At 40.8% G+C, this 72089-nt stretch overlaps 1 long non-coding RNA gene across 1 annotated transcript; it reads right to left on the bottom strand.

Moving 5' to 3' along the window:
• Positions 1–27297: 27297 nt before the first annotated feature.
• On the bottom strand, positions 27298–64142 carry LOC124860708. The gene is made up of 4 exons (XR_007036421.1): positions 64000–64142; positions 49065–49168; positions 34253–34430; positions 27298–28952 (listed from the first exon to the last, which is right to left on the bottom strand). It is a non-coding gene; the product is annotated as an uncharacterized LOC124860708 (long non-coding RNA).
• Positions 64143–72089: the final 7947 nt, after the last annotated feature.

Raw genomic sequence — 72089 nt, 5'->3', positions numbered from 1 at the left:
GTGATAAAGTGGGCTGATATGCAAAAAGTTCATATGATGGTGGCATTTCAACTGTACTGCTATCTTTAATCTGTCTGCTTTTCCTGTCAGTCATCGCATGATCAGTACTCTGCCACAGCAAACCCATTTGTGACCAAAATGTTTCATCTCTTTCTGCTTTGTGTGCACGTTGCTTCCATTTTCCTCTGCCCAACCATCTGCTGTCTCTACACTGTTTGTCAGCCAAGTCTTTCTCCTGTTTTGACTTTTTCACCTTCAACCAAAACCACTTGCCAAGATTCTCTCTATCTGTCTTGCTCTTTCCATCATTTGACAATTCTTCATTTATTTTAGAATCCCTCCGTTTAACCAACTTCTGTCCTTCTCTGCATTCAAGTGATTTCTTAATAGCAACATTTATTACTAGGAGCTGATTCTCTATGCTCTTCCATGGATCATTCTGTTTCTCTCCAATATTATCAAATTCACCTTCCATTCTTATGACAACTACTATCCTTTTTTCTAAAATATATATTTTTAATGCTTTATCTCAGTCACTGACTCATTCAGTTCCGGCCGACCTTCAAGACACCAGAACACATTCAACCCCCAGGAGCCTGTTTTCAGTGGCTAGTGTATGTGTGTGTCTCACAGCTCATGAACTTAAACTATAAATCTTGTCTAATTTTTGCCGGAGTGTGTGTGTGTCCAGCTTATTCACTTTTTAACCCTAACAAGTCTGTTGCTGGTCATTCATCTCCAACTTACAGCTCATTCATTTTTAACCCTAACAAGTCTGTTGTCGGTTATTTATCCAACTTACAGCTCATTCATTTAACTTTTATTTCTGTCTGATGTTGTTGGTTTTACCCAACTCACAGCTCATGGCCGGTCTTACAGTTGTAATAACTTCTGTTCACGGCTCTTAAGAAAAACGTCTCGAACTCACAGAACTTTCTATATCTTACAGCGTTATCTCCACCGCTTATATTGTTCCTTCTGTGTTTGTTACTCATCAAACGCATCAAACGCAGCAATCAGCAGTCTTTCTTTGTTATCACCGTTAGGTTACTGTACAGAAAACTGCATTCAGTCACCTGCTATGAGAGCCACTCTGCACAGCGCTGCTCTTCAGTCACACAAATTTTCACTCACTCCGCCTAATAATGTCTGTAACACAGATTATTTCCTCTACGCACAGCTCATGAGTTTTTTTTTACCAAAAAGCCTGGTCTTGCTGAATTCCTGTATTCAGCTCACAGTTTATTCATTTTATCACAAACCTGGTCTTGTTGGATTATTTCTCCAACTCACAGTTTATCACTTCACAGGACTTATTCTCAGACTGTGTGCTTGTGCTTTTATTACGTCTGTAATCCGGTTTTACTGAGGCAGAACTCACGTAAAACACGGCATTCACACCCAAGTGTTCATGCCTGGTCTCAGTGTATTAACTTTTATGTAGAATTTGGGGTTTCTCAATTCCTCTGGGCCTCTAACCCAGCTAACAGTAGTCCCCCATCGAGGACTACTCTGAACTGCCACGTTCAAGAAATAACTATATCTTTCCACACAACACCACCACTAAGTCTTGTACTTCTCTTAAAACAACATCCTATTCACCAGTTTAAATCCTAGTCAACATTTATGACACTCTTTTTCTTAGGTTTTGGTGGACTCAGACTTACTTAGACATCGGACACAATGTTAATTTAGCCTATCGAAAATTCAAAAGCAGAGTTTGATAAAACAGGATCTGCTTACCTTTTCTGTAGTTTTTGGCTAGCCAGTGTCCGATGTCTGTTGGTCCTTGTCAGTGATCCCAATTTTTTTTTCACCTGTTTTTCCAAATCCCGGACGAGCCCCCAATTTGTCGAAGCCGTCTTTGCTTCCCCGGGTCCGTTGATTTGGGCACAGGTTTCAAAAGAGTGAAATAAACACAACGTACAATCAGCTTATGTTCGCCTCTGCGCAGAGTGAGAGAAAGATGCCCCAGCCAAAAACCTGCGAGCAACAACTCTGCCCTCTCTCTGCTTCCAGCTCATTTTATTCAGTCTTCAAGGGTGTGTTCAACATATACATATATCATGTCACTCATGTATAACATAACAGTTCCTTAGGTCCGAATAAGGAGTGCTTCTGGTTATTTTCTCCTATCAAGCTTGTCCTCCTGTTTCATCTTCACCCTCATCCGGTAATCCCTTGTCATTCACCAATTTATGACCTTGGACTCTCTATGCTTCACTCCCTATATTTTCACTCCCCTCTCCTCTATCTGCACACAGGTTACACACATAGATAGTTTATATTCTACAAACTCTAACTTCAGCCTGGGTCAAGCCGCTCTGCTTCCACCTGTTCCTGGGCGCACACACCCACCAGGCTCCCAGTCTCTGGTTGGTTCTGGTTGGCTGCTCTGAAATGAACCGTCTCCCCTATTGTAGCCCTGTTTGATGCCCTCGGTGTAACGTTTCAGGTAATTGAGACAGGCCAACGCTCCTGGACTGAACAGCCGTTCTGGACTTCTCCAGAATGGACAAATTGCAAATTGAACCAAAAGTACAGCAAACAGTGAATGCTTGGTGATACCAAATTTTTTGGGGGAAACATTACCAGATGATGATGCTATTTTGCTGGCAAATAAAAATAAAAGAAAATCAAGTTATTCATGCAGGATATATTTGTAAATATTATATTATTTGGGGTGTCATAACCCCCCTGCAAATTACACCCTTGCCCTTTAAAAAAGGCTGTTCATTCTTGAAAACCCTCCAATGTGGCTGAATTACCACAATTCTGCAAAGATGAGTGGGCCAAAATTCCTCCACATCACTGCAAAAGACTCATTGCAATTTATCGCAAACACATGATTGCATTTGTTGCTGTTAAGGGTGGCCTAACCAGTTATTAGGTTTAGGGGGTAATCACTTTTTCACACAGGGCCATGTAGGCTTGGATTTGTTTCTCCCTTAATAATAAAAACCTTTATCTTCGAAAAAATGTGAATAAAACAACAAACAGGAGCTTACCGTGCACTCCTTAATGAGGTTGTTAGGCTTCTCATTAACGTACACAGTGAGATTTCAGAAGGCATTTTCTGAAAGAAAATAAAAAATTACAGTCTTTACAAATGCACTCAAAAATTTTAATAAATGTTCCTTCAAACTTTAGTCAAATATAAACATTATTGATAGCATAAAGATTAGATGAATAAAAATAAAACATAACTATTTAACTATATTACTGTAATCAATTCAAAAATACATAGATATATGAAATTACATAATTGACACAAATAGAAAAAATACCTTTGGCTAGAAAGAAATAACTTATCTGCTTCTGTTTAGAACCTGGAAACTCTAAAATAACTTTACCCACATTGACAGTTATCTTTATTATACATTTGTACTTTATGAAAAAATTGGTTACACGGTAGAGTCGTGTGAATTACGCTAGCTTATAGTTTTAGCTAACTTACAATAGTAAATGTTTTAGAGCGCATCCAAAAAGCATACAAATAAATAAGAATGTATCACATTTTGAGAATAGAATACCGCTTTTAAATATACTGATAATTTCAGTTTTGTTCTCACCATGATGTTGGTAAATGAAAGCCACGTTGTTACTTCCAAGCTGTGGTGAGTTATGCGCAGTGGCACGAGCCGGCATGCGCGACTGATGTGATGGTGGAATACAGAAAGCAATATTAGTTTGCATACAAACCTAGTCTGTTCAGCATAAAAGTGTATTTTTTAGTATTAATCTGTTCATAAAACAGTTACATAAAACAAGCAATGCCACAATTTCATTTATGGCCCAGCAATAACTTCATCCATTTTGGATCCTCTTCTCAAACTTTCTGCTTGGTCCTGATGACTGGATTCTTCTGTCACAATGTGTTGTAGTTGTGATGGACCAAACTGCAGAGCAGTGTGAGGAAGTGGCGTGGTGAGTCAAAACGTTTATTTTTAACTAAACTTTCACTTACAAGAACCTTTGTGAGGATTAAAGCACGAAACAAAGCCTGGGTAGGATCACACTAGGGAACAGATGGGTAACAAAAAGTAGAATCCAGTGGTGAGAATAAAAATCCAGAGAGCATAAATGCTGTGGGATGTGGAGAATGAACCAGTGAACTGAGGGAGTTAATCAAGGGGAGGATCGGGTGCAGTTGGTGTCAGAGAGACTGAAGGTAACTGAGGGAGAGTGACTAATTAATACTGATGAACATGGAGGTAACAGAAAACATCTAACTGAACTGATGTAAATAATGAGACTGCCAAAGAACATAATCAGGGAGGAACCAGATCTTTAAGGAAATACAAACTAAAACATCTAGGAATCCAGAAAAGTAACAAAAACCTGAACATCAAAATGAATATAATAAACCTGAATGAACAGGCAAATTATGACAATTGGTCTCTCTCAATTGCCCTTAGGTGTGAATGGGTGTGTATCCTGGGTGTCTCTGTGTTGCCCTGCGATGGACTGGCGACCGGTCCAGGGTATACCCCATTTCTCGCCTGTTGGAGATGGGCACCAGCTCCCCCGCTACCCTGAATGGAAGAGGTGGGTTTAGAAAATGGATGGATGGATAAATTGAATCTAATTGTCTGCAAACAAGACAGATGTTTGGGTACATGAAAAAAAAAAAAAAAGCGTCCTGCGATGAATGTCATGGATAATAGTTTCCTATATTGCCCTGCATGTTGGAAAACTGCATGATATATTGGTCCAAGTGTGAGGAAATGTAATTTAAATGGAAATAATAATTTAAAAAAAAACACTGAGTAACCAGGAGCATGGCATAGGGATACTGTAAAATGTTACATTGAAGAACTTTCACAATTAAGGTATTGCAATGTGCATTTGTTAACTAATGGCCAACATCAGATTTCATTATTCGTAACAATTATATTATGGGAAGGTGATGATGAAGCACTGATTAACTGTTTACCAAATGTTGTCTATTGGTAAACTGCTTTAGGGGACACAAACAAATTATCTAATGGTTAGTTAATAATGATGTAAGCATTAGCTAATAGTTAACACATTTTGAAGTGTGTCTCAACTCAAGGAGGAAATAAAGATTATCTAATGGTTAGGTAACTGCAAAATACTGCTTAACAAATGGCTAACAATAGATTTTGAAGATCTTTAGGGTACACAGATAAATCCAATTATTATTTCCTCTCTCTTGTTCTATCCAGATAAGAATGTCTGCTGTTGTTTTTTTGTGTGTATTTATATCACTGCTACAAACTCCAGAATATACTTTCAACTGTTGTGTTTGTTCTACAATCTATTAATTGTTAACCAATAATTTCCTAATAGTTGGGTGATGTGGTTGAGGTGATGATGGGTTCATCATTAGGTAATTCACAACAAATATTTTCTCCAGGCACTTTACAAAAAAATAAGAAAATCCCCAAAATATTGAAACTGAATGTCAATTTTTGGTCTTAATACCATTGGCATTGGTTTGAAGGGTTTTTGATATTATTGTGGTGCCCTCACCATCTTCTTAATCTATTTCTATCAGCACCTACTTTAACAGCCATTAACATAGCCATCTGTTGTGAAATTCATTTTGCTGTGTGGTTAAGACTGAGGCAGACACTAACCGGCTTGAAAATGTTTTTTAATTAAATGCTTATTGTATTCCTATGGATGATAATATAATTTATTAATTGTCAGTTCTTATTTTTTATTCAAATGTTCTGTCCTTGTGTCTGTACTAATTCTGTCAAAATTAGGCTTTAATATGCCCCATCTTCATCTCTTTTTTGAAAAACAGTGAAAAACTGCATGTGCCTGAGGAAACAGGCCCCAGGTAAGGTAATCCTAAAGTAGAATTATGTGTTTTAGTAGTCTGTACTGAAAGAACTAGTGAAGAACATATGCAGCACTTCATCTGACCATCTGTCAGACATCACCAATGCTGCACACCCCTGAACAACAGGGAAAGGACATGTTCACAGGCCATCAGAGATTCAACAGATTGTGTTCACGTCTAAGAGTTCATGTGGGGTCACACTTCTTGCTAACTGTATCTTTTAGTCTGTAAGGAAAATAGAAAATACTGAAACTCAACACACTTAACCCTGAGGGTCTAACAAATGACAGCCATGGTGTTTCTTTCTTTATTACATAAAGCTTTTTTAAACACTCCCTTTAATTTATCACAACTCACAATTTAAGTCAGCATTTCAAAACAATTCTCTACATTCTTTTTCCTCTAGAATGAGTGATGGTTTTGAATTAAATTGAAAGTCATCTAACAAGGTTTGCCTGGATTGATCATAAGAGTAATTATATTAAGGTATCTATTGAACCCCCCAAAATATATAATAATGGGATGGAGCTGAAATCATTATGGGAGGTTCAACTTCATTGTACCAGTCTAATTCAAGCTGTGAGAAAGTAGTCATCTTAAACATTGGAACATGGTATCATTTACACATTAAAACAGCAATGTTTTTAGTTTTTCTCTTGGGTTCTAATAACTGCTCTGGCCTGTAATACCACAGTTGTCAGAGTCAAGGGTCACTGCTTATTTATTAATTGAATCATTTACTTCTGTGAAAGGAGTCAGGCTAATTTGGCATTCCTGTATTAGAAATACAATAAAATGCTTTTACCGCGTCCTCCTTAACTTTCCTGTTTGTTCGTATTTACTCCGCACCTTTTCTGTTCCATGTCAGTTCAACCATTAATAAAAGGCTTTCTTTTAAATGCTACTTTTTCTCAGAGCAACTTCACATTTATGAGTTCTGCATCGTTGTGTTTTGGGGGTTCTGAAAGACCTTAATTGTAGGCCTATTTCAATTAATTTCAATTAGGAAAATATATTCCACAAATGAATAACTCCAGTTCAGAGCTCCATCATGGAACAAATGAAATTATAAAATAGAGGTTTCACCAGGGTTGTTTTAGGGTCTTGAAATATTGAGGGCTTTAGCACAGGCCCTAAATAGTTAAGGTTTCATATGACAATGGCCCAGTTTATGTCATTTAGAATGAAATGATAGGGCATGTTGTACTAGCTCCCTGCCTTGGCTGGGTTTTCACTGAATGTAAATTATTGTGAGTCAAACAGAAAAGTTTACAATATTTTTTCTTTATTTTAATTCTTTTGCTAGTAGTTGAGGTGAAGGATGAAGAAAAATGGAATTCAGGATTGATGACAAGAATTTTGCTGAAGCAGATAATGACACATTTTATGATATTTAGATAAACCTTAATCTGTAATTCTGCTCAGTCCGTCTGACAAAGATTGTTCCTAAACTCTGTTGTAATTATGAATATGAAAATATTATTTAATATTTAATATTAATACTTTACTATTAATATTTTTATGAAATAAGGTTTCGGTCTGTTAAGGGTTGTTCTGTGAATACCAGCCCAATAAGGCAGTGGCATTAGAACAACATTGAAAGGGATGAGCCAAGCTCTAACATTATTGAACAGCAAAACTCATGGAATGAATTCACACAATTTCTTAAAATACAAGAATTTATTAACAAAAACTTGTCAACTCAAATTCAAACATACTTCAATCAACAAACTCTTTACTATGCTAAAACAATCCAACTAAACTACCAAGCACAATGAAATAATAAGGAAGGCTAATGGGCTGTGTACAATATAAACAAGTTGATTAAAGATGGTTGAAAACCATGACCGAAAGAGTGATGCAACATTACCATGCAATGTTATTTGTGTTTGAGAATCAAGGATTATCTTGACGAATCTGGAATTGAAGTTAAGTTAGTTTTGGAACTAATAATTGACATATCTTGACATACCTTTAGACAACCATTCACAATGCCAGATCAGATAAAATATTATTTTAATAAAATTATATTTTAAAGAATGATTTGCTGAATAAAACCATCCTTCTGGATGACCAATTCTCAACAGTGTTTAATTAGCTGCCTTTATTTAGTCAGTCAGTCATTTTCTACCACTTATTCTATAGTGGGTCGCGGGGAAGCTGGTGCCTATCTCCAGCAGTCTATGGGCGAGAGGTGGGGTACGCCCTGGACAGGTCGCCAATCCATCGCAGGGCAACACACAAACAACCATGCAAACACTCCTAAGGGCAATTTAGAGAGACCAATTAACCATGTTTTTGGACTGTGGGGGGAAGCTGGAGTACCCGGTGAGAACCCATGCATGCATGGGGAGAACATGCAAACTCCATGCAGAAAGACCCCAGGCTGGGAATTGAACCCAGGACCTTCTTGCTGCAAGGCAACAGTGCTACCAATTGCACCACCATGCAGCCCTGCCTTTGAGAAATGGGCTTAATTGTGTTACTAAGTTATCACGCTTAGCACAATAATATTTAGAGAAATCTTATTTTACTAGATTGAAAACTAACAACCTTTTTGGGTAAATGATCTTTAGTAGGCAAACACGTGTTTTTAGCTGTTAGCGGTTAAAGCTAACAAAAGAAGCTTATAGCTTATCATCAGAATCAAACATATACCTTTAAAATACTATTAATAAAATGGTTAAAATGCATAAGAATGAACGGCGCGTTATGACCGATCTTCTATGTTTAAAATCACCCTTTCAATAAAGTTTGTCTTAACTTAAAAAAACACAAACACAGAACACACAAACTGAGCACATGTGCTGAGCAGATAATCTGCTAGCACTAAGATGGCTTAATTTCAACACAAACAAAACCACACATCATAAAAGGAAAACTTTTTTAGATTATTTCACTCTAAACTACTTCTCTCTGCCCAAAACACAACCTCTTACATGAACCGTGCTGAGGAGAAGTTGTCCTGGCGATGAAGTTGAAGAAAGCATCCACAGTGAACAAAGGGTTAACTGCAGCTAACCTCCGTAGCTGTGGGGTGGGGCGGCTTGTTCTGTCAGTCGGCCAAACTGCATGTTACTGCTATAACCAAGGTGATGCGGTCCCGTTGTCCTTCCTTCAGACTGGGAAAACTGCTCCACTCAGCGTCGTAGAGACAGGGTCTCTGCTGGGAACTATCTGGAACACAGTTTCTTCTGTAGACCTCAGAGAGAAAAGCTTGTACCTTAATTACCCTGTTCATGAATGAATACTGGATACGCAAACAGCAATTCATTCCTACTTAATTTAGTGCATATCGCGTGATCGTATGACACTCTTGGATCCAGTTTGAAGAGATATGTCTATTTGCCAGCAAAGAGACATTAGCGTGCTGTGTCCCTCCGTCCAGTTCCTCTGGGGACCTTCGTGGAAGAGCTCAGTTTGTTGCAAAAGCGGGGTTTTTATCCGGACAGTGATGTCACGGGAAGTTCGCTGTTACCCCGTTTCTGGCTGTGCTGGAAATAGGTTAATGCAATTTATTTTGAAAATTCCAGAAATGTTCTTATGTTGTCTCCATGGCTGTGGTCCCAACAACTCAGAGAAACTATGTTTACTGTGAGTCAAATAAATGGGCTTCTGTTCTCATCTACATAAATCACCTTTGTAGATGTTTTTCTCATCAAATTGTTCCATCCCTGAGGCTCTGGGGTAGAGGCAGACATTTTTTCGGGAATCCCACGGGTCACGGGATTCCCATGGGAATCCCGCAGGATGGGAGACAGGATCGGTAAAGATCACGTGATTGGGATGGTACAGGATAAAAAATGAACGGGAGCAGACGGGAGCGGGAGCTAACCAATAGGAGGGAAAATAAAATAGGATCAATTGTCTTTGGAAATGTAAAACTTAGACTTGTTATAAACTTTAAGGAAAAAAAAAGTTGGCTCGACGCCGCCATTGTGTAGTTTGTTTCCAAAAAGCCTATATTATAATGCGAGTCAAACGAACTACACGACCCACAAGCCAACAGTGCTTCTGATTGACGTTTTCCACCTGCGTTCAGAATGGAGGGAGCAAACGCAGGTGGAGAACTGGACGTGGTAAAATTGGATTTGCATCGTAAAGTCAGAAGTAAGGACTTATCTATTAAACTCATAGAGCTGACAGGAAAGTCGCAAATATTACCGAACTTCAGGAGAGTTGAATGTAGCGGTGTTAACATGCAATCTGCTGCTTGTAAAACGTGTTTAGTCGTAATCATGTTCACCAGTGATTAAGGGACACTTGTAAGGCAAATTCTAGATTGAATCAGCCCTGCATCTCTTCATTCGTCAAACCAAAAGTACCATCACGTGTCAAGTCTCATCTGACCAACAAAATTGCTCGCATGTGCAGCCAAGATTTAAGAGCCTTTGTCACAGTAGAGGGGAAAGGTACGGAGCCCGCAAGGGGACATGGGGGAATTGTTTTTTTTGCATCTCCATGCAATACTTTTGCGTTCGCTTGCAAATGTTGTTAATCGCCTTGAGAAAATTGTGCATTTTGGAACAGCAGCACATTTGACAAACTGCTCACAAAACAAACAGCACTGATATGGCATTGATTTGGTTTATTTGTCATATGTAGGTTAACATGCAGTCAACAATGCGATTAAATGCTTAGGATATGAAGAACCATTCAAATCACGATAAAAACAAAAACACTAATGGCGTGCAAAAAAAAGTACACATCATGCAGCAGCAATAAGCAAATAAAGTGTCACAGATGTGGTTTCATGCAGTATTATTGTCCAGAGTTTAGTAGTTTGACAGCGTGTGGATAATAACTGTCTTTAAGTCTGATTGAAGATCATTTCATTTAAGGCCGATTTCAAAATAAAACTCAATAAATCTCAAAAATGGGTCTCCCACAAAGTATTGCGAGATAACGCAAAGACTATTGCGTGAGAACGCAATAAGTATTGCGTGGGAATGCAAAAGTTCTGCGAGCGAACGCAAAAGAGAAAAAATTCCCCCATGTCCCCTCGCGGGCTCCATATAGAAAGGCTTCATCAAGGGAAGATATTAAATAAATATATTGTGAAATAGGAAAAAATTAAAAGTACCATTAAATGTACAATTTATTTTAATACATCATTAAATATTAAGTGTACCACTAATTACGTCATGTCATCTTTAAAATTATACTTAATTATTCAGTGGCACATTTAATTGCATAATAGTCCATTTCATAATATAATGGTAATTTATTGTTTCTAATAATGTATTAAATAAATAAATGGTACCTTTAATTTAATGGCACATTTAATGTTACATTTCTTTCATGTTACATTTACTTCACTTATGGGACATTCACAACATTTATTTATTTAATGATGATTTTATTGTATTAATTTTGTCCAGTTTGACCCTCCATTTTTGAGGCCTGTATAGGAGGTCATGTCAGAATTTGAATCAGGTGAGCTAGAGCAGACACACATCTAAAACCTGCAGGGAAGGGGTCCCTGAGGACCAGTGCTGTGAACCATTGAGATCAGAGACGTGCACAGATAGACACGAAGTGGTGCTAGAGCATCTGCCCTTTTATCCTATGGACAAAAAAGTGCCGTCCTGAATTTATTATTTTTTTTAACAGTGTACAGTGTGGGGCCCGAGGTAACATTCTGAATTTAAAGGCCTACACCAGTGCCACGCGTTTTGAAATTTTGAGCGACGACTACCACCCCGCCTCACCAACACACATACTTGTCCCGCCTCGTGTGTCTCTGCATGCAGAGCGGAGAGGTGGACCTGCGCTGGTCCTGCTTACCTCTCCTCTCCTCCCCTCCGCCGTCAGATAGAACCCTGTCCCACCGACAGACCGGCGAACCATCCCGGAAAGACACAAAACGAATATACTTGCTTCCTAAACTTCAGATGAAAAAGTTAAAACTTCACCTGCCACCATTTTATCGAAACAGAACAGGCCAATCAGTGGCATACCTTTACCCGCTATATCTTCTATGGCCACCACCAGGCGCCAGTAGAATGTCTACGACTTAACTCTTAAATTAGAAGAAATAAATAAATTCAAATCTATCTCATAGATGTACGTATTACATTTGCTATAATGGTCCATGCTGACTTCTGTTTGACTCATGTTTTTTTAATTGCAAATACGGCCAAATGAGCTGGTTACCATTACTATTCATACACTACTAATATACCTTTGATAAAGTTCCGTAAATGTGGGGCATGTAGGCTAAATTATTTTCTACTTCTGTGTGTAAAAACTACGATGTAATCAGAGTTGTTTAATTTCTAAATAGCAGACATCAGTTCTCAGGACTTGTAATGTCATTAATTTTTATTCTCTGAGAATAATTTCTGTCATATAACACTGGCTACATGCAGAAGTATAGATGATTCTTCTTATGATCATTCTCAGTCTTCATTTTGACTATAAAGATTTTATAACTCATTTTCTGGGTATAGTTGATTTACACTGTAGAATGGTCACTGGTACTCACATTTCTGAAGATAACTCATTTAGTGTGACCTACCTGGTAAATTTGGCAGTGTAACCTGCTTTGGTACAACATAAGGTTATTTGGTGCAGAAGACATTTTGTGATAAAAGTACAGAATGATATAGTCATAGTCAAGACAAACACGTGCTCAGTGTGTAAAAAGAAAGAAATTTGTCTCAGGAAGTTCAGGTTAAAGGCTGGTTGTGAGTCAGTAATCTAACTTTTAATCAGTCTAATTTGTTGCCTTAGTAATCTTAAGAATTTTGTAAAATGCATTCTTGTTTTGAGTTTTTGCTCCTGCGTGGTGGTCACTTCCCGAGATCCCACAGGACAGTTTGTTTTGGGGGTGCTTAGTATTACATATAAATTATGTTCATGCTGTGCCTGTAATAAATCTCACACTACAAAGGCAGCCGACAGCTCCATGTGCCGCACAAGGTGCCATTTTTTTCCACTCAAGCACCTGCCCCCCAAAATTTCTGTGCACGCCACTGATTGAGATACAGTTTCTAAATTGTGAAGGTAATGCCTTTTTGCCCTTTTGTTCACCAAGTACAGTTCTCTTGCTAGGTGCATTTCTCTTTTGTTTCAGCAACTTGAAACATAAAAGTAATATCATTGTTCAAAGGAAAAAAATCACTTAATAAATGAGTAAAATACAACTATGTACATTTTGTTTATTCAACTAAGAAAGGCATGGTCTGTTTCCTTGTTTGACATTTTATTATTTCTTCATTATTATTCTTTTTACTTTAACTGGCGTTTACTACAGCTACAAGCAGGGACCTAACTGGTCCTTCAAAGAAATTCGTTCGTTCGTTCGTAGTCTTCTGCTTATCCAGGACCGGGTCGCGGGGGCAGCAGACTCTGCAGAGACGCCCAGACGTCCCTCTCCAGGGGGAGCCCAAGGCGTTCCCAGGCCAGCCGAGAGACATAGTCCCTCCAGCGTGTCCTGGGCCGTCCCCTGGGCCTCCTCCCGGTGGGACGTGCCCGGAACACCTCCCGAGGAAGGCGTCCAGGAGGCATCCGGTATAGATGCCCGAGCCACCTCAACTGGCTCCTCTCGATGTGGAGGAGCAGCGGCTCTACTCTGAGCTCCTCCCGGATGGCCGAGCTCCTCACCCTATCTCTAAGGGAGTGCCCGGCCACCCTACGGAGGAAGCTCATTTCAGCCGCTTGTATCTGTGATCTCGTTCTTTCGGTCATGACCCAAAGTTCATGGCCATAGGTGAGGGTAGGAACGTAGACCGAACAGTAAATTGAGAGCTTTGCTTTTCGGCTCAGCTCTCTCTTCACCACAATGGACCGGCACAGCACCCCCATTACTGTGGCAGCCGCACCGATCCGTCTGTCGATCTCCCGCTCCATTCTTCCCTCACTCGTGAACAAGACCCCGAGATACTTAAACTCCTCCACTTGAGGCAGGAACTCCCCTCCAACCTGAAGAGGACAAGCCACCCTTTTCCGGTCGAGTACCATGGCCTCGGACTTGGAGGAGCTGATCCTCATCCCAGCCGCTTCACACTCGGCTGCGAACCGCCACAGCGCATGCTGTAGGTCTTGGCTAGAGGGGGCCAGCAGGACCACGTCATCCGCAAAAAGAAGAGACGAAATCCACTGGTCCCCAAACCAGACCCCCTCCGGCCCTTGGCTGCGTCTAGAAATCCTGTCCATAAAAGTTATGAACAGGACCGGCGACAAAGGGCAGCCCTGCCGAAGTCCAACATGCACTGGGAACAGGTCCGACTTAGTGCCGGCAATGCGGACCAAACTCCTGCTCCGCTCGTACAGGGACCGGATGGCCCCTAACAAAGGGCCCCCGATTCCATACTCCTGGAGCACCCCCCACAGGGCATCACGAGGGACACAGTCGAATGCCTTCTCCAGGTCCACAAAACACATGTGAACCGGTTGGGCAAACTCCCATGAACCCTCGAGCACCCTGTAGAGGGTATAGAGCTGGTCCAGTGTTCCACTCTATGTCTCCAACATCCCCCGGGATCTGGTTGAAGCTCTCCCGGAGGTGGGAGTTGAATACATCCCTGGCCGAGGGCTCCGCCAGGCGTTCCCAGCAGACCCTCACTATGCGCTTGGGCCTGCCAAGTCTGTCTGGCTTTCTCCTCCTCCAACGGATCCAACTCACCACCAGGTGATGATCAGTGGACAGCTCAGCCCCTCTCTTCACCCGAGTGTCCAAAACATGCGGCCGAAGGTCTGATGATACGACAACAAAGTCGATCATCGACCTCCTGCCTAGGGTGTCCTGGTGCCAAGTGCACTGATGGACACCCTTATGTTTGAACATGGTGTTCGTTATGGACAATCCGTGACTAGCACAGAAGTCCAATAACAAAACACCACTCGGATTCAGATCGGGGAGGCCATTCCTCCCGATCACGCCTCTCCAGGTGTCACTGTCGTTCTCCACGTGGGCGTTGAAGTCTCCCAGGAGAATAATGGAGTCCCCGGGAGGGGCACTATCCAGCACCCCCGACAGGGACGCAAGAAGGCAGGGTACTCTGCACTACCACTCGGCCCGTAGGCTGAAATGATAGTCAGAGACCTCTCCCCAACCCGAAGGCGCAGGGATACAACCCTCTCATCCACTGGGGTAAACCCCAACACGAGACGGCTGAGCTGGGGGGCAACAAGCAAACCCACACCAGCCCGCCGCCTCTCCCCGTGGGCCACTCCAGAGTAGAAGAGAGTCCAACCCCTCTCAAGGAGATGGGTTCCAGAGCCCACGCTGTGCGTGGAGGCGAGCCCGACTATTTCTAGTCAATATCTCTCGACTTCCCGCACAAGCTCAGGCTCCTTCCCCCCCAGCGAGGTGACATTCCACGTCCCTAGAGCCAGCCTAAGCATCCGGGGATCGGGCCGCTGAGGTCTCCACCTTCGTCCGCCACCCAATCCTCTTTGCACCGGTCCCTCACGGTTCCCCCTGCAGGTGGTGGGCCCACTGGGGGATGGCCTCGCGTCTCTCGTTCGGGCTTGGCCCGGCCGGGTCCCGCGAGGAGCAACCCGGCCACCAGGCGCTCTCCGACGAGTCCCGACCCCAGGCCTGGCTCCAGGGTGGGACCCCGGCTCCGCCGTACCGGGCGACATCACGTGCCTCGATATTTTGTTCTTCATGAGGGGTTCTTGAACCATTCTTTGTCTGACCCATCACCTAGAGCCTGTTTGCCATGGGAGACCCTACCAGGGGCATTTAGGCCCCAGACAACATAGCCTCTAGGATCATTTGATCACTCAAACCCCTCCACCACGTTAAGGTGACGGTTCAAGGAGGGGTCAAAGAAATTCCCAAAAGACTAAATGAAGAAAACAAATTAAATATGACTGATATTAGTCCAGCCCCCAAAAGATATCCGGTGAAATAATTTGTGGGCGTGGCCTATTTTCTTCACAGCGCCCCCTAGAAGCACTAAAACAACCAACCCCAACCCACACTTTGACTGAGGATTATGAAATTCAGTACATATATGTAACTTATCAGGTCCTACAAGAAAGAATCTTGGACCCATTGTCCAAACACCAAAGGAAATCGGCCATTTTTAATCAAAGGCGCCATTTTGTCTCGTTTACACATATCGGATCTGAGCAAACTCCCCCAGCTTTTGACTTAGAGAATTCAGAATCACTCCATATACTCTCAAGGCATTGGGGATCAAAAGATCAAAAGCTTTTTGTGACATAAAAGCATGTGGGCGTGGCCAAGCCTCAAATTCTGACTTCTTGCCAAAAAAGACAAAACTATAATAACTTCAACACACAAGCTCACAGCACCCTCACATTGTCTGTGCCTCATCTCAAACCAGTACTGATCATATTTACATGCTCATGACATCAGTTAAGCCCCACACACTTAGGAAGGTATCTGCTTCTATGGTGAATGTCCTTTGACTCTTATAGGCTTCTAGCACAGTGTGATCATGCAGAACTGATGTTAAATCCTACTAGGAACAATTATTGTTGGTTGGACTGAGTGGGCATGGCGGCATAGTGCAGAATTTGCTTTCATCCGAAAAATTTACTTTGGACCACTAAGCAACAGTCCAGTGCTGCTTCTCTGTAGCCCAGGTCAGGCGCTTCTGCCGCTGTTTCTGGTTCAAAAGTGGCTTGACCTGTGGAATGCGGCACCTGTAGCCCATTTCCTGCACACACCTGTGCATGGTGGCTCTGGATGTTTCTACTCCAGACTCAGTCCACTGCTTCTGCAGGTCACCAAGGTCTGGAATCAGCCCTTCTCCACAATCTTCCTCAGGGTCCGGTCACCTCTTCTCGTTGTGCAGCGTTTTCTGCCACACTTTTTCCTTCCCACAGACTTCCCACTGAGGTGCCTTGATACAGCACTCTGGGAACAGCCTATTTGTTCAGAAATGTCTTTCTGTGTCTTACCCTCTTGCTTGAGGGTGTCAATAGTGGCCTTCTGGACAGCAGTCAGGTCGGCAGTCTTACCCATGATTGGGGTTTTGAGTGATGAACCAGGCTGGGAGTTTTAAAGGCCTGAGGAATCTTTTGCAGGTGTTTAGAGTTAACTCGTTGATTCAGATGATTAGGTTCATAGCTCGTTTAGAGACCCTTTTAATGACATGCTAATTTTGTGAGATAGGAATTTTGGGTTTTCATGAGCTGTATGCCAAAATCATCCGTATTAAGACAATAAAAGACCTGAAATATTTCAGTTAGTGTGCAATGAATCTAAAATATATGAATGTTAAATGTTCATCATGACATTATGGAAAATAATGAATTTATCACAATATGCTAATATTTTGAGAAGGACCTGTAGTGCTGTGTGGAGTCCCCCAGACGTTAGTTTAACATGTATTTAATGTGAGGACCTCTGTGTGCTGTGTATCTGAAGGAATATGATGCTGAGGGGCTGCTTGTCACTCCAATGATCCAAGGATTAAAAAGTGCACTCTCGCTACTCTTGCAGATAAGATGAAACCACTACAAGCTCCACCAGCCTCAGCCAGCATGTCTGCATTAATGTAACATTCCCAGCACCTTACACTGACCATTACTAATTAATCCAAATCATATTCCACTGTGCTCAAGTGCTTAGGCGCCTTACCCCCACTGACCCCACCCACAAAGATGTCCTTAATGTGGAGCGAAGAGGTAGCTCTGGCCTCCTCCTGAATAAAACATCCTAAAATTTCAACATAAGCATTTAGCTAATGCATTATTCACAAGAGTGAAATCAGTGCAGAGGGCAATGAAAGAAGGATGTCGACAGTGTGTCTGAGGTATGTGTGTGTGTGTGTGTGTGTGTGGGTGTGTGTGATTTATTTTTCAGCGCTTGTTATGGCTGACTGATCCTTCACATTTCTTCAGCTACATTGTGGTTTAGCATTATGTACAGTCTATCCAAACCTACGTATTCATAGTGCTTACATATTTTTTTCCAAATTTTATATTTTATGATTTATTGTTCCCCACAATGTTTACACAGTACCCCATAATTAAAAAGTCAAAAAAGTTTTGGTAAATATACTGAGTAAAAAACTAATGAAAACCCTACATGTATTCACAGCATTTGCTCAATATTTTATTAAACACTTTGGCAGCCTCCACTGTTGGTTATGTCATTACATGATGGCACAGCTGTTTTTGGATATTTACTCCCATACCTCTCCACAGAAGGGTGGGGGGATTTTCTCCAGACGTGTTGCTTGGAGTTTAGGTCCAAAGGATCCATTTTTGTTTCTTCAGACCAGAGCATTTTGTTTCTCCTGCTCTGAGAATCTCTAAGCTGCTTTTGTTATGATTTGGGGTTTTTTGGTTTCAGGTTTGTTCCTTATATGTTTTTCACTGCTCAAGTTTTGAATCATGCTTTTGTTTATTATTCTTCTGGTCAAGTTTTAGTCTTGTTCATGTTTTGTCAAGTTTGGTATTGTTTGTATATTAGAGTCTCTGTTTTTGCCGCAGCCACGTTTTGTTCTGTCTGTCAATTAAGTTTATTCTGTTCACCTGCTCAAAGTTAATCTGTCTCCTTGCTCCACCTGGTTTTCACTCCATATATACACACCTGTTCAGTTAGTCGTCGCGGAAACATTCTCAAACCAAGTCTTGTTTTTTTTATCATGCCATGCCTGTCTTGCCTGCCCGTTTGTTTTGTTCCTGCCTCCTGCTGAGTGTGAGTTTTTGTTATTAAACCTTTTTTCACTTACCATCACGCTGCCTGCTCGTCTGCATTCTGGGGTCCTATATCTCGCAAGTCATAACAGCTTTATGATAAATGTCAAATCCATCTGGTCCCTCTTCCATAAAGTTCTGACTGGTTAAGTTCCTTAGCAATGACTGACCTTCCAGATGGTTGTATCTCCACAAGGGAACACTGGAGGTTAGCCTTGATGAGCATTGGGTTTTTGGTTACCTGTCAGACCATGGTCCTTCCCTGATTCCTCAGTTTGGTCTAAAGGGAGTCCTGGTCTTCATTCATTTCCAAATCATCTTCAGTTTATTAAATTTACCTCAGATGGACTCAAGATGTAGAAACATCTGAAGGATAATCAGTGGAAAACAGATACCTGATCTCAAATTTGAATATCAAAGAGAAAGGTATTAATACTCATGTACTTATTATGTTTAAATTTTTAACAAATTAGTATTTTGTAGTCACCTTGGAATCTGGAAGTTTCGAGTTTGATTCTAGCTTCCTACTTCCACATGTCATTGTGACCCTGGCAAGGCACTTAAGCCCAAGTTGCCTACCAATCTGCAGAATAGTATATAAATGTGTGTGCCACGGGGTGAATGTGGCTCTAGTATAAAGCGCTTTGACTGGTCAGTGTAAATAGAAAGGCGTATAAATTTAGGCGATGTACAATTTGAAAAGACTTTCTCACTTTGTTTTTATTGTGAGCTATTCTGTGTAGTATCTTAAAACAAAACTATCCACCTTATTCCAGCTATTTGGTTTGAAACTTCCACGCCAGCATCCTTGCATGAAAGTGGTCTCTTGCATAGCATATATGGATTAAACGTGGGAATAATATAATCATAGCTGAATCTTCCTTATATAAATATTGGGATAATGACTAGAGGGAATGGAATCTTCTGTTGTATACAAGCATATATTTGTCCCTTCTCAACTTCAGTGACATGAACAACAAAATATAATTTGATTTGATATTGAACTTGTGTTGTCTATGTTTCTAAACCAGCACATTTGTTATGGACTTGACTATTATTATTATTATGTGATAATTATCAGGCATGGAAAGACCGGAAAGTCGCTAATGAATTTTTACTTATCATGAAAAGGATTAATTCTGGATAATTTTGTATGTAGTGCTAATGAGCATGAGATGACCATCCTGGGTAATGTTGTATTTAGGTCATGCAGTTGTGTCACATTTCTACTGTGATCATGTTTTGCACATTATTCTGAGTTGCAAATATTTATAATGGCTCCATAACGTGATAAATGAATGTCATCATTCAGGCAGTTGGTCTCAACAACCTATCAAAGAATATTCAGACTTTGGATTTAAAATATGCACAACAATATTTATCTAATTTCTACACCAGGAAAATGCATAAGACAAAACATTTTGGCATTTTAAAGCCTGGATCTCAGGTTGGACCTGGAATTGAAGTCAATTCAATTCAGTTTATTTATATAGCGCCAATTCACAACACATGTTGTCTCAAGGCTGTCATGATTTCAATCTTTCGGTGGACCAGAGGTATGGGAGGAGTAGAGATTGTTGGTGAAATTATATTTCTTTAATGAGGTGAGCCAACTTACAATTTCCTGTGCAGGTTTCACAGAGATCCAAGGTAACAAAGTTCATCAATAAACTGTCCTTGTGAAATCTCTGCTGGCTGGTTCTGGCACTTCATTGTTCTCAGCTGCAACTCATCCAGCTAATGAGCTCATGGCTTTTTAAGACAGCTGCTGACACAGTCTGTTGCTGGAACATAGTCTCTGTTATGTGGACTTCTGTCAGCCTGCCTGATCGCTTGTTGTCCTGCCTTCTTGTCGATCTGCCCATCTGTCTGCCTGCCTGTCGCCATATGGAACTCTTCTTCAGGAAATCTGCACTGTAAATATTTCCACTGCCAGAACACTCTCTCTCTCCTGAAGAGCAACAACGTCGTTTTGGGGCTGGTCTTTGTTTGTATTGTGGACAAGGTGGACATTATGTTGCAAGATGCTCTTAGAAGGGAAAAGAGGGGGCTCGTCAATAGGTCAGGGGACTTTGATGAGCATGTCCCATTTTTCCCCTATATCTCGTCTGTGTTTTCCAGTCACTATTATTATTGGCCAAGAAAAGTGTCCAGTGGATGCTTTTATTGATTCTGGTGCGGAACAGAATCTTATTTCCTTGGATCTAGTTGACAAACTTAAGATACCTTCTCAGTCTCTCAACCACCCCCTTTCTGTTTCGGGCATCACTGGTCAAACCATATCTCAGGTGAAGTTTAAAGTGCCCCACCTTCACATCATTACCTCAGGTAACCACCATGAATGGGGTGAGTTCTTTGTTGTCTCCTCTATCTCCCCACAATTGGTTCTAGGATTTCCGTGGTTGCAGAGACATAATCCCACGATTAATTGGGTGGAGGGCAGAGTAGAGAAGTGGAGTGATTACTGTCTCCAGAATTGTCTAAAGACTGCTGTCTCTCACTCTAGCAAACAAATTGAACCACCTGAGCCTGTTGATCTGTCTAAGATTCCTCCTGAATACCACAATCTTGCATCTGTTTTTAGTAAACAGGGGGCTCTTTCTTTACCCATGCATCGCCCCTGCTATTGATCTCCTCCCAGGTGCTCCGTTACCATCCAGCAGACTATACAATCTCTCTGGACCAGAGAGAAGAGTCATGAAGGAGTACATTGAGGATTCCTTAGCATCCGGGATCATTCGGCCATCTACCTCCCCCGTTGGCGCTGGCTTCCTCTTTGTGGGGAAGAAAGACGGCACATTAAGACCCTGCATTGATTATAGGGGGTTGAATCAAATCACAACCAAAAATAAGTACCCTTTACCACTCATTGATTCTATACATGACCAATTACACTCTGCCAAGATTTTTACCAAGCTCGACCTGCGCAATGCGTATCATCTGGTTCGGATCCGAGAGGGTGACGAGTGGAAGACAGCTTTCAAGACTCCCCTGGGACATTTTGAATATTTGGTGATGCCTTTTGGATTGACTAACGCACCCACTGTTTTTCAGGCTCTTATAAATGATGTTCTCCGTGATTTCCTCAACCTCTTTGTGTTTGTTTATCTGGATGATATTTTGATTTTCTCTCAGAACATTGATCAGCATCACCAGCATGTCAGGACCATACTCCAGAGGCTTTATGAAAACCAACTCTTTGTAAAAGCCGAAAAATGTGAATTCGGTGTTTCTTCTGTGACCTTCTTGGGTTTTATTTTTGAAGCAGGCAGGTACAGAACGGATCCTGAGAAGACCAAGGCAGTGGCAGAGTGGCCTACTCCAACAGATCGCAGGCAACTCCAAAGGATCTTAGGTTTTGCAAATTTTTATAGAAGGTTCATAAAGAACTACAGTCAGGTCACTGTGCCTCTCACTCAACTTACCTCCTCTCTGAAGACATTCCATTGGTCCCCTGAGGCAGAGAAAGCTTTTTGCAAATTGAAAACTTTATTTTCTTCTGCACCCATTCTGACTCATCCTGATCCTAGTGCGCAATTCGTTGTGGAGGTTGATGCTTCTGACATTGGAGTAGGGGCCATCTTGTCTCAATGTTCTCCTATAGACAACAAGGTGCATCCTTGTGCTTATTTTTCTCGTCGTTTGTCGTCAGCAGAGCAGAATTACGATGTGGGAAATCGAGAGCTTCTGGCTATCAAGTTGGCGCTTGAGGAGTGGCAGCATTGGTTAGAGGGAGCGGAAGTCCCTTTTCTCATTTGGACTGACCATAAGAACCTCTCTTACATCCAAAATGCCAAGAGACTTAACTCCAGACAAGCCCGTTGGTCCCTGTTTTTTGCTCGTTTTAATTTTTCTATCTCTTACAGACCTGGCTCCAAGAACATCAAGCCCGACGCTCTCTCTCGCCAATTTTCTCATTCTGAGCAATCCAAGACTGAAGCTTCCATCTTACCGGAATCCTGCATTGTGGGCGCCCTCACCTGGGCCATTGAAAAGGACATCAGGGAGGCACAACAATCTGAACCAGACCCAGGTACTGGTCCTGTAGGCAAACTGTTCGTTCCGAACTCCGTCATCAATAAAGTTCTGGATTGGGTTCATAATAATAAACTTACCTGTCATCCGGGGATTAATCGTATGATCACTTTTACCAAGAGGTATTTCTGGTGGCCCACTATGAATCCCGACATTAGAGAGTTTGTCGCAGCTTGTCCCACATGTGCCCGTAACAAGAACTCAAATCAACCTCCTGCCGGTCTTCTTCAACCTCTGTCTACCCCCAGTCGCCCATGGTCCCACATCTCTATTGACTTCGTCACTGGTCTCCCGCCATCTGACGGAAACACAGTCATCTTTACCGTTGTTGATAGATTCTCTAAGACTGTTCATTTTATTCCCTTAACTAAGTTTCCGTCTGCATTGGAGACTGCTCAACTTCTGGTTCTTCATGTCTTCCGTATTCATGGCATGCCCTTGGATATTGTCTCTGACCGAGGCCCGCAGTTCATTTCACAAGTCTGGAAGGAGTTCTGTAGGGCTATTGGTGCTACCGTAAGCCTTTCATCTGGTTACCACCCTCAGTCTAATGGGCAGACTGAGAGATGCAATCAGGAACTGGAAGTAGCATTGAGATGTGTGATTAATGACAACCCTTCTTCCTGGTGTAGACATCTCACTTGGATAGAATATGCCCATAACATTCATACTTCCTCTGCTACTGGTTTATCTCCCTTTGAGATTTCTCTGGGCTATCTACCTCCATTATTCCCCAGTATTGAACCTGACACTGTTGTCCCCTCTGTTCAGCATTATATCTCCAGGTGTCGTAAGATCTGGCGTCAGACCAGGAGGACACTTCTACGCACTTTGGAACAGAATAAAAGGTTTGCTGACCGTCACCGTTCCACTGCACCAGTCTACTGCATTGATCAGAAGGTCTGGCTCTCCACCAAGAATATTAAATTAAAGGATACTACTCGAAAGTTGGCCCCCCGTTTCATCGGTCCTTTTGTCATAGAAAGGATCATCAACCCTTCTGCGGTGAGACTCAAGTTGCCAGCTTCTATGCACATTCATCCTACCTTTCATGTTTCACAGATCAAGCCAGTCTCGGAAAGTCCCCTGAATCTACCCACCAAGCTCCCTCCCCCTGTTCGTCTCATTGATGACCATCCAGCTTACACGGTCTACTGGTTTATCTCCCTTTGAGATTTCTCTGGGCTATCTACCTCCATTATTCCCCAGTATTGAACCTGACACTGTTGTCCCCTTTGTTCAGCATTATATCTCCAGGTGTCGTAAGATCTGGCGTCAGACCAGGAGGACACTTCTACGCACTTTGGAACAGAATAAAAGGTTTGCTGACCGTCACCGTTCCACTGCACCAGTCTACTGCATTGATCAGAAGGTCTGGCTCTCCACCAAGAATATTAAATTAAAGGATACTACTCGAAAGTTGGCCCCCCGTTTCATCGGTCCTTTTGTCATAGAAAGGATCATCAACCCTTCTGCGGTGAGACTCAAGTTGCCAGCTTCTATGCACATTCATCCTACCTTTCATGTTTCACAGATCAAGCCAGTCTCGGAAAGTCCCCTGAATCTACCCACCAAGCTCCCTCCCCCTGTTCGTCTCATTGATGACCATCCAGCTTACACGGTCAATCGTATCCTGGATGTTCGACGTAGGGGGCGTGGTTTTCAGTACCTTGTGGATTGGGCTGGATATGGACTGAAGAAAGAACCTGGGTACCTCGTTCTCTTATCCTGGACCCTGCTCTCATTACATCTTTTTACAGACGTCATCCGGAGAAACGTTCGGGATTGCCTGGAGGCAATTGTTGAGGGGAGGGTACTGTGAGATCTCTGCTGGCTGGTTCTGGCACTTCATTGTTCTCAGCTGCAACTCATCCAGCTAATGAGCTCATGGCTTTTTCAGACAGCTGCTGACACAGTCTGTTGCTGGAACATAGTCTCTGTTATGTGGACTTCTGTCAGCCTGCCTGATCGCTTGTTGTCCTGCCTTCCTGTCGATCTGCCCATCTGTCTGCCTGCCTGTCGCCATATGGAACTCTTCTTCAGGAAATCTGCACTGTAAATATTTCCACCGCCAGAACACTCTCTCTCTGCTCGGATCCTTGGGGCTTCCTCATCCTCTGGCTTCTAACAACTCTAATCAAGGTCTACCTAAGTTGGAACAATAAAACCTCATTTCAATCTAATTCTGTGCATCAAATCTGTGTCATCTTCTGATTTGGTTATATTTCGACAACCTGAGTAAATTAATGATAGTCCTGATTTCAGGATCGCAGGATAAACCTCAAACAGTAGGAACAGACAGACTAAATTGACTAACGACACCAAGTGGAACAAAGGACAAAGACAAACTTAAATACAGATGACGGTGGACATGAAACAATAGGGCAGATAATCATGGAAAACCGACACAGGTGTGGAACAGGCGTGCAGCAAGACAGAGAGGCAGGTGAACCAGATAGGGATAACGAGAACATGAGGAGCCTGACAAGACAAAGTAAACAAACCCAAGTGACCAGAACACAGGGAGATAACAGATCTAAAAATACAATAAATAACACAGTCAAACAGAACAAAACCTAGGAAACAAAACACCAGAAACGAGGACTCAAGGAGTAATTAAACAGTAGCAAAAAAACACCTGACAAAACGTAAACAATTACAGAATCAAAACCCACACTGTGACAAAAGCACTTCACAGAAGTCAGGTACATACATTCCAATTAATCCTAACCATTGAACAGTGCAGTCAGATTCAGTTATTTATTCAAATTGGATAAAAAAGTTTTTCTATCTAAGGAAACCCAGCAGATTGCATCCAGTCAGTGACTTGCAGCATTCCCTCCTCCTGGATGGGCATGTAGAGACAGTGGACAGTCACTGGCGTTGGCTTTGCTCAGTCAGTAGCTATGTCTAGGAGAGAGAAAGGGTTAAACACTGAAAGACAGGGCCATGTGGGTCATCGGTAGAGGGTGAGTATTAAGTTGTTGCCAGCAGAAGATTGGACGATGCCCCCCTCCAGAAAGGTGTCACAGATAGACACAGAGTCAGGACAGGTGTAGCTTCTAGGCAGAGAAAAGAGAGAGAACATGAAGTTAGAAGTTGAAATAACAGCAAATAATGCAAAATTGGAGAGTTAGTGGGAGAATGTAGCGAAGAGGGTGAAAGTGGTCATTATGTCCTCCAGCAGCCTAAGCCTATAGCAGCATAACTACGGAGATAGCTCAGGATAACCTAAGCCACTCTAACCATAAGTTTTATCAAAAAGGAAAGTTTTAAGCCTAGCCTTAAAAGTAGACAGGTTGTCTACCTCACAGACTAAAACTGGGAGCGGGTTCCACAGGAGAGGAGCCTGATAACTAAATAATCTGCCTCCCATTCTACTTCTAGAGACTCTAGGAACCACCAGTAAACCTGCAGTCTGAGAACGAAGAGCTCTGTTAGGAATATATGGAACAATCAGATCTCTGATGTATGATGAAGCTAGATCATTAAGGGCTTTATATGTGAGGAGGAGAATTTTAAATTCTATTCTGGATTTAATAGGGAGCCAATGAAGGGAAGCTAAAGTAGGAGAAATATGATCTATCTTTTTAATTGAAAAGCAGGACATATGACCAAATTTCAGGTTCTAAGAACTCGACTGAGGATTCTGGCTTTGTGCTGATATTTTTGCTAATATTGTAATATTGACCCTGTCATTAAGATGACCTCAGCATGGGCTCAAAGAACGTTTGTCTCTTTTTCTTTAGCTATACCAATCAAGTTTCAATGGCATTTTGTTCTAGACTGGGACTCTGCTAATTTAATTGGCTCATAAATCTCAATGCATGCAAACTGATGACACTTTCATCAAACCAATTGAGTTTGGTTTTTTAATATTGAAACCCATTGTTTGTGAAAACATTATAAGGATTTTATTCTGCTAGTTCAGCAGTTTTTGGAAAAATTATTGTATTATTTTCCATCTATATTTTCCCTCTTCTACATAGTTAAACCGTTTGAAATGCAGTTAAGTAATCAAATACCAATCTACACAGTATTAAAGTCCAATCCAACCCTATGCAAACACATAGTATACTGACCATAGTGACGTTTTTTATTTTAATCAAGCACGTGTTTGTTTGTTTCCCTGATATAACAGTGGGGTCACAAATTCACAAATACCATCTGTCCATGATCACACCTCTGGGGATCTGAAAAGAGATATCCTCCTGCTCTCCACAACCACAGAAACCAAACTTATTTTCCATCAGGCCACTCACACATCCATTCAATCTAGCTGTCCTACTATCCCTGCCAGCTCTGTGTTCCTGAGGCCGTTATCAACATATATTTGTCAGAGTGGTCCTTCTTATTGAGTCCCAGCAGAGCTTTGGTAGGAAAAAGGCTTTGGGAGCCCCATTAGGTCCATCTGTCGCCCATTTTCTAACTACAGTAGCTGTGTGTTTGTTCATGTGTGTCTAATGTGTTTGAATAAGCCTAACCATCACAGGACGTTTTGCATGTGTGTCTATGATGTAACTATATGTGGACAGAGTAATGGGTGCAGGCTTTATATATATATGGATATACTTGGGTCCATATATATATATATATATATATATATATATATATATTTATTGTGAAGCATTTTAGTCTGTAGATACTGAAATCCTTCTGTACTATATTGTAATTGTATTCATGGTTTATTCATTACTGTTTCTATTATCTTTTAATCCTTCCTAAGATTACCTTACTAAAGGTGCATTTTTAACATTATCTCTAATAATAATTGTATGATTGTTATAGACGTTTATGTACTCATTGACTCGACTATTAAAGGGGTGAATCCCTGCATGATCAAACTGGTAGTGTTTTATTAATTCGGTGTTATTCATTACAGGCTGAATATATCTCCTTTCTGTTGGTCTTTCCACCACCTTCTCTGCTTGAGACACTCAGGCTCACTAAAAGTCCTGCTCACTACTCTTAGCATTTCCTCACTTGAAGAGTTCACGGCCTAAGGTGCTTTGTGAATAACTGTTGCCAAGGTCAAATTCTAAGAAAAATCTTAAAACTTGAGAAATTATGAGATTTGTTATGAATATGGGCTAAGGTCTTTATGGATCCACAACTGTTTGGCCAGACCTTCCCCTAAATTTATGCATAGTACATCATTTAAATATTGGCAAACTGGATCAGCAAGAGCATCTTTTCTTAAGCAGTTGGCAAAATGATCATGTCATACTGGAAATTTATATTCCTTTTCAGTACCTACTGGACCCATGTTAATATCAGCAATCTGTCTGTCTGTCCTTCTGTCCATTCCAGACAGATAGGTGGTGAAGTATGCTTACCACAGCTGGACTTTTTCTACTTAAATTAGGTTGTACCCCACATGTACACAGACAAAACGAGGTGGGTCTAACAGAAGCAACACTTAAAATGCTTAAGACTTTCATTACACTCCAAACAAAATGGCAGATTGTGAAGAGTTAGTACAACTGAGATTTAAATCAGGAGATTCAGATGAAATAATAACATTAACTAAATATAATGTTTAAATCAACAAGGTTTCACATTAGCCACATAATTATAACAAGCATGGGCCTGTAAGAAGCCCTTCCATCCATCCATCCACCTATCTATACATCCATCCTTGCATGGTCGCATGGGGTGGGCTGGTGCCCAGCTCCAGCAGTCACTAGGCAAGAGGTAGGGTACACCCTGGATAAGTCAGTAAGTACATCACTGGGCATTTCCAGTAATAAATGTGATACCTTTTAGGACTGAACCACTTGGATGCCTTCTCCTTCCGTCAGGTTTTGACTGGGAACAGTAAAATGTATACGTTTCGCATACCCCCAGAGTCCTACTGAGAAGGCACAGGCTGCTTCTGTGAAATTCATTTTTCTCACATATACTGTAGGGCCTGGGGAATGAACTGGCATGATAGAATATACATAACAGTCTGTTTTATTTTGTACTTTAGCTGTTTGTACACATAACGATACCAATAGTTCTGCAGAAACAGATGTCCTCCTCCTTTCTTTAGAGGTCTAAGATGAAAGCCGTCTGGTGTCCATCTCTTCTCGTGTGATGTTGCATCCTGTGGATCCTGCCTTAAAAAGAGAAAGAGTCCTGCTACCAGAAATAGGCTCAGGCTTATCAGTCCTGTCCACATGTTACAAAAAGCCATGCTAAGTTGGGCACAGGCCAGTTGTTTTCTTCACCGGTTTGAGATGCTGAGCCCTATGGGTCACCAGCCCCTTTGTATCCGGTCATTCCCCTGTTACCCCGTCGGTTGGTTTGGCTCCTGTAACGGTAATATTGGCTTACAGTGGCTCTTGTGGATCCAGGATGGTCTCTCTGCGATTTTTAGAGCTGTAGGTGTGGTCAGGAGAACTTGGTATGGTCCTTCCCAGCGAGGGGTACTGCAGTCCTTTCTGTGGAGTGTTTTAATCAGGACCAGGTCTACAGGCCTCAGGTTGTTCTGTGGAATAGGAGCAGAGTTTACTAGCAGACTACTGGACAACTGTGCTTCTTTTACTTGTAGCATTTTATTCATCCATTCAGCTTGTGATGTTTCCTGCTGTGCTTTTCCTATGTCATCTATTTCTGATGGCAGCGGAAAAGGCCTCCCATGTACTATTTCAAATGGAGTAAGACCAGTTTGATTTGGAGTTATTCTCATCCATAATTTAACCAGGGATAGGCATTCGGGCCATGGCCTCCCTGTTTTTTCCATTGTTTTCCTTAAACTATTTTTATTGTTCCGTTTGTTTTCTCAACCAGACCCGCACTTTGTGGGTGGTAAGAGTAATGGTTCTTTAACTGAAACCCTAATGCTTTAGAACAAAGTTATATTACACTATTTACAGAATGAGTTCCATTATCTGACCTTATAATCTGTGGGATACCATACGTGGGGAAGAAATGTGTCACTAGGCTTTTGGCTACTGTGAGTGCATCACAGTGTTTGGCAGGGTATATTTCGACCCACTTTGAAAAGGCATCTTTGACCACTGAGCAATATTTCTTTCCCCCTGACCATGATAATTCTATGAAATTCATATGTATGGTATGAAAGGGGTATGCTGCTGCTGGAAACTGGCCTCTTTTTAGTCTCATGTTCCCTTGTGGATTGTGTTTACAGCAGATGATGCATGACCTACAGACGTTTTTTGCACAGTCAGAAAAATGTATCATGTAGAAGTGATAGTTTATCATCCTTTTTTAATGGCTCCTCTGCTGAGCAAAGATTTTACTACTGCAGCCGGTGCAGATTGTTGTGAGTCTTTCAGTTTAAGTGGGTGTCACAGCACAATTTCAGCTGTCTGTTTCACAGTTTCTGCTGCTGCTGTGCAGGCCTGCAGAGAGACTGGAAATCCAGCTGCAACCGGATCCAACTTTTAGAATAAAATGCTAAAGGCCTGTCTTTGGATCCGAATGGTTGGGTTAATATTGCTTTCATATAACCCTGGCTGGCGTCTACACAAAGTTGACTATAATCTGGCAGAGCTAAGGTGACTGTTGTTTGAAGCAGATTTTTTAGCTCTGTGAATGTTGCTTCTCCCTCCTTAGTCCATGTGATTTTGTCTTTTAATGTCATGTCATTGCCATAGATTATAGATTGCAAAGGTTGGACAATGGCTGTATAGTCAGGCAGCCATTTTCTACAAAAGTTACACAGTCCCAAAAAGGACATCATTTGTTGCTTAATTCACGGTTCTGGGGCCTCCTGTATGGCTGTTTTTCTGCTGCTTAGGAGGGAGCGGCCGTGCTGTGATAGCATGTGTCCCAAATAAATCACTTCTTCCTTACAAAGCTGCAGTTTGTTTCTAGAAGCTTTGCGTCCTGTCTGGTGGAGGTGTTTTAAAACCATTACTGTGGCTTCTTCACAGTGTTCTTTGGTATCAGAGGCTATAAGGATATCATCCACATATAGCAGGATCTGACTGTGCTCAGGTATTTTGCAGGTACTCATTGAGTATCTCAATGCTTGAGGGCTCTCACTGAAACCTTGAGGTAATTGGGTGTAGGTATATTTTTTACATTTAAATTGGAAGCCAAATAGATGCTGTGATTCCTCGTGTAATAACACTGTGAAAAAAGCATTGCTGAGATCCACTACAGAAAAACATTTCTTATCCGGAGTTAAGGGATGCAACAATGTGTGGGGGTTTGGGACATCAGGAGCTGCATGCTCTACAATATCATTTATTTGTCTAAGGTCTTGGACCATTCTCCACTTTCCTGTGCTGGCTTTCTGCACAGGAAAAATAGGTGTGTTGCATGTAGCGTCAGGTGCTTCTCTTAATATTCCTGACTTCAACATATCTTGTATTACTGGCTTGATACCTTCTTCAGCTTCTGGTTTTAAAGGGTATTGGCGGACCAGTGGTCATTTTTCAGATATTAGTTTAACCTTATATGGTGGAAATCCCTTTATAAGCCCTACATCTGTCGAGGATTGGGATCACAGTTCAGGTGGGACAGCAGCTAGGGCAGGGTGCATGTTGCTCTCTTTGCTCTCAGCTAAGCCCTGTATATGTCACCCTGCCTCATCTAAATGTGTCCTTGGATGGACTTTGACTGTCCACCTTAGAGTGAGCTTCCAGATTTCTGTATTAGGATCTACTTTCCAGTCAGGGCTTATTGATGATTTGTATCTCCCTCTTTCAGCACACTGTATGAATTTTTCCGATTCCTTCCACTGCCCCTCTACGGGTTTAGTTCTTATTAAAAAATAAAAACTCACTCACTGATGAACACAAAAAATGAAGGGCATATTATATCTTATAATCTTAGTTTGTTTTACCCAGTTTTATAGATACACCGTACAGTTTCAGTCAGCTTTGTATTTAGTTCAAGTAACTAAAGTTTGTTTCAATTAACTCAAGTTTTCTCTATTTCAGTCCAGACCAGTAATTCTGTTAAGGTTCATTTCATCTTGTGTTAAGTTTGAGTCTAATTCGATCATTTTGAACCTGACTGGACAAAATCTAAACGTCTGTTAAAATCTTTTTGTTTTACCATAGAGAAGTGACCTAATATTATTGTGGTACTGTTGAGGATCAGGCTTGTCCTTGTGGTCTTTAATTATTGTGCACATATACTCTAAGGTTTACATAACATGAAACAGACATTTATTTCACAAAAACAGACAGTCAAATACAGACATTTGGTCACATGAAAGTTTAAATACCCTGTTTGTAAAAGAATTGTGAAAAATTGAAGACTGGTCTATGAGCTTTCTTATGGTTATCAGCATTTTCAATACAAGTAGAACCTTTGCTATCTTTATATGATTTTTTGGAAAAGATTCTGGAAACCTTATTAAGATATACGTTTGGCAATGATCATCAGAACATCAGACCTTTATTAGAGCTTTTACAGTCTCTCAAAGATGCATTACAATGAAATCAATCATTCCCATTCACACACATTCACACACTACTTACTTATTTCTCTGTCAGAGTAATTTTGTTTTCAAAAATTTGAACATAATTTGACTTCTATTATTCTTAAAATGCACATAATTTCCTCATAACCCCTTTTGTCTCCACTAGGTCTGTTTTGAATGCTTCAATTCTTTTTTATTCACCAAGAATCAATAAGGTGGTCTTAGTGGGGTCCACCTCAAAGTTGTTGTCTGTTGGGTGTCATGTTATGATTGTCTGGTCAGTGAGGTTCATAAGTCAGTCAGAACCTTGGCCTTGGTCTGTGCACATAATGTTTCATAGATCCGGCCTATGATTAGTCAGCAAAACTTCCACCTATAGGAGAAAAATTTATTGTTAATGAATGAGCTGCATTTCCTAGAAACACTGTCTTCCTTCTGGATGAGCATCACCTGTTGAAAAACTTTAATCATTGTTTGTTTCACATATTCAATCAGATCTTTATATTATACCAGTAGGTGAAGTTGTTAGTATCTCATGTAGACTGACATATACTGTTGCATTTGGAGAGGATCTCAGATTAAATAAACATAGTTAGAGCTTCAATCCAGGTTAATTTTGTGTCTGCAGACTTTAGCCTATTTTTCTTTTTTTTTTATACATAAAGAGCAAGATTCAAAACATTTTCAAAAGGCAGATTGTGGCAGAATGTAGACAAAACTGCTTATTGATTGACAAAATAATATTCAAGCACACAATCACCATGTCAAAGGGTCTACTAGAGAATCACATAAAAGTCTGGGGGCCAATTTTGGCCCGCGGACCTTGAGTTTGACACATGCAGGGTAGAGTTACAATCTTTATCAGAGCTCTCAGCAGACAGGCTTCTGCTGTTTGCAGAAGTTTTATCTTCGTTTTCAGGCAGCTGCATTTCCTGAGTCAAGGTCGTTCCACAGAGCTGAAATTAAACTTCTCTCAAAGAGGAAAAAATCAAGAATGCACACAATCTGAGCCAAATATGGAATTATTTCCCTGTGAATCTTTTGCATTTTATCATGGTATTGTTGGTAGTATAACACCATAGAATGATTTTTAAAGCACCCGTTTCTCACTAATACTTGCCTACAAAATTGTTTACTCTCAGAATACTTCTTTAACAATATTCTGTTCTCCCTTCTCTAGTCATTGTTCACTGGGATGTCCAGTTGGGCAGTGTCCATGTTGTCCACATTGTCACCTCCTCTTTTAACTTCCTTTACCACGTCCTCTAAAACCACCTCTTAGTCTTTATAATTTGGGGCTACCTTGGTATTCTAAACTGGGATGGGTGGCGGTCTGCCCCCCTTATTTGTTTTCAGTTAAGCTGAAAGTTTTTTCCCTGTGCTTTTCTTAAGGCCTCAGTATTATGTCAGTTAAAGGCTGCCGTTGCTGTTTTTTTTTAATTCATCTTTTTGTTTTAATCTGTTTATCAACTGTGTCCACGCAAGAACTGAGAGGTCCCCTTTGAAATTATAATCGGGCAAGGTTTTTTATTGTCTCTTGGATCTTTTGAATGCATAATCTCCAGTTTAAGATCCCCATGTAGTTTTAGGATTTCAGTGATAATTAAGTAACCTGAAAATCCGTATTTTTTATGCCATTGTTTACATTTTTCTCCGGCCCCCTTCACATAATTTTCCATAAACTTTACATCTCCTTCTAAATCAGAGCCTTTGCTCTGTCCCTTCCCCATTGTTCTGTTATTTTTCTTCAAACTATGAATGTCTCGAATAGAAGTTCTCTGACATGAGATCACAGAGAGGACATTAACACGCCCTTCGACTGCGGCTATCCCGCAGCGGTGTTAATTTTCAGGGATGAAACCCGTCCTGTATCTCGTAGTGATCGTCAGTACGTAATTTTATTCGGGCAAAAGAAAACACAGGACTTGCAGAATATTGCTATGATTCTTTCAAAATGCTTAGCCCTCCAAACACACACAACACAGTCACACAGTTTATATGTATTTTAATTATCCCACAATTGTTTTAGGTTAACCTGTTTCATTTTATGAGCTCTACTATTTTTCAACACTTATTTTAACAACACTTAGTTTCATTCCCTTAAGGCGGAATACTACCTAGCCGTTTCTGATCCCCTTACGGCGGGATCCTACCTAATTTATCACTATTCCTTTCCGGCGGAATAATATCTTCCCAATTGCTGTCTCCTTATGGCGAGACACTACCAACTGTCTAGTCGCTTGTGATCCCCTTACGGCAGGATCTTACCTAATTTATCTCTATCCCTTTTCGGCGGGATAATACCTTCCCAATTGCTGTCTCCTTACAGCGAGACACTACCAGTGACTCCCAAGTACTTTTCTTCAACAATCAACGAAACGTCTCACCTCTGAGCTGACTTCTAGGTGACTCTGTCGGACCCCCAGAGTCACCTGGCATTGAGCGAAGCAATAACCCACCGGCCTGTTGCGAATTCACGTACCGGGGCTTTCAGCCACCGTGCCTGGGGCGACTGTGCAGTAGCGCTTCCTCGGCGTCAGGTAGTCCCCAGGGATCCTTCGGTCACTGCAAAGATAGAAGCCTAGGTTAGTTCAAATATCAGGCTCGAAGGACCGATTTAATGATAGGTATTATTTGAACAGTCAGGCTCAGAGGAATGACACAGAGTCTCTGTTATCTTTCTGCAGTAAGGTAGCCACACTCTGCAGTGCAACTACAAAGTGTGGACACACTATCTCTTTATTTATAGGCGGATACAAACAGTTAGGGTGTGTATGTGTGTGTGTTATAGGAATGGGAGTAGAAACAGGAACAGGGTGCGATTCAGCCTGGCTTTCAGGCTCACATGCTGAGTTTACGTGTGCAGCTCAGTACAGAATTTACAAAGTCTTTTGAGTGATAAACACAAGATACAAGGTTTCACACCCAACAACCATAATAAAATGAACTCTGTGATAATTTCACTCTGAGTGGAGACATGCAAGCTGTCTGTCTGGAAAAACAGATTATATTAGAGAAAAATTCTTGGCGAGAGGAATGATTAATGGGCTTGTTATTGCAGGAAATCTTGTGATATGCTGGCCCCTGCCACGTCAATTTGACCTGAGAGGTTGCATCCAGATAAGTGATGAAATTGTTAGTGTAAAACTGTCATGTACGCCAATTTGATGTTTTCCAGACGTTTGGCTAAATGTGTATTTGGGGAAAAGTAGAGAAAAGCAATGTTGAAGGTGCCAAGAAGGTTTACATAAATGAGTATGATGATGTCAATGGGTCAGGATGCAATACAATATACACTAATGCTTTGTATCTGTATAAAAACCGCCCCGTAAAGACTGAGGGGAGGGTGACTTCTGGAATTTTTGATGAACATGATTCTGTGCGCTTTTTGAAGAATAAAGTCCCCTCTCGTGAGGATTGTTTCAAGGGAAAATATTTCTGAGTTCTGTTTTAATTATTTTAGCTCAATGATCAGACCGCCCGCTCCTAAAAACCCTGTTGGGGTAGGGAAAACTAACACTGCACATCACTTGGAACACTGTTTTGAAACATTGTAGTGGCAACATTATGCTTTGGGGATGCTATTCTTCAGCAGGGATGTGGAACTCAAAGCTTATGGAAAGGTAAATGGAGCTAAATAAATGACAATCCTGACAGAAACCTGTTAGATGCTGCAAAATACTTGAGACTGGGGCGTATAGGATCAAATTCCTGTTTCTAGTTTCTCTTGATTACCTGGTCTTATTGTTCATTGGTTTTCCCTGCATTTGTAATTAAGTTCTTTTGTTGCCTTAGTTCCTTGCTGGTGCCTAGCGTTATGTCTCCGTTCATTACTCTGTGTCCTGGCCTGGTTCTAGTCACATGCACTCAACAGCCACTTTATTAGGCACACCTTGCTAGTACCGGGTTGGACCCCCTTTTGCCTTCAGACCTGCCTTAATCCTTCGTGGCATATATTCAACAAGGTACTGGAAACATTCCTCAGAGAGTTTGGTCCATATTGACATGATAGCATCACACAGATGCTACAGATTTGTCGGCTGCGCATCCATGATGCGAATCTCCCGTTCCACCACATCCCAAAGGTGCTCTATTGGATTGAGATCTGGTGACTGTGGATGCCATTTGAGTACAGTGAACTCACTGTCATGTTCAAGAAACCAGTCTGAGATGATTCGTGCTTTATGTCATGGCGCGTTATCCTGCTGGAAGTAACCATCAGAAGATGGGTACACTCTGGTCATAAAGGGATGGACATGGTCAGCAACAATACTCAGGTAGGCTGTGGCATTGACACAATGCTCAATTGGTACTAAGGGGCCCCAAAGTGTGCCAAGAAAATATCCCCCACACCATTACACCACCACCACCAGCCTGAACCGTTGATACAAGGCAGGATGGATCCATGCCTTCATGTTGTTGACACCAAATTCTGACCCTACCATCCGAATGTTGCAGGAAAAATCGAGACTCATCAGACCAGGCAACGTTTTTCCAATCTTCTGTTGTCCAATTTTGGTGAGCCTGTGTGAATTGTAACCTCAGTTTCCTGTTCTTAGCTGACAGGAGTGGCACCCGGTGTGGTCTTCTGCTGCTGTAGCCCATCTGCCTCAAGGTTCGACGTGTTGTGCGTTCAGAGATGCTCTTCTGCATGCCTTGGATGTAACAAGTGGTTATTTGAGTTCCTGTTGCCTTTCTATCAGCTCGAACCAGTCTGGCCATTCTCCTCTGACCTCTGGCATCAACAAGGCATTTGCGCCCACAGAACTGCTGCTCACTGGATATTTTCTCTGTTTTGGACCATTCTCTGTAAACCCTAAAGATTGTAGTGCGTGAAAATCCCAGTAGATCAGCATTTTCTGAAATACTCAGACCAGCCCGTCTGGCACCAACAACCATGCCGAATCCAAAGTCACTTAAATTACCTTTCTTTCCCATTCTGATGCTCGGTTTGAACTGCAGCAGATCGTCTTGACCATGTCTACATGCCTAAATGCACTGAGTTGCTGCCATGTGATTGGCCGATAAGAAATTTGCGTTAACGAGTAGTTGGACAGGTGTACCTAATAATGTGGCTGGCGAGTGTAAGTTTTAACTATTGGGACATTCAAAATGCATTTTGAAATGAAAGTTATGATCACCAATTAAAGCTTGAGTGTAAAATTTTTTTTTCACCTGCTTTTAGAACATCACTGTTACACCAAAACTAGAGTTTGTTTAGCGGTGGTTCAGAGAGCAGAACAATACCATAATCTAATCATTTCTTGACATCAAAATATGTTATTTTTAGCAATATTTGTGTGGAATTGAATTAAATTTAATTTGAAATTAGTTTATTAATCCCAAAGGAAAATTAAATTGCGTTGTAACTCATGTTATCCATTTTTTTTCAAAGAGCCATTGTAGAGTATGATGACTGTGAGCAGAAAGAATCTCCTGGAGCGGTCTGTCTTATGGCGGATCTAAATAGACTGAAGAATGACTGACAACACTGTTGTTGTACGACAGTCTTTTAGAAGTAATTTTCTTAGAAAGTTAGTTTGGAATCTGAGTTTACTCCAAAAAGTGCCATGTGTAAATCTTCTTAATGGTAATAAAATCTGAGGTCAACCAGAAGAGATCACACTCTCCACAACAGACTTATAGAAGATATGCAGCATCTTGCTGGAAACACTGAAGGACCTACGCTTCCTCAAGAAGTATAGTCTGCTCTGTCCCTTCTTCTATACAGCTTCTGCTGCATCTCCAATCCAGTCTGTTGTCCAGGTTAACACCAAGATGTTTCGACTCCTCCACCACCTCCACTTTTTCTTTAACGATGGAGCGTTTGACATATTTCTATAAACAGAAGAAATTCCTACATATTCTTTTTAACTCTATATCAGTGACAAATATAAATGTTTTCCTGGTTTTACTTTTTTGTGACATTTAAATCTTTCAGATCATCAAACTAATTTAAACACAAAAAGCTGTTTTCAAATGAAGTTTCCATTTATTAAGTGAAAAAGTGTCTGAACCAATCTGGTTTTATGAGAAAATGTAATCCCTCTAAATATCCTGTCCCACACGTTTAATCATGAATTGACTTTAATGAACCATATTTGTTTGGAAGGCTGACACAATTTCATTAGTTAAACACAGGCGTGATAACTAGCACATCTGTAAAACAAAGAAATCACTTGAACAGGAACCTGTCTGACATCATGAGGTATGCTAGAAAATCTCAATTAGTGACCCATCCAGCTTCAATGTCAAAGTCCCTGACATTTATCAGTCTGAAGAAGGTTAGAAAGCAATTTTAAGGCTACAGGGCTCCAGCAAGCCATAGTTAAGAGACAACATCCACAAATGGAACAGTTGTTAACCTTCCCAGGAGTAACTGACCTATCAAAATTTCTCCAAGAGCGCATCAACAACTCAACCCATAAACAGCAACTAAAGCAGTCCAGGCCTGGTCTTAGTTATGGTCAGAACTCATGATCCAACAAAAACCCTGCAAAACCAAAATGAATACACAGGTCTGTCATATTTTCCAACAAAATATTAATGTTTCCCAGGACAATTCTAAAAATATTCTGTGTACGGATGGGACAAAAGTGGAATCTTTCGTAAAGTGTGTGTTTTGTTACATCTGCTGTCAAAATAACACACCATTAAAAAGAAATCAATAGTAATACACGGTAGTCTAATGATCTTGGGCTGCTTTGCTTTTTCAGGACCTGAAAAATTTGCCATAACTTATGGAAGGATAAAATTCTTCAAAATAATCCTGATGTAAATCCAGATGTAAAACAGTTGGGTTGTCAAGCAGGACAATATGACATGACCTTAAACAGACAATTCAGGCTTACGATGTAGTTGAATTAAAACAATTATGCAAAAAAGAGTGTGCCAAGATTCCTTCACAGTAATTAAAAAGACTGATTGCCAGTTATCACAAATGCTTAATGGCAGTTGTTGCCACTGTTGAGAATCAACTATGTGAACACAAAAGCCCTGCATTAAACATCAAAAACTTGACCCCTAGATTCTACATCCTCCGCTGCGGTACGTTTCCATTCTGTTCCGTTGCAGACTGCCTCCATCAGTCTGTGAAAAGCAACGCCTAGTGAATCCACGGTAACTCCGTTGAGCTCTACTCAAAGTTCCATAGAGCCCGAAGAGAGCATGCACGAGGGGTACATTGGTTTACAAGGCTGGAGCCAGACGGACCAGAGCAGACCAGAAAATTGGATTTGTTTTGTAATTTTATGGAGAACGACGGAGAGCAGGTCCGTCGACGGTGACTTTCGGAGCAGTCACAGAGAATGTGGAACCGTTCTCATAACAACAGAGTTGCTCAGTCGGACATACGTGAACGGACTTGAGCGGAACAGAGCAGTAACAGAGGATGTGGAATTTAGGGGTGACCACATGGCTTGACTGCATGATCTAAGAACAAAATAACTTTTAAAACCACTCCACATCCCAGCATTCCCACCTGGGTGAAGGGGGGCCCTAAAAAGCAGGGAACACCTACATCATGAAGGTTATGAAAAGAACAGCACATAGAATGCCTCTGCTTTTTCTGGGGATTCTAATTAGAAAAGGAAGCACAGAAACCTAGCTAGGTAATTGTCCTGAACTTGCTGCCTAAGTAAAAGAGCTCCCCACATTCGGAAAACTTCAGATCCGAATCAATATCAGCTGTTTGTGTACCCAACGACCTTATAACTGCCTGCAGAAAAAAGAGCTTTTTTCTGTTGCTTAAACTGCTTGAGTTCTGTTGAACAGAACCGTCAAGTCCAGAGGCCACCTTCTGCGATAGTAGTATTATATACTTTTGCTTTATATTATTGTGTTTTGTGGTAGTTTTTGGTACCCACACTATTGGGTCCTGGCATTTTGAGTTCATTCTGGTTTTGTCTATGTTTTTCCATTTTGCCTTCTCACCGACATCAAAGGGTATTACACAACCTCTGGGAGCTTGCTAGGCTGTGGTCTCTTGACCAGTTTACCAAAGCTATTTGGCTTAACACACCAAAAGCTATTTTTCTTTTGTCTGAATTTTGACGCCGATTTCTGAGTGTGACATCATCACATACAAGGACTTGAAGAAACTGCAGGAGATTTGTCCAGCCATGAGATTTCATCTGCCATTTTGTTTGCTTACATCTTGTCCACCATTCTGTCTATTATCTTGCATACCCTGGGTCTTACATACTCACAAACAAATATACATACCCATAGAGACATACTCACACATATACACACATTGATTATGATCCTGCTGCGTTTGTTAATGTCTTTTGCTTTTTTTTGTTGGGCGGGCGGGCGGGCAGGCAGGCAGGCAGGCAGGCAGGCGATAGATAGATAGATAGATAGATAGATAGATAGATAGATAGATAGATAGATAGATAGATAGATAGATAGATAGATAGATAGATAGATAGATAGATAGATAGATAGATAGATAGATAGATAGATAGATAGATAGATAGATAGATAGATAGATAGATAGATAGATAGATAGATAGATAGATAGATAGATAGATAGATAGATAGATAGATAGATAGATAGATAGATAGATAGATAATACCACACCTCAAACAGGCTGGTACTTAAAGAACAATTGATGTTGTGAAACATGTAAGTATGACAAACAGGAAAACAATTGTGAGAGAGAAATGCTTTTTCAATTTTGTCACAACATCTGTGTCAAGCTCCATTAATAACAGCTTGCTGCTAATGACTGGTGATTTTGTTGCAAAATGACAAAACATGAAATATAAAAGTTTAGGACGATTTTGAGAACTTGATTCTTGTAGAGACACAAACAGAGCCTTTTTTTAGTCTTTTATTCTTTCTGTAAACTTGGCAGAAATTAAACATTCAACCCAGTGGTAGTAAATTATTAATCTCTTTTTGTTTCTTGTGCTTAAATTGTTTAGCTTTGCCTAACTTTATTTATTTTTAATTCCCACTCTCCATGATGCTTAGGGCTTACTATATGTCTCCTATTTCCTGGTGAAGTCCATAATCTGCTGCAGAGAGACAATTTTCCAACAGAGATCAATTATGTTGAATCTAATATTAAAAAAGGGTGAACAATTTTGGCAAACTGCAGGAAAACTTTCTACTTCTATCGTCACTTATTTCTCATGTGTTTTTTCATTTACCCACTTTTCTTTTACCCACTATGTTCCATTATTAGGGTGTCTCTGTCTCTCATTTAAGGCATTGTTTTCCCACAAGGATGTCAAAAATGTTTAAAATGGGCTTTAAACCACCAATAAAACCCGGAAGATGCAAAACATATCACAGATATTGTACTTCTGTACAACAGATTGGTAGTTTTATTCTCTTTTCCCGTAATGACCAAAGTAATGATTTATCGTCACCAACTTCGGTATACTGTCTCTAAAGCTTTCCTTTTGTTCTAATCCACACTTTGTCTGCATTACTCTTTGTTGTGATCCATTATGTGACAAGCCATTCTTCAGTAATCTGGAACCCCATTACTTTTCTATAAAAGTATTTCTACTAATTTTGCTAATTTTTGGAAATCCATTTCACCAGCTGGTACATAAGAACTTCTGCTGGTGTATATACATGTAAGTGTTTATTATCTAGACTTTTGATAATAAATAATGACATTAAAACCATTCTAGAATAAAGAGAAATCAAGGGAATGGTTCAGAATGGTCATATATGGCAGGGGTCCCCAACCCCCGGTCCAAATCCAGACCCCGAGAGGGTTTTGTTACTATGTAGTTAGATAGAGACAATTTATTCCTGCCGGCTACCATGGTTGACCTTTGAACAGCTGAGACAGGCACTCCAAGCCAGCTGGTGGCGGTAATGCACCAGATTGTTGTATGCCAACCGACAGAAAACAACAAAGAAGAGGTTATGCAGGTCCTTTACTGTGAGTTACTAAGTTACTAGCTTGGGATTTCATGCTTGCTGACAGTACAATTACCTTGTGGTGCACAGATAAGTGAGTAAAAGAAGATGGCTTTGTCAAAAATATGTAAAATGGACTACGAAAATCACACATTTAAAGATAAATGGACAAAGCATATTTTTCCCCATAACTGCAGTTGGCTGTAAGGCCAGTCTGCCTTATACACTCATCGGCCACTTTATTAGGTACACCTTGCTAGTACTGGGTTGGACCCGCGTTTGCCTTCAGAACTGCCTTAATCCTTCGTGGCATAGATTCAACAAGGTACTGGAAACATTCTTCAGAGAGTTTGGTCCATATTGATGTGATAGCATCACACAGATGCTGCAGATTTGTCAGCTGCACATCCACGATGCGAATCTCACGTTCCACTACATCCCAAAGGGGCTCTATTGGATTGAGATCTGGTGACTGTGGAGGCCATTTGAGTACAGTGAACTCACTGTCATGTTCAAGAAACCAGTCTGAGATGATTTGTGCTTTATGTCATGGCGTGTTATCTGGAAGTAACCCTGCATGCTCAGTATGAGGGATTGCTGCAAAGTCAATGCCAGTGACTGTCCACTGTCTCTACATGCTCATCCGGGAGGAGTGAATGCTGCAAGTCACTGACTGGATGCCCAATATCACACCTTTGAGATAATTTGGACTGGAGATTGTAAATCAAACGCCCACCCCCCAATTAATCTCTGACCTTTTTTGGGATTATTTAAATATTTCCATAAATCATTACAACCTTTCTGCTGGAGATAGGCATCAGCTTCCGCACGACCCACTATGGAAGAAGCGGTAGAAAATGACTGACTGACTGACATTTCTTAACCTTGTGGAAAGCCTTCTTGGAGAAGTTTAGGCTATTATAGTTGTGAATGTTGGGTTAGTGACATATTAAATCCTATGGCTTATGAACAGGATGCCACTAAAGTTCATATGTGTAGAAGGCAGACAGACAAATTATTTTGCCAATATAGTGTGTACTGTATGCTGAGGATTTCTGCTGCATCTGGTTGACCCACATGTCGTGTTCCTTGTGGAGACTGTTGAATTAATTGCTTTAAATACAAGTAAAGTTCTTGTGCTTCATCCTCAACATGCTGCATCATATTTATCTGAATAGTGTATTTTTCAGACCAGCTGGACACTGGATAATGCAGTGCTCTGCTCTGTGCATGCACTCCTGAAGCTGTCTTTACTCTGTATATCACTGCATGGCATCTGTTCCAAAATCATGCATTACCTCTTACAGTTCATGGTGGTTCCAGGTTTGTGATTACCTCCCAATGTGGATGAGAGTCATAAAGTTGAAGTAGCTTGACTTCAATCCCCTATTCCCTTCAGTTGACCCAGATGCATAAAACAGGTAAAATGGGACATTAAACTTAAATGTATTCATTAACTGAAAAAGAGATCCTATACAAATGAAACCATACACTGGTTTTACTCACTGACAAGACTGACATTGTACAAGAGCTAAACTGAAGTGCAGAACTGATGTGTGCTAGCTCACTGGTCAGACAGCATTCAGCTACGAAAATCAGATATAAAGGCACTAAAGTTAAAGCTATGCTACAATGTGAAACCATGCTGCACTGACCACCAGATGAGAAACTTTCTAAAAACACTAAACTATTCTAAAGTAAAGTGCAAACCATTTGTAAATCACTAATATTGTCACCATAAGATTCAGAAATAATACTGAGATATAGTCAGACGTCAGACGACCCTCAGTGACATGAGCAGGAGCTGACTTAGGGTCAGGCTGTGTGTCTGGCTGCAAAGCCAGGAGCACCCCCCAAAGAAAAACCAAAAGGTGTTCCGGACATGGTTGTGGAGGCAGCCCCCTCACGGGCTCCTCCCGAATCAGGTGAGGAAGTGGAGGAAGCCCGCCCACGGGCTCCTCCGGGACACAATGAGGTTCTGAAGACCCGGCAGCAGCTGGCTGAGGCACTGTAGAACCAGTGGCGGCCGGCTGTGGCTCTGAAGACCCGGCGGCGGCCGGCTGTGGCTCTGAAGACCCGGCGGCGGCCGGCTGTGGCTCTGAAGACCCGGCGGCGGCGGCCGGCTGTGGCTCTGAAGACCCGGCGGCAGCTGCCGGCTGTGGCTCTGAAGACCCGGCAGCGGCCGGCTGTGGCTCTGAAGACCCGTGGAGAGGAGCGAACAGTCCTCCGGCAGAGAGTGGCAGTGGAGAATCGAGCCACCCCCTCTCGAGGAATTCCGCCTCCAAAATGAGGTGCACAAAGTCCAAATCATCGGGGAAGATTCTCAGGTAATCAACAAAACCCATCACCCGCTGCCTCCTGAGCTCCGACTGTGGCGTCTCCGGTCTGGACAGGACCCACGCCGGAGAAAACAGCTGCGAGGAAGCCGTGGTGGGTGGACCCTCCGTGGAAGTATAGGAGGCGTCCACCCGAAACCTCCCAGTGGCGGCTGCCCTCCGGCGATGACGTCGTCCCGGGCAGGAGGAAAACCCAGCCGGAAACCCTGCTGCCGCTGGCGGAGGTGAGGATGGCACCGCTGGAGGCTCAGCGAGCGTGAGCTGAAGCGAAGCTGCTGTGGGCATGACGAGCTCAGGAGCTGCTGCTGCTGCTGCTGCGGAGTAGGAATGCTTGCGGCAAGAGCGCCGTCGCTTGGAGGAGGCGTGGGCTGGGGAGGAGCGGTTTCGACCCGTCTCAAAAGCCATATCAGCCCAGTCGGTTTCACAAAAACACTCCTCCATCTCTTCCAGCAATAGAGGCGAAGGTAAAATCTCCACCTCCTCCCCATACAAAGCACGCAGCATCTCATCCTGCTGCTCAATCCATTCTTTTAGCTCTGTAGCTCTGTCTGCTTGGTCCTTGTGGCGGTGTCGTACTGTCATAATTGCAGTATTTTGTGGTGGACCAGAGGCAGACAAGCACGGAGGAAGCAGAGTGGGATCAAAACTCCAACTTTAATAAAACGAGTTCACTCACATGAAGGCGTGGTGCAGGGTGACAAAATAATCCAGTAGACAGGGTATTTGAAAACAGAACTTAACAGAATCCAGAGCAAGGACAAAAATCCAAAAGAGACATCTCACGAGGACATGGAAGAGACGTAACGACACCGCGTGGAACAAAGGACGAAAGCAAACTTAAATACAGACAAAGGTGGACAAGAAACAATATGGCAGGTAATCAGAGGAACAGGTGACACAAGGAGGCTGGGAGGCAGAGGGAACAGGTGAACGTAATGCAAGTAATTAACAAGACACCGAACAGACCTAAACAAAACTATAAACAAAGAATAAATAAAACATAAGAATCAAGAATAACATGAACTAAAGGAAACTGAGAAACTGGAGGGAACACAACAACCTAAGCACTAGCAAACAGAAACCATAAGGAAACCCAGACTACAAAAGTAAAGAAACCTTAGTAAACAATAACTAGAGCTAACCTATAAAGGAGAGGATGGAAACCATTCTAAGAAAATAAACAGGAAAGCAACGCCAAGGGAAATAGGAGAGCAAACTGGGGGGCAGAATATAACCTAAAACAAAAACCACAACTAACATAAATACAAAACACAAGTAAGAACATCTAATTAAAAGGTAAACAAAAACACAAAACCACAAAACAGAGTCCAAAACATCACATCCTGACATGATGGCTACAGCTCATTGTAAATGTGAAACTATAATCTGCATCAATCAGGGCATCATGTTTGTGAGCTGCTAACATACAATAATAAAGGCAAAACAAAGTAAAACATAAAAAGTAAAGTACCTGATGCTTTGTGTCTCACACTCAACCAACCCCTCCTTTTTTTATTTTTTCCCCCTTGTTTTTATTGCCCTTCGATGTGTCCTTTCATCTGTGTGCTGCAGACAGAATAGGGCAAAATACGCAGATTTGATCACAAATCCACAATCACCTCAGTAGTGTGTCACTGCTGTTTTCTGTCATTTTAGATTTTTCACTGGCTATTCCCTCCTCATTTTCCAACCCAGGATTTTTGTCTCAGTAATCATGCTGCTGTCTGATAAGGCCCTGATAAGCCCAGTGCAGAAATCACATAATAGATAAAAATTTTCTGGGCTGGTTTGGAGGTAATTACTAGATCTTACCTTTTAATTCTTCTGGCAGTTCCTGTGATCTGTGGAAATGAGGAGCAATGTACCGTGAACCGGTTTTAATTGGGTTTTAGATGACTTTCACATGAACTGTGAAACTGTGTTAACCAACAGAAAGGGCAATACATCGATGGCTTTCAGACAGTGTTCTGCCTCTCATTATTCTAAATATTAGGAAAACACTTAATGTTCCTTCTTAGAACAAGTGTGCAAATGTTGAACACTAAGTTTATAAAACTTGGTGGCTTCCAAGCAGATTTGGGATTAATAAAGTTGTTTGGTTCTATCTGGGCAACTTTAATATTATTATGCATGTTCTGAAAATAAAAGTATGAGAAAGAACCGTCCTCAAATTCCCGCCCTCAAATCCATTGCTTTGCAGTCTACTGTTCTTAAGCCTTAAAAGTTGCAACTAAAATTGCATTACAATTGCTGGTTTTTTTGTTTTTTTCTGACCTTTGCACTGATGATTTTATAAAAACTTTAATATGGGCACATATTCAGGCCAAAGGAATTTTGCACATGGAGTTCAAGCTATGCAACCTTGTAAAATAATGTGCAATTTGTATTTGTAATTATTCTTTATACCTTTTTTTGTTTTTTTTTACTGTGTCCTGTCAGCCCAACAGATTTACTTTCACAAGTGGAGCATTACGGCAAACGCTATCTCGACCCACTTGATATTTATAAAGGAAATTATTAGAAACTGCTTTGGGATTATGTCAATTGCAATGGACACGGAGACGGAAACGAAAAGGAAAAAAAGAAGCAACTTAAAAGAGCAAGGTGGGGCAAAATGAACAAAATGGAGAGAAGGAGAAAAGAACAGAGGAGAGAAAGAAGGACAGAAGAGATTACAAGATAACACCCTAGAAGATTGCTCCTTCACTTGCAGAAACATATAACAGCATTGTTACTGAAAAGTGCACAGTACTAATGAATGCAAGATGTATTTGGTGGTAACTGCAGCTCAATATATAACATTTGTGTATCTGTTAACACCTGAATCTAAACACATGTGGGTTTGAGTGTGAGCACGCTTGCGTATATAAGGTTTCTTCGTAAAAACATGCAATAGGGTGTGTGAGGAGCCACAGACCTGGACCCGAGCCAGACATGGAGGAGATCCGAGCCACAGACACCCAAAGGCCCCCAGAGCACGGGAACCCCGGGAGATCCACCGCCAGGACTTCCGCAACCCCCTCAGAGAAGACCAGGGGAGAGTCCCAAGGGAACCACCCAGCAACCACACTGCAGAAGCCCCAGGGAGCTGCATCAAGAAGCCCACAGGCCCCTCCGGCAGCCTTCTACGCCAGAGCAGATCCGGCCATTGACCCAGAGACCCAGGTCCCTGGCACATCACCCCCTAAGCAGAGGCCCGACAGAGCCAGGGGCCCCAGGCCCCAGCAAGCAGCCACTGAGAGTGAGCAGGCACACACCAAAGCACCCAGCCCCAGACACCGAGAACCACTAAAACATCAGCGGGCAGAGACACCAGCCAACGGCGGGGAGCGTGGCAGGGAACAAATAGGCCCCTCATTTGATGAAAAGGCCTAAGCTCATTAAGGCAGAGGGAGCAGCCCAAGACCCAACCTGACACAAAAACACACAGTCACAATAACACATTTTCACCCTCATGCGCACACATAAAAACACTCACACCCGCACACCCAATGTAAGACACACTCCAATAGACATTGTCCGCTCACTCACACTAACCTACACTACATACTCTATACTCCCAGGTCCAGGTAATGATACCTTTGAGGGGCAACCAGCCTGGTACTCCACAATTAACCCTGGAGTTTAAAGATGATTTATCATTTACATGAACAAACCGGAATCTGTCAGACAAATAAGATTTAAACCAGCCTAGCGCTGTTCCCCTGATCCCTACAGCATATTCCAGCCTAGTGAGTGGTAGAGTTTGGCCGATATAGAATGGGCTATGTGTAGGGGTACTAAGTAAAATAATAAACTGTTAAAGTTTGTTCATCCAGAGCCCACTGGTGGCCATTGTTATACTAAAAACCACAAGGATTGGGGGTATCTCTCTCTCTCAGACTGATTATAAGCATCGGAAAAGAGAAGGGGTCATACATGTAGCAGAAATGGAGGGTGTGTTTGCACTTCAACCATAACTGAGCCGGTTTAGGCCAAAACTGACTCCCCCTTACTCCATCTAACAGAGAGGAAGGAAGGCAGAGGTGACAAAAATTGGCAAGTGTTGTTTCTTGGTGCATTGTGTGAAAGGTGGGTAACTTTAAATGGGCTAAATAAATCAAAAAATACAGATTTCAAGTCAGGCACATACAAGTCCTTCTCAAAATATTATCATATTGTGATAAAGTTCATTATTTTCCATAATGTCATGATGAACATTTAACATTCATATATTTTAGATTCATTGCACACTTACTGAAATATTTCAGGTCTTTTATTGTCTTAATACGGATGATTTTGGCATACAGCTCATGAAAACCCAAAATTCCTATCTCACAAAATTAGCATATCATTAAAAGGGTCTCTAAACGAGCTATGAACCTAATCATCTGAATCAACGAGTTAACTCTAAACACCTGCAAAAGATTCCTGAGGCCTTTAAAACTCCCAGCCTGGTTCATCACTCAAAACCCAAATCATGGGTAAGACTGCCGACCTGACTGCTGTCCAGAAGGCCACTATTGACACCCTCAAGCAAGAGGGTAAGACACAGAAAGAAATTTCTGAACGAATAGGCTGTTCCCAGAGTGCTGTATCAAGGCACCTCAGTGGGAAGTCTGTGGGAAGGAAAAAGTGTGGCAGAAAAAGCTGCACAACGAGAAGAGGTGACCGGACCCTGAGGAAGATTGTGGAGAAGGGCCGATTCCAGACCTTGGGGGACCTTGTGAGATAGGAATTTTGGGTTTTCATGAGTTGTATGCCACAATCATCCTTATTAAGACAATAAAAGACCTGAAATATTTCAGTTAGTGTGCAATGAATCTAATATATATGAATATTACATTTTCATCATGACATTATGGAAAATAATGAACTTTATCACAATATGCTAATATTTTGAGAAGGACCTGTACATGAAGAGACAGATGGATGTGAGGAAGCCTACATCCACAGAACATCTGGGGTTAGTTCTCCAAGATCTTTGGAACAACCTACCAACCGAGAAGGTGAGCATTAAGTTGTTGCCAGCAGAAGCTTGGACGAAGCCCCCCTCCATGAAGGTGTCATAGGTAGACGCAGAGTCAGGCCAGGTGTAGCTTCTAGGAAGAGAAAAGAGAGAGAACATAAAGTTAAAAGCTGAAATAACAGCAAATAATGCAAAATTGGAGAGTAGTATGAGAATGTAGCGAAGAGAGTGAAAGTGGTCATTATGTCCTCCAGCAGCCTAAGCCTATGGCAGCATAACTACAGAGCTCAGGATAACCTAAGCCACTCTAACTGTAAGCTTTATCAAAAAGGAAAGTTTTAAGCCTATCCTTAAAAGTAGATAGGGTGTCTGCCTCATGGACTAAAACTGGGAGCTGGTTCCACAGGAGAGGAGCCTGATAACTAAAGGATCTGCCTCCCATTCTATTTCTAGATACTCTAGGAACCACCAGTAAACCTGCAGTCTGAGAACGAAGTGCTCTGTTAGGAATATATGGAACAATCAGATCTCTGATGTATTATGGAGCTAGATCAATAAGGGCTTTATATGTGAGGAGGAGAATTTAAAATTATATTCTGGATTTAACAGGGAGCCAATGAAGGGAAGCTAAAATAGGAGAAATATGATCTCTCTTTTTAATTTTCATTAGAACTCTTACCGCTGCATTTTGAATCAGCTGAAGGCTTTTAACTGTATTTTGTGGACATCCTGATAGTAAAGAATAACAATAGTCCCGCCTTGAAGTAACAAATGCATGGACTAATTTTTCAGTGTCACTCCTGGATAGGATATTTCTAATTTTGGCAATGTTCTGGAGATGAAAGAAGGAAATCCTAGAAACCTGTTTAATACGGGATTTAAATGACATGTCCTGGTCAAAAATAACACCAAGGTTTTTTACGTTATTATTGGAGGTCAATTTAATGTCATCCAGGTGCAGTGATTGACTAAGCAGTTTCTTTTTCAAAGACTCCACTCCAAAGACGACAACTTCCGTCTTGTCTGAATTTAAAAGCAGACAATTTAAAGTCATCCAAGTTTTTATGTCTTCAAGACATGCCTGTTAAGTTAATTGGTCACTCTAAATTGCCCTTAGGTGTGTGCATGGTTGTTTGTGTGTTGCCCTGCGATGGACTGGCGGCCTGTCCAGGGTGTACCCCGCCTCTCGCCCATAGACTGCTGGAGATAGGCACCAGCTCCCCCACGACCCACTATGGAATAAGCGGTAGAAAATGACTGACTGACTGACAATTTAAAGTCATCCAAGTTTTTATGTCTTCAAGACATGCTTGTAGTCTATCTAACTGGTTGGGCTCATCAGGATTTATGGATAAGTAAAGCTGAGTGTCATCAGTGTAACAGTGAAAATTTATCCTATGCTGCCTGATAATTTTACCTGCTGGAAGCATATATATAGTAAAGAGAATTGGCCCAAGTACTGAACCCTGTGGTACTCCACAATTAACCCTGGAGTTTAAAGATTATTTATCATTTACATGAACAAACCGGAATCTGTCAGACAAATAAGATTTAAAACAGCCTAGCGCTGTTCCCCTGATCCCTACAGCATATTCCAGCCTTTCTAAGAGAATATTGTGATCGACTGTATCAAATGCAGCTCTGAGATCTAACAGGACAAGTACAGGCACAAGTCCATTATCTGAGGCCATAAGAATATCATTAGTGATTTTCACCAGAGCTGTTTCAGTGCTTTGATGAGCTCTGAAACTTGACTGAAACTCTTCAAAGAGGTCATTGCTGTGTAAATGCTCACACATTTGATTATCAACTATTTTCTCAAGAATTTTAGATAAGAATGTAAGATTGGATATAGGTCTGTAATTTTTCAAGTTATCTCGATCAAGTTAAGGTTTCTTAAGTAAAGGTTTAATAACAGCCACCTTAAAAGCCTGTGGTACATATCCATTTACTAATGATAGATTAATTATATCTAAAATGGGGCTGGTAATCAGAGGGAACACTTCCTTAAATAATTTGGTTAGGATTGGGTGTAACATACAAGTTGAAGGTTTAGATAAAGCTAATATTTTTGATAACTCAGGAAGCTCCACAGGATCAAAACAGTCCAAACACAGATCAAGTTCTACAGTTACTTCCAATGTTGTCTCACTTGCTGAGGATAAAGTAATCATCTTCGGGAGTGTGTCAATGATTTTATTTTTAATAAAATAAATGTTATTTATAAAGAATCCCATAAAGTCATGACTGCTAAGAGCTAATGGAATGGATGGCTCAACAGAGCTATGACTTTGTGTAGGTTTAGCAACTGTACCAAAGAGAAACCTAGGATTATTCTTGTTGTCTTCTATTGATGATGAGAAATAAGCTGTTCTGGCTTGGCGAAGTGTCTTTTTATACAACAGTAGGCTATTTTTCCAGATTAAGTAGGAATCCTCCAGGTGTGTAGAGCACCATTTTCTCTCCAATTTTCTAACATTGTGCTTTAAAGTACGCAGGTCTGAATTAAACCAAGGAGCCAGCCTCCTATGAATAATTACCTTCATTTTCAAGGGGGCTGCATTGTCTAATGCATCACGCAATGATGAAGTAACACTATGAACAAGAGAATCAATATGTGAAGTGGAAGAAATCAAATTATTGTCTTCCACTGTGTTTTTCTGTGATAATCAGAAAATTAAAAGTTGAACAGATTCTTTAAAGGTTGTTACAGCATTGTCTGACAATGATCTACTATAATGAAATTTTATTTCAGTTGTGGAGTACTTGGTTAAATTAAACTCAAAGATTATAAAAAAATGGTCAGACAGGACAGGGTTATGAGAAAATATTATGTCTTTACACTCAGTACCATATGTCAGCACAAGGTCCAGATAATGAAGACAAAGGTGGGTAGGTTTGTTAATGTTTTGAGCAAAGCCAATTGAGTCTAAGATAGCATTAAAGGCTATATTTAGGCTATCACTTTCAGTGTCAACATGAATGTTAAAATCCCCCACTATAATAACCTTATCTGTATTTAACACTAAATCAGATAAAAGGTCTGAAAACTGATCTAAAAACTGAGAGTAAGGGCCTGGTGGACACCGGTACAAAACAACAAACAGAAGTGGTTTTAGTGCTTTGAAATTTGGATGAGGAAAACTAAGAATTAAATATTCAAAAGAGTTGTAGCTATTGATTGGTCTGGGACTAATCAATAAATCGGAATGAAATATGGTTGCTACTCCTCCTCCTCGCCCGGTACATCGAGGAATGTCGAAATTTTAATAATTAGTAGGAGTTGACTCATGTATAGTAACATAATGTCACAAATCAGGTCACTAACTAGTGACTCATCTGATTTTGGTTAATTACATTGATGGTTGTGATTGGTTTTAGCTCAAAATGTCACATGCAGCAATGAATTGTGGGACATATACTTCAACAAGTCCGCTTAGATGCACGCTTAGTTGAAGTGTGCGAGTACTGGGACAGGACCGTAGCCTTCATACAGCCCAATTTGGGAGAAGTCTGCACAGCTGCACGTGGCGCTTGGACCGCCCGGTCTTTGCCCATAACTACATAGGCAAAGTAGTATAAATAACTGCAAGGCACGCACCATGTGTCCAAATAACCATGGCAACAGTACTGCGACAGTCAAAAAACCAAGCTGGTTCCTTTCAGTGGAGAAAGGATTCAGGGTGCTGGAAGTTGCAGCTCCACAGGTGTCTTCCATGAGGACTTATTAGGGGGTGTTTATAAGGAGGTGGAACATAGAGGGAGGCATCAGACCACTCACTCAATATGGTAATGTGGCCTGCGTTCTCTACTTCCTGACTGATCTTTGTCCCCAAGTCTTACCCGACTCTCTATTCCTCCTTTCGCAGTTCTCTCCCCCGACGCTAGCTTTTTCCATGCTCCTTTGCTCTCTGTCTACTCTGTTGAATCACATTAAAAGCACCTTGGAGGAAAACGTCGGTTGTCAGTCTTCCTTCCGCTACTGAAACCCATCTCCTGGAAACAAAAGAATAATTCTCCCTGCCATCCGCTCACCTCCCTGTCCACCCTCCACCTCACTCTGGAAACACCTTCCCAAAAGGATCCAGGTGACAAGACAGAAATACAGCTTTTTCCATGGATTTACACCGCCTGCCAAACTCAGCCTCAGCGGCAAGACTCACCTTCTGCGTAACCTTCAACTCCAACTCCGGCAATAAACCGCATCTCTCTACACTCAATACTCACCACACATCCGTTGTCAAAATAATAACATCTCGCCTCTATTCCGCAGTGCCCAGTCCGACTGCCCTCAGACCACCTGACGACCAGCCAAACCATTTACATTGCCTTTTAATAAAAACTGTCATTCTGCCTCCATATCTGTGCTCACTGTCAGAGTCAAACAGCTTAACACTATGACAAAGATGGGATTGACACAAGAAAGGTGGGAAAGAAGGAATGAAAGAAAGAAGGTTTAAAGGAAAGACAATGGAAGTAATAAAATCTGGAATTACAAATGTTTTTCCACACTTTATTTTCTTTTCCCATTGTTTTCCAGACCTCGACTTAAATAGAATTCCAAACCTTTCCAGACTATGTGGGAACCCCTATGCAGTGTCAACGATAAATCACTTGGAATATTAAACTGTTTCACACTGTTTATTAAAAACAAGCAATGGCACTTTAAGCTAATGGTTGTCATCATTACCAGCCATTCTTGCATTGCTGTAGTGTGGAGAGATTTCGACATTACTATTGACAATTGATATTGTGTCATGTCACTTCAGAAAAAGCAATAAAACACAGGTTTACATGAGAATGGGAATCACCTCAAACTCAGTTATTTTCTGTCTGATTATGTGCTCCTAATGTTAGTTAAATACTCCTTCTCTAAGAATGTCATTAGTCAGCCTCCTTGCCTGGTTTTTGCAATTCATTGAAGAACCACTGAAAACAAGCTTAACATTTACCAAAATGTAGCAGTTCTCAAACGGCTGCCATCTAAATCACCCTTAAGATTCCCACTGGTTATCATAACAGAGCCAGCCATGTAGCATTTCTGTGAAATGTGCTCTACACTGCTTGCTGGATATTTTGTCAACATCAGATGGTTGAAGAGCCCTGGGCCTGGCATCATAGCAGGCTTCACAGCTATCTCTGGCACAGCTCTTATTGAACTGTTTACCCTGAGAGGAAGGGGTGGTGACTGCGTGGGCGTTTGATGCCCTCCATCTTTCTCTGTCATTATGGCTTTTCCTCTGTGTCTAATCTTGCCAGGGCACCAGCTGCACCCACAATGGCATCTCCTACAGCACACGACACTTCCTCTCAGAATTCCCACTTTTCTCTTTGCTCCCACACATACACCCATCTAGTTGGGGCCCCTGTGGCCAGGCTGCAGTTCATAAAGCCAAGTTTACATGACTGGAGTAATTGCAGTGACAGCTGTGTTTTTCTGGTTGTCTGCAGAGACTGGTTTTGTCTGGTCTGCTTCACAGGGCCACTGCCAACTGCAGCTTTGACAGGTTGAAAGTCAATAGGCTGATCAACTGATTGACTAACTTGATAAATCACTCGAGGCTTATAACAAGGCCTGCAGCATTCAGAGAACAGTGCTTGTTTTCTTCACTGAAGTATTCTGTCCTTTCAGCTTCCTCTGACAAAATATCACAAGTTACTGGTCATCAAATTTTAATATAGCTACTAAGTAAAACTTTTGCCACAATAAAATTAACTTATACATCAATAGTAGTTTTCAGCCATATCAAATTTGTTTTAAGGAAGCATCAAGTAGACCATGAACCATTTTCCAAAGAAAATGAAAACAGAACACATTAAGAAAATATAGCTTTTAAATGTCATGCAATTCAGTGCACTGTTATGGTAAAAACCATCTCATTTAATTTCAGTTTTTTTATGTAGCCCCAATTTCCAACAAATGTATTCCTGAAATATTTTACCTTGGACATAAAGTATTTTTTAAGTTACATTCAGTCAACTTCATTCCAGTGCAATCCAATTCCTATATGGTCCGATAAGGTTGGAATCAGTTTAATCCCAATATTACTATTACATTAATCCACTCATATTCAGCAAATCGTGAATTGTCATTCCGTAAAAAGTTACCTGAGGAAGCTAGTTTCATTATATTCAATAATCTTGAATCTGAAAGGAAAAACACATGAAAAGAATCACACTGGAAAGAAATAACCTACACATATTATGTCAATATAAACCTTTATGCAACATATTAGCAACAATATATTGACACCAACATCTATTCATAACTAAAACCCACTTCAATCACCTCTGTAATTTGGAAGCAGGAGGAAAGAATAGCAAGAAAGGAAGAAGTATAGCAAGCAATGCCCCTGATATAAAGAAAATACTAAAACAACCCAGTTAAAATATATATGAATGAACAAATACCACATAAAGCTACCATTTAATAAAACACCTCATGTGATGCAAAGCATAAACAGATCATATAAAATAATTGGGATGAATATAGAAAAAATGGACCAAAAGATTTTGTGTCCACACTAACAATCAGTCATTGAAAATTAAATGTTTTCAATACAGAATTACACTCATATTTACATTGTGTTACAGAACATACTGACACTGAATGAGCTCCAGAGTTGCTCAGTCAGGATTAGGATGCCTGATAGAGCAGCTATGTCCCTCTTCGAAGCCTCTGTTTCTTTGATGCTACACTGTGAGAAGAGTCCATTTTTTCCAATCAGCTGAACCATGTGTGTGAAGCAGCCCGTGCTTGGATTCCCCACGGCTTTTTTTCTGTATTTTTTGCAATATCATTTACAATTATGTGGACAAAGCTTTTTCTTTTTCTTATGTACTTAGCATCTCATTGATGAGTTGGCTGTGCTCTACAGAATGAGATCCAAAAACCTGTTGCATGCAGCACAACCCATTTTTAATCCATGAGGAGTCTACGCAGTGTGCTATAAGGCTATGCAGTTACAGTGTGGGAGAACAAGTATTTGATACACTGCTGATTATGCAGGTTTTCCCACTTGCAAAGCATGTAGAAGTCATTCACAGGTACTCACAGGTAACTGTGAGTGACAGAATCTAAAACAAAAATCCAGAAAATCAAATTGTGTGATTTTTAAGTTATTAATTAGCATTTTATAGCATGACGTAAGTATTTGATCCCCTAACAACCAGGAAGAATCCTGGCTCTCACAGGCCAGTTAGATTTTTTTTAAGAAAGTGTAATGTTCTCCACTCATTACATGTATTAACTGCATCTGTTTGAACTCAAATAAACTCCAACCTCTCGACAGTGGCCAGTGCGAGACTGCTTAGGCCCTAAGTAGAATTTGATTTGGTACCTGAATTCCAGTTCACATTATTGATTAAATTCATAGCAGTAAATAAATTATAAAGACAAAGTCATTAATGCAGACTTAGTAGTGCCAGCAGGAAGGTACCTTCATACATGACTTTGCAGTTAAATTGTCCACAAAAAAAAGGCTCCATCACAGACGCAAGCAGCAGAAATAATAAAACTAGTAACCGTAAATTATGACTCGACACAAAACTATCTATTCCTCTGAATCATTATAACTGGTACATTTTTGTACTTCTGTGTTTTTGTAATTCTGTACTTTTAAATCCTAAAAGATAAAATTCAGATTTTAAAGAAATCAAAATTTATATTTTTTTTAAGACCGTTTTGAAATCTATACTTGTCTTTGAGGTTTAGCACTATTGGACAGCAGCTTACTTTGCTTATGCCTGGGGTTGGTTCTGTTCTCATTGTGCATGTATGTGTTCTCTCTGGGTTAACCTAGCTTCCTTCCAACACCAGAAAACATGCATGTTGGGTTAAGTGGCCACTAAACTTCCCATAGGTGTGGAGTGTGTGTGCAAATGTGCTTGTCCTCTGTTTCTCTGTGATGGATTGTCCACCTCCCCTCCCTGGGTTGCCACCTTACCGTGGTGGAGGGGTTTAAGTGTCCCAATGATCCTAGGAGCTATGTTGTCAGGAGCGTTATGCCCCTGGTAGGATCACCCAAGGCAAACAGGTCCTAGGTGAGGGATCAGACAAAGCACAGCCCACAGACCCCTTATATCAATTACCATAGATGGAAACAGTGTTCCCTTGCCCGGACGTCACCGGGGCCCCATTCTGGAGCCAGGCCTGGAGGCGGGGCATGCTGGCGAGTGCCTGGTAGCCGGGTTTTCACCCATGGTGCATGGCTGGGCACAGCCTGAGAAGGAAACATGGGTCCCCCTTCTGATGGGCTCACCACCCGTGGGAGGGGCCAAAGGGGTTGGGTGCAATGCGGTATGGCTGGCAGCCAAAGGCGGAGACCTTGGCGGTCTGATCCTCGGCTGCAGAAGGTGGCTCTTGGGATGTGGAATGTCTCCTCTCTGGTGCAGAAGGAGCCTGGGTTGGACATTGAGTCCGAGTGGGCCATGTTCCGCGCCTCCATTGCCGAGGTGGCTTACTGGAGCTGTAGTCGCAAGGTTGTTGGTGCCTGTTGTGGCGGCAATCCTCAAACCCGCTGGTGAACACCGCTGGTGAGGGATGCTGTCAGGCTGAAGAAGGAGTGCTATCAGGTCTTTTTGGCCTGTGGGACTCCGGAAGCAGCTGATGGGTACCGGCAGTCCAAGCGGCATGCGGCTCGGGTGGTTGCTGAGGCAAAACTCAGGCTTGGGTGGAGTTTGGAGAGGCCATGGAAAACGACTTCCATATGGCTTTGAGGCAATTCTGGTCCACCATCCGGCATCTCAGGGGGGAGAAGAGATACAACACCAACACTGTTTACAGTGGGGAGGGTGCTGCTGACCTCAACTCGGGACGTTGTGGGTCGGTGGGCGGAGTACTTCCGGCACGTCTTCCACTGAGGAAGCGGAGCCTGGGGACCTTGGGGCGGGCACTCCAATCTCTGGTGCTGAGGTCACCGAGGTGATTAAAAAGCTCCTCGGTGGTAAGGCCCCGGGGGTGGATGAGATCCGCCTGAAGTACCTTAAGGCTCTGGATGTTGTTGGGTTGTGTTGGTTAACGCGACTCTGCAGCATCGCATGGACATCGGGGGCAGTTACGCTGGATTGGCAGACCGGGGTGGTGGTCCCCCTATTCAAAAAGGTTGACCGTAGAGTGTGTTCCAACTATAGGGGGGTGAAACGCCTATTTGGGGGTCCTGGAGAGGAGGGTCTGTCGAATAGATGAACCTTGCATTCAGGAAGAGCAGCATTGTTTTCGTCCTGGCCATGGAACACTGGACCAGGTCTACACCCTCAGCAGGGTCCTGGACAGTTCATGGGAGTTCACTCAACAAGTCTACATCTGCTTTGTGGACTTGGAGAAGGTGCTCCAACATGTCCCTCTGGGAATCTTGTGAGGGGTACACTGGGAGTATGGGGTACCAGGCCCTTTGATACGGGCTGTTAGGTCCCTGTACGACCGGTGTCAGAGCTTGGTCCGCATTGCTGGCAGTAAGTCGGACTCGTTTGCAGTGAGGGTTGGACTCCGCCAGAACAGAATTTCTAGGTGCAGCAAAGGTGTTGAGGGGATCTGTTTTGGTGGCGGTAGGATCACGTCTCTGCTTTTTGCAGATGATGTGGTCCTATTGGCTTCATCAGCTCGTGATCTACAGCTCTCACTGGAGCAGTTCACAGCCGAGTTTGAAGCAGCTGAGATGAGAATCAGTGCCTCCAAGTCCAAGGCCATGGCCTTGAGCCGGAAAAGGGTAGAGTGCCTTCTCCAGGTCGGGGGGGAGGTCCTGGCTCAAGTGGAGGAGTTCAAGTATCTTGGGGTCTTGTTCACAGAAGCAGTTGTTTCTGCTAACCAGACAACAATGAGACTTTATCAGCACCTCCCATTAGTCCAAAGTTATTAGATCACCTCCAAAAAAATGGAGCATATCATTGGAGTGGATTTTTTTCATTTGCCATTCAGGACAGAAAAAAAACTAAATGTAGAAACACTAGATTCTAGATTGTTTTTTTTCCTCACTTGCCTTTTAGGGCCTTCCATAACTGTCTGATGTCCAGGTGAACAGAGTGGCATTTATACTCCTCCACCATCTCCTATTTCTTCTCACTTAATGGATATGTTTGACCTGATTCTTACCTCTTGAAATCTACAATCATCTCCTTTGTTTTATTCACGTTTAAGAAGTTAGGCCCACTAGTTATCAGGCACCTCACACAGTTTGAAGCGGATTGAGTGTAGACAGCCAGATAGCAACCTTTCCCTGTAAAAAAGGTGACTTCCTGGTCTGAGGGGGTGGGGCTTAGATGATGTCAGCATATGACCAGTTAGGATTGTCGGGAACCCAAAGGTCATCCTTCATGCCAATTTTGGTGTGATTTTGTGTTTTGTTTGGGAAATTTATTGCGTTTTTCCACTTTGCCAAGTTTGTGACCCGGCCAAGTTTGTGACCCGGCCACGCCCTCTAAACATGGCTGAAAACTCACGATTTTGATAACTTTTATTCTCCCATGCCTTAACTGGATATTGACAATATAATCTGATAGCTCAAAATCCCTAGGAGGAGTTTGTTACAGTTTGAGATGACTAAAGGTGAAAAACGGCCAAAAATCAGCCTTTAATCCAAAATGGCTGACTTCCTGTGCATTTTTTGGCATACCCCCAGGAGACTTTTTTTCTTGGTTTGAGAAGTCCTACCAGTGTGCCTAATTTGAGATCTATCCGACTTACAGTTTGGCCTATCTCACGTTTGGCAGCGTGGCTAAGAGGTTTGGCCACGCCCACTGATGACGACATTAAAGAACAAAAGTTTTTGTTGGGGACAATTTTGGGTAAAATCGTGTGCATGTAGGGGCTTGCCAAAGTCCCCAAATTGCCCCGCAAACACAGAACGGAATAATAATAAGAAGAAACACTATGATTACAATAGGCCCTTGCAGGCCTTCCTGCTCAGGCCTAATAAAGTGTGCTTTATTAAATACACACATTTAATAGTTAAACTGTAATGTTGTATAGTATTCTTCACAGTCAAATTTAGCCTGGATATCACTGTAATAACACATCTATCGGTGGTCGGTAATAGTATAAAGTGAATGTAATAATGGCCAGAAAGTTTTTCTTTGTTTTGAACAACACAGGAGGTGGGTCTCAGCAATGTATCCTGGCTGGACTGGATGGACAGCAGTGTCTATTTAATCTCTTTGTCCTCAATGGTAGTAACGGCCATGCCCTGGACAGGTCGACAGGGAAACACAGAGACACACAGGACAAACAACCATGCACACACCCGTTCACCAAAGGGAAAACCAATTAACCAAACAGTCATGTTTTTGGACTGTTAGGTTGTGTTGTGTGACATGTGTAAAATAGAGAAAATTTCTTTAAATAACTAGCTGTCAAATTGGGTATGAAGCAGCTTCCCTGGTAGGTATGAACTGATGCATCGTCGGTGTAAAACATCCCACGACCGACCGGTACATTTTGCACCTGACAAAGTTTGGTGCAATACAACAACTCACAACGCACAAAACGGTAGAGGGGCAAAATAATCAGGAGCTAAGCTGAGGCTTAGAGCCCATTCATAGCTGGTTCTATAAGAAAATATGGTAAAGAGAGTTGTCCAATGTCTGAGTAAGGAATTGCCCCAAAAATGATGATTCAATTGTTGAGTGTACAAACTGAACTATACATTCATAGTACATGCATGATTTATATTCCTCAAGTTTTCACTTGAAGGTTATGTTTTGTATAACAAATAAGGTGCTTGAGGAATGAACTAGTCCATTTAGTAATTTTTGACTACATTTAAATGAGATGTGTTCAGTGAAGGTTATTAATGTTGATGACAGATACATGTGCATTTATTTCATGCATTCATCAGATTTTGTTCCTCATGATGGAAGTTAAAGCTCTGTACTGTTATGATAATCCAATCTGGATTCACATTTTTAAAATGCAAAATATTTACCAGAAGGTAATGCTGTTAAAGTGACATATTACATCTTTAAATAGTTTAATAACACAATAATGGAAACCTAATGCTTGACTCAAATTTGTGTTCACACAATTATTATAATTACAATGGTTTACTATCATTATTGCTTTATTTCATGCTGGAAAACTATTACTATAACATGAAGTTTATTCACCCAAACATTATAAAGCAAAACTATTTTCAGTGCCAATTAGAGTTCAGACCATGATTTTCAGTTGAATAATAAAGCACTGATGCATTAAGGCTCTCATATAGTCAGGCTTATTTGACTGTAAATGTTTGCATGTGGACAACACATCAGACACTTATGGGAATTGCAATTCCAGAAGATTCTTTGTGCAGTAACTGGATGTGTGTGAGCTGCATCGGTGCACACACACATACCTCCGTCAAATGCTCAAGATATCAAAGTGGACAGTGCCACATAGAAGATGGCACACTGCTGTCCTCCTTAGTTCTCTTGGTGACTGGATTTTGTTTGGATGTCAACTTTGACTCCCTGAGGTTTGATCACTGCTGGTGCCTTTCAGTGTCCTCTCTGAGACCCATCTGTTTCTCAACTGAGAGATTCACAATAAGAATCAATGTGCTGCTGCACGCCTAACATCTCCCTCTTTACTTATCGTTTTCTTTGTCTACCCTCATCTTAACTTCCCTGTTCCCTGTTATTTTTTTCTTTGTTTCTAGCTCATTGACAACCCCTACCACTCCCCCCCCCCCCCCCTCACCACCACCTCTTCATTTCCTCTTTCAAACCGCCTACTAACATTAAGACTAAAGGAATGAGCAAACTCCTTTTCTCTTTCATGTGCTTGATCCTTTCTGAAGAAGTCAGCTTGCCAGTGGCCCAGGAAGTTTAGGAAACATCTTTCTGTTACGTCTGAGGCAAAGCAAGAAGCAACACATCTGCTTTTTAATATCCATATGTATAACCAACTTTCTGTCAATAAGCTCACCATACATCTCAGCCAGGAATGTTACATGTTATTAAAGGCTTTCCATCATTGTCAGCTTTGAAAACTAAGTTATATTGATTAGTACAAAATAAGCTAGCTCAATAAACGCTTCAGTTCTTTTGTACTTTTTTGTGTTTCTGTTATGTACACCTGATATGTTTTATTGACACATGGCTCACCCACTCCTACACAGGAAAAAAGAGCATGTTTGGTAAGCTTTTTGCATTCTTTCTTCTTTTTTACAGAGTCAGCTTTAAACTCATTTGCAGATTTCTCCGGGACTTGAAGGGTGATTACATGTGAGGACAAAGCTGCCAGTTTGAGGAGTAAGTTGTTACAGGAAACAGCATTACAGAATTAATTACAAAATAAAATTGTAATTCGGCACAGTTACTGAGTAAAATTTTTACATTTCAGTTAAAAAAAAAAAAAAAAAATCTCATGATTAGAATTTAAGTTTAGAAACATCTAATTATTCTCAGCAAAACAGCAATGCAGCATGTTCATTTACATTTATTTATAAAAAGTATTTATATTTATTTGCCCCTTTGACTTATGCTTACAAAGTAACTATAAGGTTTCCAAGTGCAAGTAAATGCATCATAAAAAATGTAGCAAAGTTATGTTTTAATAAACTAACTTCTGTTTGCAATCCTCATTTATGATTATACTGAGTTCATGTAGGAAGTTAAATGCCTTTTGTACAAAACTCAGTGACACCTCTACTGTTTGTAACTTTTTTAACTAACAAATTTCTTATATTCTCAGGGGTAACCAGAAAAGTAAAACAGAGGGTACAAAAATTTTATGATCTTAATCTGTTGTTGATTACCTTTTTGGAAGGAAGACTAAGATAAAAGCAGAACTGAGTACCATCAGGTACAGGAGCACAGAACAGCATCATTCTCCAGAGATGGAAAGTATGTGTGAAAATATTATAGTTAAAATATAAGAGTCACACTGAAAGGGTTACCACATATGATTGTAGAACCAAAAAAATGTATACAGCAGTTTTTTGTTTCTTTCGTTATTTGCAAGATTTAGTATGGGAAGAGGGAGATAGCCACCAGCTCCCCCGCGACCCACTATGGAATAAGCGGTAGAAAATGACTGACTGACTGACTGAGTATGGGAGGACAAAATTAATATGACAAGTTTGAGTGAAACAAACCAATAAAGTAAAGTGTGTGATTTTTCTGAAAAAAAAAAATACTACATTCATCTTTGGGTCACAGTTGCATGGTGGCACAGATGTTAACACTTCTGCTTTGGAGAAAGAAATACATCAATTCCCATCCTGGAGTCTTTCTGCATGTAGTTTGAATGTTCTCCACATTTATGCATGGTTTCTCCCTGAGAATTCCAGCTTTCTCCCACAGTCCATAAAAACTGGGTATAGACAATGGATGGATGGATGTCCAGGTCATAAAAAATATTGCAATCTACCAGTGATTATTTCCAGGATAAAATTAATTTTTCTAGGCTGGCTTCTTTGACACAAATATAAAAATAGGCTCTTTGAAAGGAACAGATCCACAAGAACCACTCAAAGAGCTGCCAATCACATCTCAACTCATCAATTAAGATCAAAACTGCACATCGACAGACAAAAATCCCATTAGGATGATGCTCATGGTTCTTCATAATAGGTTCCTAGTATTTTGGTTATGAGTCATTGACTCTGCTAGTTAAATATTGCAACAGTTACTGTGCAACAACAATATAAAATTTTAGAAATGCTTTTCTCACATGGGCTTGTACTTTTCTGAACTGATGTCCCCTAACCTAGTTTCTGAATAATTTGGGCTAATAATTTTCTGACCACTTGGAGGCACTGAGGACATATGGTCTGCAAGTCATTTTTTTAATATGAAATAATACAATACAATAAACGAGAAGGTGACGCCGCAGAAATATTATATAGAAGCTGATCCGCACCATTGATCTTGGTAAACACCTCAGTCAAAACATGCTACCTCTTAGGGGGCAGTTCATGTGCTGGTTTATAGCACTTTAAAGCAGGAATAGAAAAAAAGAGCTGAGAAAAAAGAATGATTTCTCACCAGAATGATTGATGCAGTTTTTGCAGCCGTAGGGTCCTTGAGACTTATTTTTGTCTTAAAAAACAACAATCCTTTTTTGTTGTTCTTCTCCTGCTTATGGTCTGACTCATTACTTATTTTGTCTGCTGTATGTTTGGTGCCACACTCTGACTGGAAGTCTCTTTCAGTGAGCCCAGACAACACAGTCACAAAAATCTGAGCTGCACACAGATGGTGGAAAACAGCCTTAGTGGATCCTATTGGCCATGTGTGGATGACGACATTCACGTCTCACTGACTTTACAGTTGAGGGACAGCAAAACTGGCTGGGAGGTATAAATTAAATCAAGCAGCTCCTGACACGTTTTCTGATGTCAGGAGAAGTACTTTTTCTGGCTCAAGGCTGGATATACTGTAGCTAATATGAAGATTTTGCTTCACTTTTTGGTTGGTTGTATTTCTGTTAGCTCTCTAACTTAAAACCATAGTTGATAAGTATATCTACATTATAACTTACTGAGCTTTAGAGCTACGTTGGGCACTAATGACACATGCATAGCAACAACTCTAAGATTCCTTTTCACAAACAAATGAGTCATCTGACAACTCAAAAAGACAGTCCTCTGAATACTATAAGTAAAAATAAATATATTGTCTGAAAACTAGTATGCCTTCAGGGTATCATATGTATAACGTTTGCATATTGAAAAAAATGTTAACAAAAAACATGTGTTTATAGCAGGAGAAGACAAGTTTGATTAAAAAGAATGAAACCAAAGGCTGTTTTGAGCAAATATTTAGTTGGATTGTGGTGAAATCTAATTGTATTTTTTTGTTTTCATTTGAATCAATTCCCAATAGCATGAACTTGAAAGTTCCCATAAATTAAACGGAGTGGATGTTTTGGTGAAGAGTTTTATATCATATATAAGGTTAGTGATGGACTTTCACTTCTAAAAGCAAAACTGAAATCCTCCTGTTTTTCCTGCTTTACCAGTCTACAACTTTAGGAAATAGTGTGTATGTGTGCGTGTGTCTTGGTATGTTTACATCAACAGCATTCAGGAACAATAGAGGAAAGAACATTCAATCTGAGCTGTCTCTCTCCTTTCCATTTCCTGCTGTCAGTGTTTTTCTCTTCATTTTCTCCAACTTTCAATCACTTCCTCCTCTCCCTCCCTTGTGTTTGCTGTGTCTCTGTCTGCCTCCCTTCCCTCCCTCCATCTCTAACGAGGTACAATGGGGGGAAAGCATATGCTCAATTAGCAGTAGAAGCTTGACAGAAGGGAACAAGATGTTACCATCTTCTTGTTTTCTTAGTTAGGAAAGAAATCGGTATCTGGAAATAAACTCCAAAACCTCGCCATGGCCTTGTGTGCGTGGTTATTTTAAGAAGTGTAGAAAAATAGCTGAAGTGCACCTGTGCAGGTGTGTTTTTCAGCATTGAAGGAAAGTTCAGTTTGGTGTAGACACATCCTGACTCTCAGCTTTAGCGACTCAGCAGAAAATGGTTTCTGCTATCTTAAAGCAGAGCATTAAGAGAGAAAATCATCATGAGATGAGGTGACAGGCCACAGAGAGGAGGAGAGGCAGATGTGATGTGACAGAGTAGCTTGTTTATCTTACTGTCAACTGAGTCACTCTAGTTGTATGGCTGGTGTGGAAGAAAACAAACCTATCGGCTCACATGAACCTCACAGCATGGAGGATCCAAAACAATAAAGGCTGACACCATCCATTGGATTAAAAGGATTCCAGGCAGGACTACACACTGAAACTGCAGGGTATAATTATCTTTTTCTAAATGTATTTAGAAACGGCTCTTTGAAGAAACCTGCATAATATGATCTACAACAACATTTAACTTCCCTTTGGGATTAATAAAGTATTTTTGAACTGAATAAAACTGAATCAAAATGTATGCTCAGAAGCATAATATGAAGGTTCAGTGAAAGGACTTAATGACTTGGAAGTGTTTGACATGTGTCTATAACCTCTTATCGTACAATCGTTGCTGTTATGCTGCTAACTCACAAAGTAAAGTAGTCACAGCCTGTATCAGTATTATTTATGTCAGTATCAATAACAGTCAAAATTTTAATAAAAACTTGAGTCCAGTAATTACTTTTGTGGCTCCATTAAACATTCAGTTTTTCATTGTTACTTTATTTTTTGGATAGGTGGATGCAGCTGAAGTGAAGTTCCTACTTACATGCTTATTATCAAAATAAAAATAATAAAAAGAACAAAATTACACAAGTTCATTTTCTTCATAAAATTTGTCCCAAAAAAGTGGGCCAAAGTTAGAATAACAATCTGTATAGGACATTTAGCGTAAAACACACTATTCAAAACAAATAAATAAACTAATAAATAAATACATTAATTAATTAATAAAAGATTAAACCACAAAGAAATGTGTTTTTCAAGTTGTCTGGCTAGCTTTTACTTGAGCGGAGCTAATGCAAAATGTAAAACCTTTTCCACAGGCTGACACTCCTTCCTAGCAACACAGACATGATTGCTGACAAAAATCTAATGTTTTTCTCCTCCTCCTTCTTCTCCTCTTTTGTTTCTGACCACCAGATAATGTCTCCTCTGGAATGTAGTTTCTTTTTTCTCCTCCTTTGTTTCCCTGCACATATAAAATAAACATGAAACATGAGTACTGGGTCTCAGCAGACTGTTACAAGCTATGTGTACATGTGATTTGGGTTGCTCAGGAGGTGGAATGGGGTACCGTTGGTTTTTGGAGTGGAGGGGGAAAATAGAGAACAGCTGTGACCTACTTTTTTTCTCTCCCATCTTTCAATGATCCCCCCCACCCCCTTTTACTCGCCTCCTGTAGACGTTGATGAGGACAGAACTTAGTGAAGGAGTGACCACCTCATTGCTTTGCTGAGTCGTCACAACCCGCAGAGAAAACATGAAAAGTCCTGGTGACATCCTGTAGCTCTAGGCAGAATCCAAATCTACTTTGGCAAACTGAATAGTAGGTGCTTCTCTACAGGAAGAATGCTGCAGTCCTGCTGTAAATGTTTTATTTTTGTGATTTAGCCTAGTTTCAAAGTTCATTATTTTGGTTGTCTGCCAGACCCTGCATCTTTAACTGTTGTTTACATATTCAGTTTTATACTAAAAGTCCATAAAACATCACTGATGAAATTCCACACAACAGGAATTAGAAACCAACCTAGCCAAACACACATCTCTGCCCTGAAAAACCCTTTCAAAGCCTGTCTTTGTCTACAACCCACAAAACATCTGGATTTGCTGAAGCCTCACTGTGGAAGGAATTTGGAGCGAGTGTGTGTGGGCTAGAGGTAATTCACTCAGAATGGTCACTTTTAGCAGACTGTGTATTCTTGTATTCAGCTTGTCTCAGTGCTGTTGTGACTGTTGGGATTATGAATCTGAGAATATTTAATATTAATATTTTAATATTTTAGCAAATGATATTTCGGTCTGTTAAGGGTTGTCCTGTGAATACCAGCCCAGTAAGGCGATTGTATTAGGACAGAATAGAAAGGTGTGAGACGAGCTCTGACATTATTGAACAGCAAAGCTCTGCACATATATGGAATGAATTCACACAATTTCTTAAAATACAAGAATTTATTAATAAAAATAAGTCAACTCAAAGTCAAACATATTTCAATCAGCAAACTCTTTACTATGCTAAAACAATCCAACTAAACTACCAAGCAGAATTAAAGAATAACGAAGACTAATGGGCTATGTACAATATAAACAAGATGATCAAAGATGATTGAGAACCATGACAAAAAGAGTGATGCAACATTACCATGCAATGTTATTTATGTTTGAGAACCAAGGATTATCTTGAAGAATCTGGAAATGAAGTTAAGTTAGTCTTGGAACCAACTTAGACAATAATCAGCAAACGTTTAGACAACCATTCACAATGCAAGATCAGATCAAATATTATTTTAATAAAATAATGTTTTAAATAATGATCTGCTGACTAAAACCAACCTTCTGTATGACCATTTCTCAACGGTGTCTAATTAGCTGCCTTTATTTATTGAAATAATATTTGAAGAAATATAATTAAGGGAATATTTTGGAAAGAGCCAAATCTTTCTGAAGAAATGGGGCTTAATGGTGTTTACTTAGTTATCAAACTTAGTAAAATTATGTTAGGGACACATTATTTGCTGGATTGAAAACTAAACCTTTCTGGGTAAATATTATTTAGCAGCAAGCACATGTCCTTAGCTGTTAGCAGTTAAGCTAACACAGAAACTGCTAGCTTAACACCAGATTCAAACACACACCTTTAAAAATACCATTAATAAAAGGGTTAAAATGCATAAGCGCGGACGGCGCGTTATGATCAATCTTCTGTTTAAAATCACCCTTTCATAAAGTTTGTCTTAACTTTACAAACACACAGAGAACAACACCTGAGCACGTGTGCTGCAGATAGTCTGCTAGCACCAATATAGCTAAGTTCAACACAAACAAAACCAAACTTCATAAAATGAAAAACGTTTAGATCATTTCAATCTAAATAACTTCACTATTATTCTGCTCTGCCCAAACCTAACCTCTGACCATGCTGAGGAGTTGTCCGGGTGACGATAAAGTTTGAAGAAGGTATCCACAGTGAACAAAGGTTAGCTACAGCTAACCTCCTTAGCTGTGGGTGAAAGACGGCCCGTTCTGTCCGCTAACCATACTGCACGTTACCGTTACCACAGTGATGGGAGATCGGCTTGTTGGAGATGGGGTGCTCTTATTCAGACAGTGGCATCATGGGAACTCCGCTGTTACAGTTTGCTTAATAAATGGAATTTATTTTGAAAGTTCCAGAAAAGTCCGTACCGGAGTTTAATGTTGAAATCCATGGCTAGGTCCCAACATGACCTTTTCTAAAAGTTGCTTCCTTCTGTTTAAACAAATACAAGAACAACAGCCATTTAACATTCATTTTGTTCTTCTTTTCATTAAGATTTGCTCAGGTTTTCACTGTCAAAAGACGTGAATCCGAATGAATGTCCTTATGATGGATGTATAAACATATTTTGTGTTTAATGTCTTGCAGTAGTGGGTGTTTTATATTCCTCGCAGGTGCTGAGAGAAAATGATGTACCGATTGGGATCACAGCTATGCAAGCCTGTCTTGGGAAAATTGTTTAGGGGTGTTCAGGTACATGTATTCATACTGGAAATATCCAGTACGCACGTCTACTAAACAAGTGTTGTTTTTGTGGCAACACACTGGCACTGTCCTGATTGGGCCCTCCTGACTAGAGGAGATGGTCCCACAGCTCAGCTTTTATGGTGCATTCAAGTGCATATTGTACATTGGATTGTCAGTTTATCAAAAAAAGTCCAAAGGAATTTGGAGTCTTTTTTCCTTGTTCTTTTTTTCTTCATTTTTTCATTTTTTTCTCAAATGTCGGAACAGTCATGTATAAAAAAATCCTAAATAACAACACTAACAATTATTCAGTGATTTTTTTGTTATATAATACATCCATCCATCCATAAATAACTAAATTGCTTTTTTTTCCTGTTTTATTTTCAAGCAATTTTGGCTATTTTGAATTCAATTCAATTCAGTTTTATTTATATAGCGCCAATTCACAACACATGTTGTCTCAAGGCACTTCACAACAGTCAGGTACATACATTCCAATTAATCCTAACAATTGAACAGTGCAGTCGGAGTTAGCTTTTTATTCAAATTGGATAAAAAGTTTCTCTATCTAAGGAAACCCAGCAGATTGCATCCAGTCAGTGACTTGCAGCATTCCCTCCTCCCGGATGAGCATGTAGAGACAGTGGACAGTCACTGGCGTTGACTTTGCAGCAATCCCTCATACTGAGCATGCATGTAGCGACAGCGGAGAGGAAAAACTCTCACAATTTTAAGAAATTGTGTGAATTCATTCCATATATGTGCAGAGTTTTGCTGTTCAATAATGTCAGAGCTTGTCTCACACCTTTCTGTTTTGTCCTAATACCATCGCCTTACTGGGCTGGTATTCACAGGACAACCCTTAACACACTGAAATATTATTTGATAAATATTAAAATATTAATATTAAATAGTCTCAGATTCATAATCCCAACACATCACATGCCTAAAAGCATCTAATAGAATAAATTAATGTTAAAATACAGATTTAAAAGGCAAATGTAACCTCACACTTTAAACCGAGATAAAGATGGATGATATGTTATCATTAAGGAAATAATTGAGGACACAACTGTCACATATATTCACCACCTGAGAGTGATAAGCAATTATGTTATTCACTAATGGACACTATAGCCGTAGAAACATAGGGCAGTTACATATGTGGGGACCATAACTTGATAATGGATAATGAATTAGATACGACAAGCTCTAAAAGATTTGGTGACTAAGATGGTATCAACTATAACAAAAGAAATGGGATTAGTAGATGTTTGATCGGACTTGAATCCACTGCAAAAAATACAGCCGCTATTCAGCTACCCACAAAGTTTATTCAAGAATTGTTTAAATTTTTATGCAAGGAGAACATAGAGCTAAAATCCAAGACTGTAAAATTGGGGTAAAAAGTGCAAGTATGCAAAAGAATGACAGAAACGGTGTGGAGAATAAATAACGGAATATTAAACAATAAGGCAGTAGAAGATCAAATAAGGATGGAAATTCAAAATTATTTAAGGGCAAAACAATAATGAAGATCCTGCTATAGTTTGGGATGCTCTAAAAGCTGTTATAAGAGATAAACTGATTTCAAACACAAGTACTGTAAACTCAAAAAGGACATTGAGGAACAATATAAAAACTCATAGCTGAACCAATAGAGCTGGAACAGAAAGAAAAAATGAAAAATAGAAATAAATACACAGAACCAAATGAACATAAAAGAAATTAATGTATTACTTTGCCCTGCGATGGACTGGCGACCTGTCCAGGGTGTACCCTGCCTCTCGCCCATAGACTGCTGGAGATAGGCACCAGCTCCCCCGCGACCCACTATGGAATAAGCGGTAGAAAATGACAGACAGACAGACAGACATGTATTACTCCAAAAAGAAATAGATTTGAAGAACAAGATATATGAAACAAACTGACTATGAATCAGGCCCGAAAGACATCAAATAGCAAGACGACTCAACAAACAACAAGCTCCATCCGGTTAAAAAGATCCATGATCCTTAAACAAATGAAATTAAACTAAACCTAAAAGAAATACAAATCATCTTTAGAGAATATTACAAAAACGTCGATGTTTAACCACCAGCTACAGATTAAAGTGAAATCATGACACTTTGGACTGATCCTCTACAGGTACTGAACAAAAAAAAATGTGTAACAAATTTTATAACTGAGGAAGACATCAGAAAATCAAGTAGTTGTTACGACTTGCGAGATATAGGACCCCAGAATGCAGATGAGCAGGCAGCGTGATGGTAAGTACAAAAAGGTTTAATAACAAAAACTCATTCACAGCAGGAGGCAGGAACAAAACAAAAAATGGGCAGGCGAGACAGGCATGGCATGATAAAAAAACCCAACATGACTTGGTTTGAGAAATGTTTCCGCCATGACTAACTGAACAGGTGTGTATATATGGAGTGAAAACCAGGTGGAGCAACACCTTTGCCCATGTAATGGGAATATTAAACAGTATGGCAAATATCCTGGCCATAAATTAAATCTGCATAAGACCCAGGGCCTCATGTCTAAATTTTCTTAAACTCAGAGAATGTAACATAAAAAGGGAAGCCTGCATAATAACATATCTAGGAATAAAAATAACAGAAAACAAATCTATTTAAAAACAATTATGAGTACATGGACCGGAACACAAGAAAAGATATAGTTAGATGGTCCTCATACCAACTGGGATTTTATGATAGGATTAATGTGATAAAAAAGACCAATTTCCCACATATTCCATACTTATTTCAATCCCTTCTGGTGGAAATACAAAAGATACATTGGGATAAACAAATCTCAAGATTTATATGGTAAGGTAAACAACCGAGAATAAAATACTCAACCCTTTAGTTACCTAAAGAAAAAAGAGGTAAAGCCAAACCTAAGGGAATATTATAAGTTAGAGCGTGAGTCCTCTAGTATA

The sequence above is a fragment of the Girardinichthys multiradiatus genome, chromosome 23 (genome assembly GCF_021462225.1).
Source record: "Girardinichthys multiradiatus isolate DD_20200921_A chromosome 23, DD_fGirMul_XY1, whole genome shotgun sequence".
Classification (NCBI taxonomy): Eukaryota; Metazoa; Chordata; class Actinopteri; order Cyprinodontiformes; family Goodeidae; genus Girardinichthys; species Girardinichthys multiradiatus.
The sequence above is the reverse complement of the archived record's forward strand: the minus strand, read 5'-3'. Positions and strand labels throughout refer to the sequence as shown.